Below are 72,089 nucleotides of genomic sequence, written 5' to 3' on the forward strand. Positions count from 1 at the left end.
AACCACAATATAGGTAAAGTTTACCTTGAAAACAGATGCTGGCAGCAGCAGTGGTGCGGATTTGAAAAATCGCCAAAATTTGTAGGAATGATATTAAATAGTGAATAAGTTATGTAAACGAACCTTGACGAGTCTATTTTCATATGAAAGTAACGAAATGATCATATGAACAGTATACCGAGAGATATTAAAGTTCTCGTGAGACAGGGCCAGAACGGTTTCTGGGTCCCCTGTCGCGACTTTGAAAATTTACTATAAATTATCCAGAAAGAATTAGTAGTCATGCCTTATATTTTCAGATTCCATTTTGAGTCTAGTTTCATTAGAAATAAACGGCACCGGTATTAAAGCTCTGTACAGAGATATATTCAAGTTGTAACGCGCGAAGGTCAGTGTAGTCGACCCCTGTAACATGGGTGACTTTAACTAATAAACTGTACCAATTGGCCTGACCAAAAATTCTAGAAATAAATCCATGGATGGATATATGAGTCGAAATTCAGGGAAAATTTATGGAATCAGTTTCCGAGTTTTGAAACTCGAGATATGATTTTTAAGGCGACAGTGACGCAGTTTTCCAGCCTGTCTGGAAATGCCAAATTGGTCGGTACTTTAAGAGGATTTGTCTCGTTAACCCCTTGTGTCCGACACCGGCGATGGTCTCGGGTTCGGGGTGTTACACAAGACCTAGTGGAACGACGGCTAGAGGTAGGCCCCCGAGAATTTCTGGAGGTAGGGGTGGTAATCAGAGAGGAGCCTCTGATACGGCTGTCCGATCCGAGACCCGTGCTCCCGCTAGAGCCTATGCCATCCGCGCACGAGAGGAGGCATCCTCCCCTGACGTTATTACTGGTACTTTTACTCTCTTTGATACTAGTGTGATTGCATTGATTGACCCCGGCTCTACTCATTCACATGTATGTGAAACCTTAGCATCCGAAGAAGACTCTACTGTTGAGTCTCTCGAGTTCGTAATTCGAGTGTCAAACCCTTTGGGTCAATACGTACTCGTTGATAAAGTGTGCAAGAGATGCCCCCTAATAATTCGAGAATCCTGTTTTCCGGCCGATCTGATGCTTCTACCATTTGATGAATTCGATGTTATTCTTGGTATGGATTGGCTGACCGTACATGATGCAGTGGTGGACTGCAAAAGGAAAACCATTGATTTGAGGAGTGCAAATAATGAGGTAGTCCGAGTCGAGTCTACTGATTTAAAAGGAGTGCCAGCGATAATATCTTCTATGACCGCTCGGAGATATGTGAAAAAGGGGTGTGAAACATACCTTGCGTATGTGTTTGAAAGCAAAGAGATGGAAAGGAAACTCGAATCGGTACCAGTGGTTTGTGAGTATTCAGATGTTTTTCCTGAGGAGTTACCGGGATTGCCACCGGTTAGAGAAGTAGAATTCGGCATCAAAGTTGTACCGGGTACTACGCCGATCTCAATAGCCCCGTATCGTATGGCATTAACGGAATTAAAGGAATTGAAGGTTCAATTGCAAGAATTGACGGATAGAGGTTTCGCTCGACCGAGTTTTTCTCCATGGGGCGCACCAGTATTGTTTGTGAAGAAGAAGGATGGAACTATGAGATTGTGCATCGACTATTGTCAGTTGAATAAAGTAACGATAAAGAATAAATATCCGTTGCCACGAATTGACGATTTGTTCGATCAATTAAAGGGAGCCTCAGTGTTTTCAAAGATAGATTTGAGGTCGGGGTACTATCAGTTGAGGGTCCGAGAATCGGACATACCCAAAACCGCTTTTAGAACGAGGTACGGTCACTACGAATTCTTGGTGATGCCGTTTGGGCTCACTAATGCCCCTGTGGTATTTATGGATTTAATGAATAGAATTTTCAGGCCATACTTGGACCGGTTCGTAGTTGTATTTATCGATGACATTTTGGTCTATTCAAGAGATGAAACTGAACATGCTGAACACCTGAGGCTAGTGTTGCAAATTTTACGAGATAAGCGATTATACGCAAAGTTCAAGAATGTGAATTTTGGTTGAGAGAGGTTAGCTTTACGGGGCACGTGGTGTCGTGATCGGTGTCGAGGTGGACCCGAACAAAATTTCGGCCATAGTCGATTGGAAACCTCCAAGGAATGTTACCGAAGTTAGGAGCTTTTTGGGGCTTGCCGGATACTATCGACGATTTGTGAAAGGTTTTTCGATGATAGCTGCACCGATGACGAAACTACTCCAAAAAGATGTTAAGTTCGAGTGGTCGGAACGCTGTCAAGAAAGTTTCGATCGACTAAAAACCTGTTTAACCGAGGCCCCAGTACTAGTACAGCCGGAGTCCGGTAAAGAGTTTGTCATATACAGTGACGCATCCTTGCTTGGGTTAGGTTGTGTGTTGATGCAAGAAGGTCGAGTTGTGGCTTACGCGTCGAGACAACTAAAGCCGCATGAGAGGAACTATCCGACCCATGACCTTGAACTAGCAGCCATAGTGTTCGCCTTGAAAATATGGCGGCATTACTTGTTTGGAGAAAGGTGTCATATTTTTTTGGACCACAAGAGTCTTAAATATTTGATGACTCAAAGAGATTTAAACTTGCGACAAAGACGTTGGCTTGAGTTGTTGAAAGACTATGAACTCATCATTGATTATCACCCGGGAAAGGCCAACGTGGTGGCCGATGCTTTAAGTCGTAAAGCACTGTTTGCTTTGAGAGCGATGGATGCTCGCCTATCCATTTCACCCGAGGAGGTGCTAGTAGTCGAATTAGAGGCCAAACCGTTGTTGATTCATCAAATACTTGAGTCTCAGAAGGTCGACGCTGAATTGGTCGCTAAGCGAGCCGAATGTGTTTCGAATGAAGAATCGAAATTTCAGATTGACGACAATGATTGCTTGACGTTCAAGGGTCGATTATATATTCCAAGGAATTCAAAACTTGTTTCGATGATTTTGAGCGAGACTCATAGTAGTCGAATGTCAGTCCACCCGGGTAGTACTAAAATGTACAATGACCTGAAATGCCAATTTTGGTGGCCCGGTATGAAACAGGACATTTCAGAATTTGTTTCAAAGTGTTTGATATGTCAACAAGTGAAAGCGGAACATCAAGTGCCATCGGGATTACTTCAGCCAATCATGATACCCGAATGGAAATGGGATCGAGTAACAATGGACTTTGTGTCTGGGTTACCATTGACTCAGAATAAGAAAGACTCGGTTTGGGTCATTGTTGATAGACTGACCAAGATTGCTCATTTTATCCCTGTCCGCACGGATTTTTCGCTTGATAAATTGGCAGAATTATACGTCTCCCAAATTGTTCGATTGCATGGGGTACCTATTTCTATCGTGTCGGATAGAGACCCAAGATTTACATCGCGATTTTGGAAGAAATTGTAAGAGGCTTTGGGTACCAAACTGCATTTTAGCACTGCCTTTCATCCCCAAACCGATGGTCAATCCGAACGGATAATTCAAATACTCGAGGATATGTTGAGATGTTGCATCCTTGAGTTTAGTGGGTCATGGGAATGGTATTTACCTTTGATTGAATTCGCCTACAACAATAGTTTTCAATCAAGTATTAAGATGGCGCCTTACGAGGCTTTATACGATCGTAAATGCCGTACCCATTATTCGGGTGAAGTTAGTGAAAGTAAAATCTTGAGGTTGATTTGATTAAGGATCTTTGAGCGAAAGTTTGAGTAATTTGTGAAAGTTTGAAAGTCGCCGGATCGCCAAAAGTCGTATGCGGATTTGAAAAGAAAAGACATTGAATATCAGGTTGGGGACAAGGTATTTCTCAAAGTTTCACCCTGGAAGAAGGTGCTTAGATTTGGTCGTAAGGGCAAATTGGGTCCGAGGTTCATCGGGCCGTATGAAGTATCCGAACGAGTTGGACCAGTCGTATACCGATTAATCCTGCCCCCTGAGCTCGAAAAGATTCACAACATTTTTCATGTCTCGATGCTTCGACGATATAGGTCTGACCCGACACACGTAATCACTCCATCTGAGGTCGAGGTTCAGCCTAATTTGAGTTATGAAGAAGAGCCGGTTCGCATTCTGATGCGCGAAGTAAAATAGTTGCGCAATAAGAAAATCCCATTAGTGCAGGTGTTGTGGCTTAAGCACGGAATTGAAGAAGCCACTTGGGAACTTGAGGACTCTATGAAAGAGCGATACCCGAGCCTATTTACTGGTAAGATTTTTGGGACGAAAATTTCTTAAGTGGGGGAGAGTTGTGACAGCCCCAAATTGACCTTAGTTGGGAAGTGGTTTCGGGACCACAAACCGAGTCATAAAAATAATTAAATATTGGATTCTGTGTTTATTATATGTGTATATAGGCATGTGTGGAAATTTCGTGTTTGAATTTTGAAAATTTTAAGTGAATTTTTCTAAATAGGACTTGTGTGAGAAAACTTAGAAATGTGATAGGCAAATGTTGAAGTGGCCTATTGATGCATACTAGGAAATGTTGTCCTTGCATGTCAAATTGCCCAATTATTGCTATAGTGGCCGGCCAAGGTGGGTGTTGATGGGCAAAGGAAACATGCTCCCAACATGTTTGGTTAGTGAGTGATGTATGAAGCAATAAAATAATGTTCTAGCATTAAAGAAAATGTTGACAAAAAAAAAAAGAAAAAAAAGGGTGTGGATGCCCCATTGCCGTGACTAAGCAAAGAAAGAAAAAAAAAAAGGGGAATTTGGTTATGCTTTGTTCTTCTTGCCGTGAACCAAAGGAAAGAATTGGAGAGCTTTTCATTAAGCAAATTCGGCAACCCTTCTTCTAGTTGGAGGTAAGCTTTGAGATGTTGGCTTTAACTTCTTGAGTTTGTTGAGCTAATTGTCATAATGCATTTTGGTAATGTCATGAAAATCAAACTTTCATAGGGGTTTGAACATCAAGCCGTGTATCAAGAGGTTAGGAGAAGGGATTGTTTCATGTTGTATTGAGCAAGTTGAGATCGATATGAGGTTAAAAATTTGTGAAAGTTTAGTTAGGAAATGTTTGGTACATTCGCCATGAGGGTGAGGTTTTCGCTATGGTGATTAATAATGGTGATAGTTGTTGTTCATACTAAATCTAGATGAACAAGGGTAGTTGCTTACATCTTAATAATTATGAGGTTCTTTCTTGAATCTACCTTAAACCCATGAAGCATTCGGCCATGGTTGATAGTGAAGAGGTTGATATATTTTCTTTATGTTAAATGAATAAGTGTGGATGGGTGAAGCTTGAATTAGTTAAATGTTCATATAGGTTGTTTGGATGCTAATGCCGTATATGAGGATGTTGAACTTGATTAAACAATATTCGGCTAGCATGATAGGTATGAAATATTAAGTAAATGAAAATGCTAAATTGTGCTTATATATGTATTCGGCCAAGGAAGTGTGGTATGAAGCTTCGATAAGTTTGAGAGATGAATGACCAAATGAGCTATGGGTCATGTATGATTAAATTTTTATGCATATGTGTGTGTGGCATTAGTAGCTAATGGCATTCGGCATTGTTTAACTAAAAATTTGAAATGAATGCTTAAAAGTTAAATGGGTGCGCCAAGTGACCGAATGTGTTAAAACAATATATGGTTGCCGTATGTGTGTGTTTGATTGGGAAGTAAATTTGTTTGATTTAGCTCAAGAGCTCAAAGGATCGAAGTTGGACAAGGGAAAAGAAAAGTAATTGAATAGCCGTTGAAGACGGTGCGACAACATCCGAGGTAAGTCATTAAGCATGTATTTGGTATTGATTTAAATGGTCATAATATCCATGCAAATTGTGTTTAATGAGATGGTGTGTATATAAAATGTATGTGTATGGAATGATGACATTGCTGAATGTATAACAGTAGTAACTTGCGTAGAGCGTTTGGTCTCGGCACTAAGTGTGCGGGGAATAAATGGGCACGGTGACAAGATTGGCACTAAGTGTGCGGGCTTGGAAGGTATGGCACTAAGTGTGCGAACTTAAATTATATGGCACTAAGTGTGCGAACTTAAATTATATGGCACTAAGTGTGCGGGCTTGGAAGGTATGGCACTAAGTGTGCGAACTTAAATTATATGGCACTAAGTGTGCGAACTTAAATTATATGGCACTAAGTGTGCAAACTTAAATTATATGGCACTATGTGTGCGAGCTTAAATCGCATGGCACTAAGTGTGCGAGATCGTTTATTAAGCACTACGTGTGCGAATTTAATATGTATGTTCTATCGATTGAATATTTATATGGAGATGTGATTTTATCGAGTTGAGTACGGACAGCGGAAAGAGTAAGCACCTTGAGTTCATGGCTAATAGATGCTATGTTCATGCTCGGGGTTGAGTTGGTAAGTTTAAATGTATGTGATGATTTCAATTGCATTCCCGTAAATAAGGTAACGTGGAATAGATGAAAGTCATTTGATTGCATGATTATTGCGGAAATGAGATGATGTATGGAAATGCCTCAATTACTCTATTGAATAAGTATATAAATTGTCATTGGGTGAGTTGGTATGAGATTGAACCGAAAGGTCCAAGGAACTATGGTATAGTTCGATATGGATGGGGTACCTAGCCTCGTGCATTGTTTCATGTTGTGATAATTTTATTAATGGATGGTTGTAGAATGCTTACGACTTACTGAGTTATAAACTCACTCGGTGTTTTCTTGTCACCCATTTTAGGTCTCTTGGACTCGTCTATTTTGTGTGCTCGGAGCCGTCAACGAAGTCATCACACCAGCGAGCAAACTTTTGGTATTGTCTTCTTAGTTGAACTAGGAGAACATTTGGCATGTATGGGCTATTTTGTTTTGTTAAATATTGGGCTGTAAACTTTAAGCCATGTGAAAATGGCATATGTGGTCGGTTGAGTGGGATGCTAGAACCTATAGCCACCAGTCTTAGAAACCTTAATTTTGATAAGGTAGCCATAATTTGTGTCATGTATGATGGATGATTAGTAAGGCCAAGGAAAGATTCATGAAATTGGCATAGTCTACTGCAGTAACTGTTGCGGATAGCAGCAGTGATATGAGATCGAAAAATCACTAAAAATAGTAGGAGTGGAATTAATTGCTAAAAAAATTATGTACTCGAAGCTTGATGGGTCTATTTTCATATGGACGAAACGAAACGACCATATGAGCTGTATTTTAAGAGATATTCAAGATTTCGTGAGACAGGGACAGAACGGTTTCTGGATCCTCTGTTTCGACTTTGAAAATTTACCATAAATTATCTAGAAACAATTAGAAGTCATTCCTTATATGCATAGATTCCCCTTTGAGTCTAGTTTCATTAGAAACAAACGGCATGAGAATTGGAGCTCTGTACGAGATGATATCCAGGTCGTAATGCGCAAAGGTCAGTGTAGCCGAACCCTGAAACAGGGGTGACTTTAACTAATAAACTGTACCAATTGGCCAGACAAAAAATTCTAGAAATAAATCCATGGATGGATATATGAGTCTAAATTTGGGGAAAATTTACGGAACTGGTTTTCGAGTTCTAGAACTCGAGATATGACTTTTAAGGTGACAGGGATGCAGTTGCCAGCTGGACTGGAAATGTGAAAAATAGTCTGTGTGACACATGAGAGTTGGTCTGAGAACCCCTCGTGTCTGACTCCGGCGGCGGTATCGGGAACGGGGTGTTACAGGGATTTTGAGTAATTTTTGGTTATGTTATGATAAGGATTATGCTGAATTGATTTGGCTTGTAAAGATATATATTTTGGTTTATATATATATAGCCATGTGAGTTGGCTTAGGATGGTGAATTTGATGATGTATTTATAAATGTGTAAATGCTTTTTCTTTGATTTGGTAATTAACCTATGTTGTTTGATGATTGTTCACAATAGGTATTAAGAATGTTAAATTGATGATTTGTGAAAGTTGGTATGTTTGTGAAGTTAGGCCAAATAATGCATATATGAGTTTGGTCATTTTGATGTTTAAAGTAATTGATTTATGGTATATATATGAATGCTTTGGAAATATGAATTGGCATGATTTAAGTAGGCAAAGTAAGGTGATGAAAGTATGTTAGATGTTGATATTGAAATGGTACATTTTAGTCTTGGTTGTGGTTGATTGGGATATCTATATATGCTATGAATGTGTACCAATTGGGTTGTATAGGTGTGTGCCATTTGGGGTGGCAAATTCGCTTGGTAAATAGAGTATTTTTGTCCACACGGGTGTGTGTCTCAGCCGTGTGTGACACACGATAAAGGACACGGCCGTGTGTCCCCTGATGTTGATATTGAAATCAAGTCAGTATGCTTCACACGGCCTCACACGGGTGTGTGACTTGGCCATGTGGCATAAGTCAATATACCCTACAGGTTTGGCACGACCTAGCACACAGCCTGGTACATGGGCGTGCGTGGCCATTTTTAGGGCACACGGGCTAGCCACACGAGTGTTGTGTTGACCGTTTGATGTAACACCCCAAACCCGGCCTAGACGTTATGGCCGAATCTGGTGTGTCACATTGGAGTGCTTTTCCAAAACTTGCTCTAGCTGATGAAAACCCGTCTAGAAATTTTAAAGCCTCTTTGTTAGAACTCAAATCATTCTAGCTATTCGTTATACACTTTAAAACATCATTACCTATAAAACCTTGTTTGTTGTGGAACCATTTTAAAAGTGTTGCAGAAACGCAATGTTTAGAAAATATTTATCGTTTTGGAAAAAACCGCATTCTACTTTTAACGGATATAATTCATGATAAGCAAAAATCCAAAATTAAAAGCTAGAAATTTAAAGAGGCATTATTACATAATTCAAAACCCAAAACGTAATCTAATAGAAAATAAGCGCCAAGTAAAAGAAAATAGAAGCAGTAGTGTGGCCATCTCCGAGTCCCTCGCAGCACCGATCCACCTAAGGATTACCTATACAGTAAAAATAGTTGGGTGAGTTTATGAAATCTCAGTGTGTAATCCCAATGATAACAAACAGTGAGCAACACAATCTGGGCTTGAACCCTATTCAGAAATAATACAGGGTGGGGCTTAGCACAATATAGTATCAATTCAGTACAATGATGCAGTCCAACCCAAACCATCCAACACACCATGTGGGGAAAAAGTCGACCCACCTAGCCAACACACCAATATCGCAGAAAGTCGCTAGTATCAAGAACGCAAACAAAAGTGGCGGCAAGATGTCGCACAAAGTCGCCAATGACGGTATATATGTGGGAAGCCACCAAGATAAAGATCTGATTCCTCCATAACAAAGATCCCAACCCCACGTAGAATGTCATGTCATAAGTCATACAAGTATATAGGATGTCATGCTCAGTACAGTCAAATCGTAACACAAACCTGTCATTTACCCTCGATGGGTAAAATAGTCATTTTACCCTATAGGGTATTTTGGTCATTTTACCTGCCTTGGGGTCTAGGTACTCATATCGACCATCAGAAGGTCTACAGTCACCTCGAGTGACTCGTGTAACCTTAACGGTCTTAATAATGCAAATGGGCCCAAGGCCCATTTTGCACCCAACTGGGCCCACAGGACTTTGTGGCCCATCGAGCCCAACAGTTACCATGGCCATGCGAACTACACAGCTCAGTCCAGTAATTACTGTAAATTGTTGAATTTATCAGTGTAGAGCCCACAAGCCCATTAGGCCCACAAGGCCAATTTCGGCCCAGAACGGACCAAACCCATGAGAATGCTCATGGTGGCCTTTACAATCTAACTCCCATGTTTCGTGGGCTCAATTCACCACGCGAGTGATCGCACGCCTATGTGGCCTCAATGCCATCTTTTTTGGCTTTTTGACTTTTACCGATTTACAGTAAATGTGGTGAAATTACACACCTGATATGGATTTGTACTTGGAACGCTTCTGAAACCAAACACCTATGAACACAATAACCCCATCATTAGATAATACACATGGTTAGTCCAAACCATAACATTAGAGGTACTAAACCCTATTCACACTACTTATCAACCGCACAATCACATAACCTCCACTAGATCCCAAACCAACACAATCTCCCCAATGCTTTAACCTTCACCTAAAATAACTGTCCAATTCATAAAAATCCATACCCTACATAAACATATTGAGAACTTTAATCGCTTACCACGAGTGAGAGGATCACTTGTCAAAAAAGAACAATTGGCCTAACCCCTTAGCTATAGCGATCGAATCCCTTAACAAAATTCGGTAGAACTACAGTGTTATATGAAAACCATAGCTACGGTAGAAGAGGGAAGGAATGAACAAAACCAAAATCAAATAAACAGTACTTACCACCAAGGTCGACAGATAAGAATAAGAGAAAAAATTAGTTCCTAGAGAGTCAATGCAAAATCAGTATTCAGCCAACAAAGGTTAGGTTGCACCGAAAGGAGAAAAGGGAGAAGGAATGAGAAACTCGGTCGCCCCATGGTAAAACCGAAATGGTCAGAGAAGAAGGGAAGAAATAGATATTCGGCCAGAAGGGAAGCCCTTGAGAAAAAGTGTCAGGGAGAAGACAACCCGTGAAAAAAAGATTAAATGGAAGGAATAAAATCGTAGGTCATTAAGACCTAATAGGTACTTACTAAAATACGGCACTGCTTCAGAAGCAAAGGAAAAGACCCTAAACTGCACAAACCCGAGAGAAAAAAGAAAGAGAGAAAAGAACCCCAAACAGAGTAATCAAAACCAAAAGTCATAGAGAGAAGTCACTCAGTCGAAAATCCCTATGCACAACCCCCACATTTGGCACAACCCCATTAAACCTCAAACTCCCCTTTTCTCTCCCCTTATCCCTCTCCTAAAATCCGTCCCCAATCCTCTCCTTGATTCTTTCCATATAACACTCCCTGACCAAGTCAAATTTCACTCAGCAGAGTTTCAAACAACATCTACTTCTTACACAACAGGAGTAGCAAAATAAATACTCTTGTATGTTGCCAAGACATGAAGCTCAGACCTCCAGCAATTACCATACGCCACTTACCATAGGACCACAAGCTCTCTTTGTGTCACATTTCAACCACAATTATTTATAAGGTCTACATGCTAATGTCCAGATTCATTCAAGGGAAAAACCAAAAATTTTGCAAAAGCCCAGACTTGAACCCAGTCTTCTCTAACACTCCCAAACCCACTCAAATCACTAAGCCAGTAAAGCAAACATGTAATTTGTGTCATAACATGCGTAATTGCAAGCTTACATTTTTAGGGCGTTACATGTGACCCAAGTCAGATAGTTACATAGGGTCGGACATGGGCTGGAACACGGCCATTTGTTGTTATTTCGAATGCCCACATAGTCTGTGACACAGGCGTGTTTGGTGGCCTTGTGAGACACGTGGCCTGGCCACACAGGCGTTTGTCCCCTATTTTGAGTAAGATTTTCAAAGTTTCATGAATGTTTCTTAAGTTATTGGTTTAGTCCCAAACTACGTCCAAAGCATGTTAGAGCCTTGTAGGCTGGTGTGAGGGACAAATTGAGTGAAACTGAATTATAAATGCTTGAATTTAGAAAATGTTTGCTAAATGATTGTTAAATTGTTTTATAAGTTTGGTAACTCTCCGTAACCCTATTCCAACATTGAATATGGGTGAGGGGTGTTATAAAATTACTGTGAAATTGTTAGAAATTAAGTTGAGTTTAAGGAAATGACTAAATTATAAAGTTTAATTGTTAGTTTCATACATTAGAGACCAAATTGAATAAAATGATAGATTATTATAAAATTTGGTAGGAATAGGAAGTAGAGGGTCCCTAATGAATATATGTCAAATTAGATTTTAAATTAAGGCTCGAACTTCGGTATTATGGCTATTTCGAATTCAAAGACTAAATTAAATAAAGTGTAAAATTTTAGGGTATTAAAAAATGAATTCATATAGGTTCATTCATATCATGGCATAATATGAAAAAGTTAAGTATTGATTAATTGTATAAAATAATTTTATACTTCATTGCATTGGGGCCAGCATTTTCTAGCCTTAGCTTGAGTGGTCGGAGGACACATATTATCAATAATTGTTTAAGTTTCTTACAGCTCAAGACAATCATCAGGTTCCTTTTTCATTCCTTATAGTTATTTTCGTTCAGTTTGATTTTAGTGAGTATGTTTAATAAGGGATTTGGTGTTATTTTTGAACTAAAAATAAAATATGTGTTATTTTCGAACTAAAAATAAAATATTCATATATTAATATATTTGTATTAAGAAAATGTTCGAAAATGTTTTGTAACATTACGATATGCATTAGGATGATGCATGTGTCTTACATTAAACCTTGAAAACATTGTAAATCGTTGCAATGATAATTCCTACACCCGTTGAATCAAGACACTTTAGGGTGGTCAGGATCAACTAGTAAGAGCTTGGGTTTCCATCCAATTAGCACATGAACGTAATTCCTTAGGCATTCACACATACTAATAATCGTGTAATGTTTGGCCATTTTTCTAACTTAAGTAGAGCTCCTTGGGGAGTTACTTAATCTCACACCCCCAATTTTTGAATATGTATTTGGAATGGTTGACCAAGTGGATTTGGTAAGGAACTTGTAAGCGGAACAATCTAATTAGCAAGATCAACCTAGTTTTCTTTAGGCGTATCCTTTAGTGAACCATTTTGTTGCATTCTACCATCTTGTGGACTCTCATTCCGTGTTTCGTGAGCTTTTGTGTTTTGGTGAGCTCTTCCGTGCATGAACACACCAATGGTGAGTTCAATTGTTGAAAAGTTAATCATTCAATTATTAGCCCACAGTTGGTGGGACATGTACCATTTATGTGTCAAACCTTAGGAAAAGAAATGTGTTGCTATGCATGGCACCTAGAGAGTCTCGATGATTGTGCTTAATTATTGGAATTGTGTGTGCAAGTAATGTGTTTAGGGATCTTGCTTAAAGTAGGGAGAGTTTAGTTTTATATTAAAAATAAAGGTATAAAAGAGTAAAGACTTTAATTTTTTTCTCAGTTCTTCTTTATCTCCGAATAAAATTAGAAGTGTTTTTCATTCCTTGAAGGAAGGCCCTGCCATTATATCCTATTTATAAACTACCTTTAGAGCCAATTACTAGTAGTTTCTTAAGTCCTCATTTAGTTTAAATATTATCAAATGTAAGAGAGGTTGAAGTCGTATATATAAGTTTTCACTGGAAGTTTTGGAAGGAAACTTTCTTCTAGTTAAATTGTTCCATGTTGCTAATCCCTATTTTTACGTAACAGCCTTGATTGTTGCTATATTTAATGGGGATGTTTGATTGTTATTAAGTGTTTTTAATTATCAAACAAGCTTGAGAAGTAATCCAGTGGCTAAGCACATTATATAACTCCTAAATGACCTAAGTTCTAGCCTCAATAACATCATTTTATTTTTTTTAAATTCATGCAAATTTAGACAACCTTTCCATGCAAAAATTGTTCACCTTATAGCATGTAACTCCTATTCTTTATTTTTTTGTAACTTTATATGTTAAATTTGAAAATGGTGAAACTCCTAAATTTATTGTGCTTTACTCTCCCTAACTCTCTTGCCCCCCTCTTGAATGTTTTCTTGGTGAGTTTGATTAGGTGATCGTCCACTCCACTCCCTTTCACTCTATCATTCTGTTCTGTTTTCATAAAAAAATTCTCTCTTTTCTCCTATTTCTTGTACCGTCCCCTTAAGGTTGTATATATTTATTCTTTCTTTTATTTTTTTCTTAATATTTGTAATGCAAACCAAATTACCACCCAACAACCACCAAATCACCACCTTATCACCACCGAACCACCACACTACCACTATTCAACCAACGGAGCACCACCACACCACCGCCACAACAAAACCATACCACAACACATTTATTTACTTGTTTTTCTTCTCTTCTATTTCTAGTTTTGTTGATGATCATTTAGAAACTTTATTTCCTTTCTTCTATTGAACTTTCAAGTGATTCTTTGAGACTTCTTCAAGCTTTGAAATATTTGGGTAACTAGTATTTTTTTTATTTCTGCTTTTAATTTTTATTCTCTTATCTATTTTATTTTTATTTTTATGAACTCTAATCCAATTCATTCAAACTTTTCATTAAACTAGATCTTTACACAAACTCAAGTCATCAACTTTAGAAGTGATCATCTTGGATCATTTTGGAATAAATGAGTAAGCATATAAGTTTTGAAGTTATGGATGATTTTTAGTTTGGATAATTCTTTTACTGGAGATAAAAGAATACTAATTACATGAATGAGTTCCTTAGGTGCGAATCAAAGTCCTAATTCTTTTAGATTTGAAATGATCAAGATTTAGTTGGATTTATGATTCAAATTCAAAAAGGTGTGCATTTTATACAAGTTAAATACGTAAGGATTTAATTAAAATTTACTGATCTATTATACAAAGGAAAACATATTGTTTTTATTGTTATAAGAGAGTGACTTTGTGGTTTTAAGGTAAGTTATTATTATTTGATTTTTATTATATCATGTGATTAATATTGTTATGATTGATAAATATTTTCTAATATCATGTTGTGCAAAAATCATGGCTATTTATTTATTGTGATAACATGGAATACCATGGATAATGAAACCTATATGTACATGAAAGCATGATCATCACGTTAATTTATTTGCTATGTGATTTGTATGCCATGATGCATTACATTAGGTTGAGACATGTGCATGGAGGAAGATGTGGTAGTATTAATCTACAAATTTTGTGGTTTATCCATGATCTGTCGTAATTTGGTGTAGCAAATTAAACTAGATTTCACACTTTAGGAGCTTGAACATAAGCATTTTAGTTATGTTTTAATTATTTTTGAGCAAGTTTAGATAAGTATAATAAAATGTTCTATTCAAGTCTTTTATTGACTTTAGTGGCCGAAAGAGGCTTAAGGGTGAGCTAATTCACTTTGTGAGTGTGCAGGAAACCATTAGAAGGCATAATAACTCAATATTGGTTGCTAGGTTGCAACACGGAGTATTAGATGTCTCAACATAAGGACCATAATTGAAGAAACCTAAGATTGTCTTCAATGTCATGGCACAGCCTGAGGATGTTGTAACATACCCTTGAAAACACCCTGAAACTAAACATACTACCCTCGATGTCACAACACAGGACCTGGTGTGTCGCGACATTGCCTCTGTATGGGAAATTAATACGAGCCAAGGGCATTTTGAACCTCACAATCCAACTTTAAGCTCGAAAATGTCAGTTGATCTAGGGTTAAGAGCGTTGACCATCCTAAGTCTATAAATAGGCTCAACTAAAACATGTTATGGACACCTTTTCTTTGTACAAATTTCTCTTTAGTTTTAGATTTGAAGTTTTCCTTTCTTTTTGGGTTTAGAATTTATTTCCACTCTTTTTATTTACTTTTGGGAAGAAATTAGATTCTAGAACTTTTCACGAACTCTGTGAGGATTTTGCGCTTTAGTTTAATACAATCAGGCTTATTGTAAACTCTATTCTTAAAATTGTTTTTTATGTTCATTCTCTTATTCAAGTTTTTTTTGTTTATTAGATCCATGAGGAACTAATCCTCTTGTAGGGGATTAGTGAGTGAAGGTATAAATAATTAGCTATTTTGTAGGGATTTCTTAACAAATCAGCTGTTTAGGATAGGAAGAATGTAAATCCTAGGCCTGACAAACCTAGGAAATCACTAAGATAGGAATTAACCCAAAATTGGTATGGTCTATCCGTGAACACCTTATCCCTGAACTGACTTGGACTATGTAGTCAAAAGATAAGTAGTTATCTTCAACTCAGTATTTCAATAGACATATCGAAAGATCTTGCTAGGTTTTGACTAGTTGGTTGAACAAGAAATCCCGAGACGACAATTGTTAAGATTTTCAAAGCAAGCTAATCACTCGTGCCAAGATTTGATACATATTATTTAATTGATTTCTTCCTTTTCATTCATTTAATTTTTGTTTATTTCTTTTATTATTATAATCTAAAAACTCTTTTTTTAATTCTTCATACTATAATTTGATTAAATTATTAATTAGATCTATTTATGTTTGTAACACCCCAAACCCAGCCAAGACGTTATGGCCACATCCAGCATGTCATATTGAAGTGTTTTATCGAAAACCTTGTGTTCATTGAAAACCCTTCTTTGAAATTAAAACCTTGAGTAAAATCCCAGCTTGTATTTGTTGCTTTCAAAGCGAGGTGTATTTAAAGAAAAACTATTCCTTCTTGTATGATAATAATTACTTTGTAAAATCTCTTTTCAGTTGCGAAAGCTTTATTTAAAATAGATGATTTTTGAAAACTTGTCATTTAAAAATTGAGTTGCGAAAACGTAGTATTCAAAAACAGTTATGGTTTTAAGAAAACCATGTTCTACTTCTAGCAAATATAAAGCATAATAATAATAAATATAATCCTAATTTGAATAATAACCAGAGGAAAGGCCTTATTACATTCCGGACTGAAATAACTTTAAATACTAGAAAATATAGGCTTAAGAAAAGAAGTCCAAGTCGTCTCGCTAACTGGCCACCTCGGAGTCCCTCCAACCTTCGAACCACCTACTGAGGATCACCTGAGAAAAATAAAAGAGGGGGTGAGTGTAACACCCCGTACCCGAGACCGTGGCCGGAGTCGAACACAAGGTGCTAACAGACATAATATATTTATTTTCACAGTCCATTTAAAAATTTCCAGACAGCTGGCTAACTGTGTCACTGTCACCTTAAAAATCATATCTTGAGTTCCACAACTCGAAAATCAGTTTCGTGATTTTTCCCTGAAACTAGACTCATATATCCATCTAAAAATATTTTTCTAGAATTTTTGGTCGGGCCAATTAGTACAGTTTATTAGTTAAAATCTCCCATGTTACAGGGATCAACTACACTGACCTTCGCTCATTACGACTTGGATATCTCCCTGTACAGGGCTTCAATACTGATGCCGTTTGTTTCTATAGAAACTAGACTCAAAGAGGAATCTATACATATATGGCATAACTCCTAATTATCTCTGGTTAATTTATAATGAGTTTCCAAAGTCGGAACGGGGAATCCAGAAACCGTTCTGGCCCTGTTTCACGAAAACCTAAATATCTCTTAACATACAACTCATATGACCGTTTCGTTTCTTCCATATGAAATTAGATTCATCAAGGTTCATTTACATAATTTATTCACTATTTAATTCCATTCCTACTATTTTCAGTGATTTTTCACATCCACATCGCTGCTGCTGTCAGCATCTGCCTTTAAGGTAGACTTTACCTATTTCATAGTTTCCATGATTCAATTAGCCCTTTTTGCATACATAGCACAAAGTATAATCATGATTAACCATTCCAATGGCTAATCGTTTCCAAACATTTCCATACCTCTTAGTGATCAACATACAAAACGATTATAGTATTATGCTAAAACGATATAAGCCATTTTCGCATGGCTATCCAAATTTACACAAAATCCATGGGTACATGACCAACAACAAAGAGGGTAGTCCTATACATGCCATTTCAAAGTTCAACCAAAATTGTACCAAAAGGGGGCTTTGATAGTGTGGGAGACTTCGACTTCCAAAAATCCCGAGTCCGATAGCTGACGAGCCAAAATCTATAAAACAGAGAAACAAAGAAACGGAGTAAGCAATTTATGCTTAGTAAGTTTTGAGCAAGGGATTCCAGCACAACAAAAGCATAGCATTCATTTAGCTAAACGGATAATTTCATATGCACAAATTCTCAATATCATACTTACTTCACATTACCAACCCTTATGTTCATACACAAAGATCAACTTAGCCAAAGGCGGTAGCTCATTTATCGATCGGCGAATACTGATTTGTGAGGATCAACTAATTCAAGCACACACGAGACATACCTCATCGCTGGGATTTTACGAGCGTATTAATTTAAATTTTACAGCAAGATCGCTCATTCCCAAATCAAGCATCTTCGGGTTTAGCGGATATAACCACTCGCACAAGGCCTTGGTCTTAGCCGGATATGGTCACTAGCATAAATGCCTTCGGACTTAGCCCGGATATAGTCGCTAGCACAAATGCCTTCGGATCTTAGTCCGGATGTAGTCGCTAGCACAAAAGCCTTGGGACTTAGCCTGAATATCATTCGAGTAACCATGCACATATATCAATAAATCATGACACATTCATATTTCATTTTCATTACCAAAGCTCAAACACAAGACACTTATCACATTTACAATTTCGCTCAATAGCCACATACAAGAGCATGATTTTGATTTACTTAAGACATAATCTAACCGAATCATAATTTAAGTTCCATTACTCAAAACTTACCTCGGATGTTGTCGAACGATTCCGATGGCTATTCGACCACTTTTTCCTTCCCTTTATCGGATTTAGTTCCCTTTGCTCTTGAGCTTAATTTAACAAATAAATTGATTTGATCATTTGAGCATCGAAAAGAGGAACTCAAGGTACTTAGCCCACATATATTCATTAGACATTAAAGTCACATATGTACGGAATCATGAATCAAACTCAACACATTAGTTAATACTCTCCTTAGCGAATTTTCTAAGTCAAGATAAAGCCTTCAATATGCTTACCTATGGCGAACAACACATCAACCTATGTACTCATTCATGTGGCCGATTATGCATGTCTATGTTGAGGCCAATTATATACTCAATACCACACACAAATGGCATACCTTTTACTAACTAATGCATTACGTATTATAACTCAATACGCATCCATCATGTACTCCATAACCGAAACACCATCATATGTAAGTATATACCTTGAGATATTGTATATGTCATACCAATACGTCATGTGCAAACATATATATATATATATGTGCAAGAGCCGAATCTCAAAGTTGATTATAACTAAACATGAACATAAATCCAAAACACAAATCTTACCTACCATGCAATAAGCATAAATCATACTTATGGATATACCATGGCGAATACATCACAACACCATACCATTTCAATTTTGGTCATGGTTAAACAAAGAACTTAATGTCTCACTCAAAAATGCTAAAAAGAAAATCGAAGAGTCATCAATCCACCATCACATGTATCATTAACAAGCTTCATATTTAGCATGCAATGGCATTAACACAAAATCCACCTTGGCCGAATATCATCCCCATGACATAGCAAAGATTTGAACCATGGGCTAATTAGAACTCAAGCTAGCAACTAAAAACATGCATGAATCTCATGGCACAACCTCAAACATACCTTAATCTAGATACAAGTATGGCCAAACCTCTTCCTAATCCTCTTCCAAACCAAACATGAAGCAAGAACTCCTTCCTTCTTCCTTAGAATTTTCGGCCAAAAGAAATGAAAAAGGATGAACAAATTTTTTTTTTCTCTTTTCTTCAACTCACGGTAATGGGGGGGGGGGGAAACACTCACACACATGCTTTCTTTTTTTTTTTCCATTTCTTTATTACCCATACTCCTTATTTTATTTTTCCTAACATATCTCACTAACATAACATGTTTGTGACATGTTTCCACTCATAGCATGGCCGGCCACTACTAATTAGGGGGGGAATTTGACATGCAAGTCTTCCCTTTTGATTACATGCACTATTAGATCCTTATAGATTAGCCTATCACATTTCAAAAGTGTCACACAAGTCCTACTAACTGAATTCACATGCAATCGACTAAATCGAAGCTTGAAATTTTCACACATTCATAATTACATATTCTAGACAATAAATATTACATTCAAACATTTTGGTGACTCGGCTTAGCGGTCCCGAAACCACTTCCCGACTAGGGTCAATTTTGGGCTGTCACAGTGAGTTTTTGAAAACTCAGTGTGTACAACCCTTGGCAAATAGGAAAGCATGCAATAGCAAGTCTTTTTGGGCCTGAGCCCAATTCAATATCAGAACAAAAGTAAAGCAATCAAATATGCATGAATCTCACCCATCCAACCGCTACACACCATCTCTATCCCTTGATACACTCTATGTGGGGATATAAATATCGATCCACGCATCTGATACACTCCAATGGTAGCCCGGTTGCGATACTACCTAACGTTACAGCAAAGCTGCTAATCATATATTGGGCTTAAAAAACCCATCTGTGGATCCACGATCGTCAAGCAACCATGCGATCCCCATATACTTTCTCCGTTCCATAATTCCCAACCCATATGCAACCTAAACAGAATATCATATGAATGCAGTAGGTACACATGCAACATCCATAAATCTTACATTCAACACATAGGGGTATTTTAGTCATTCTCGCCTTTAGGGGCATTTTGGTAATTTCTCTTTATTATAGGTTTATTACTTACCTTTACCTGTTAACAAGTCCTCGTTGGCTAAAGTGAATAGATACTATGCACTAGGTAGGATTCCAGATAAGAGGAGGTGGGTCATTAAGACCGCTTAAGTACCAAGCTCTTCCTAGATCCAATCCTAGACATGCATATACCGATTGCCACACCTTAACCTTATGACTTATCCGCGGTAGCAATTAATTAATTATTTAAGTTTTATGTCTGATTGAGTAGTTACAAAAAAAAATGGGATCCACAACCCCTTACTAAACACTAACAAATCCATACTTATTCATTTGGCCCCTTTAGGCCCAATCTCATTCATATAGCCCATCGGGCCCAATCTCATTCATATGACCCATCAGGCCCAATCACTTTCATATGGCTCGTCAGGCCCAATCACATTCATACTCATGCAATCATATGATTTTCATCACATAGTATCAATTTGCCAATTTCGCCTATTATGGGCCCTACAGCTCATCGGGCCCATTTAGCCCATTCTGGCCCGGTTGGCCAATACACAGCCCAAGTCCATGGAATCGGTCATGGGGCCTCTGATAACCTATTGGTTCCCCCCCCCTTACGTGTGTTCGCACACTCGCAATACTATTATAGCCAAACTTCCAACTTTTCGACATTTCGGGATTTGCCAGTCTACTCTGTGTGTGTAGTGTATGTACACACCTGGTACTAAAACGTGCCGCGATCTCCTTAGCCACAAACATATAGATGATTTCACTCAACAATTAATCACACACTTATCAAATACGATCACCAAAAACCGAAAATCTCACCTTTGCCTTACCTTGAATGACAAGCCATACAGACCATCCTTGATCACTAATCACGAGTATTCCTTAAATCTACATCAATCTTAATCATTAAAAACTAAACAACAAGTGACTCACAATCATCTTAAGTCACTCTTAAATCATCCATGACCATTCGGCCAACCTTAATTAATAAAAGAGGAAAACTTACCCAAAACCCCAAAATGCCTAAGGAGCAATTTGACATAGATCTAAAATTTGAGATTCGATACTAATCCCCTACCAAAATCAATTTAGAAAGAGTGAGGGGGAGAAGAAATCGGTACCAGGAAAACTGACTAAAAGAGGAAAGCACTTACACAAGAATTGGGTGAAGTAGAGGGAGTAGTGGTGACACAAAGGGTCTTCAGCCAAAGAGGTATTTGGCTTTGGAGATTTGTATGGTGAAAGGGGTTATTCAGAACAAATAAGAAGAAGAGAAGAAGGAATTGGCTAAAACCAAAGGTGAATCAAAAGAGAATTTGAGAAGAGAAAGAATGGAAAATTGGCAAGCAAGGAACAAAGAATTCGGCTTCTGAGCACTTAGAAAGAAAAGTGTTTCGGCAACACAAAAAAAAATGAGGAATTCGGCTAAAGGAAGAGAAGCAATTTCTACATTACCCTAGAATCCAAAACCGGTAACTATATATACTATAGCCAAATTTACCTATCCCCAAATTCCCTATTCAGCTCTACTTCTCTGCACCCCTCATCTCCTAACTTTTCTCCTTGATAACTCCTTAATCCCTTTCTTAAATTTCTCCTCTGATCAATCCGTTCAGAGTTCACATCCAACGCCACTACTGGCCATTTATTGAGCAAAAATAAATCATTCTTTTGAGAAATGAGGGATTCGAACCCCAAACCTCCTTGCCATGCATGTGACGCCACCTCTAAGCCCCACATGTGACGCTACTTGCCACTCCAATCTACTTGCCATCAAGGTTCTTTTAATTATTAAACTATAATTTCCTTCACCCCAAAGTTCGAACTCTAAACTTAACCAAGGCCTATTATCATATAAATAACACTTGACTAGGAGTATTACACACACAATTTATCAAAACCATCACAAAAAGAAAGTTCAGGATTTTTGGGGCGTTACAATGTTAGAATTAGAATTAATTTAGTGTTCACCTCCCTTGGGTACGATCCTCAGAGTACTCACTTACTCTGTTGTAACTATATTACAACTTGACCGTATACTTGCAGATACTATTTTTCCACATCTTTTCTACAGGATTTCTACTCTAGATGTTGGTACATCTAGAGGCAGTCAATCCAAAACCTACATGTTTTGGCAGCTTGTCTACGAATTTGGTGGCTTTGACCACAACTATATGCACTAGAAGCTTGTCTGGGAATTTGGTGACTTCGTCCACATATGTCAGTGTGTTTTGGATGGATGAGTTCTAGGGAACTCCTTTTGGTGTGTAGTGATGATGGGTAGGATGTTTTAAAACAATTTGCATAATTGTTTTACAAAAATTGCATTACCATAACCATGTGCATAAAAAATTGTTATTTCATATGCTAAGTATGTACTTATTGTTATTTAATTTGTTATAAATTTCAAACTGAGCTTAAAAGCTCACCCCATTAGTTTATTAACCTTTTCAGATGATTTACGAGCTTAAGACTTGGATTCAGCATATGGAGCAGTCTTTCAGATCGAATTTTTAATAAATGGTTTATAAACTTTTCAGGTCGTTATTTTGGACATTGGACATTTAACTTTTTCGGTTATTTTACTTTTAAATTTTAAATTGCCATGCATGCTCGTTTGATGAATTTATAAATATTTTGAATTGTTTTTATTTAATTTATTATGATTTTATTTAATTTTAAATAAACCTATAAATTTATGATTTTCTAAGTATTTTCAAAAGTCCGCTATGAAAGATTTTACTAAAGTCATTTTTAAGAACCAACTAAAATATTGTAAATTATTTTTTAATGGGGTAAGACGATATCTCGATAAAATAATGACCTTTTCAAATATTTGAGTTTTAATAAGAGTTTTAAAAAACTAATTTATTTAGTATTTAAAGTTTAAATTTTTCATAAAAACAATTTAAATCTATTTTTTTAGCAAGTAAATGTGTTGAACGGTTTTAATGTGGCTTCCGGAATTTGGGTATAACATATAGGCTGAGTTTGGGGCTTACATTTATTTGTATCAGTGCCGAGTTCAAAACTCGGGCTATGGATTTTTAATTGGGTATGCATGCCTGTTTTAAAGAGTATTTTAAAATTCTTTTTATACTAAATTTAAAAATTAAAATTTTGAGAATCTAAGACTCCGATGTTGATTTCTCTTTAGATGATGTACTTATTGAGATTTAGATTGAAAACTTAAGCTATAAAATACTTGATCATAAGAATCTAAATATGTTTGAGTAATTAAGAATATCTTTGAAACTAAATATTTTCATAAAAAATTAGGTAGAATGAATAACCATGGAGTACGAACTCGTGGTACTTCATTGTGCGACTCAAGATGAGTCATCTACTTCTCAAGTGCCTACACCGAACCTTGGTGTTAAACTTAATGAGAATGACCTTGCTATGGATAATGTGAGTCAAGAGGCTAAAAAATTTGCTAATGAGGAAGCTAATCCTAATCCTATTGATGGTGCTATATCTCAAGGTCTATTGAGAGTGTTGTAGCGAGTCGCTGGAGGTCAAATTGATATTGGGGGCCCTAAATCTATAACTGAAAGGCTTCGATCTAATTGAGCCAAGGTGTTTAGGGAAATTACTGGGATGTCCCCTATAGTAGTTGAGTATTGAATGGTAGTTACAGAAATAATTTTAGATGATTTGAACTGTACCCCAGAACAGAAACTGAAAGGTATGGTGTCGCTTCTTAGAAATGAGGCCTACTACTAGTGGCAATTTGTTGTTCAAGGTACTCAAGCTGAGAGGATAAACTTGGGAGTATTTTCAAAATGCATTTAAAAAGAAATACATAAGCACGAGATATGTTGAAGCTTGTACGCTCGAGTTCATCGAGCTAAAACAAGGAGATAAAATTGTGTCTGAATATGAGGTAAATTTTTTAGGTTGAGTTATTATGCATAGGGGATGATAGTGTTCGAGAATGGATTATGATATGATTTGAGAGTCCAAGCTGCAAGAGAGATTTTTTGAGACCTTGGTTAAGAAGGTTAAAACATTTAAAGAGGTGAAAGGTGTTGAAAGTGAGGGAAGAGCTAAGGTCAAAACTCTATTAAAAGAGAATTTGGCTTAGGTAGTTCTAAACTCACGTCCTACAAAAAGAGCTAAGGATAATAGACTGCAACAGAACCCAATTGCAGTTGGTACTGGAAACAAGACTCAAGAATGTGCTCACTCTGGGAAACATCACCAAACAGAATGTTGGAGAAACATAGGAGCATGTTTGAGGTGTTGATCTTTGGAGCATTAGATTAAGGACTACCCGTGTATGAAAGAATAGAGGCAAGCATCGCAACCTAATCAGAATCAGAATCAAAGGGGACGAGGTAATAACATAACTGGTAATTTGGGGTAGAGAGCATCTCATCAGGGTGCAAATCACACTGAAGTGAGACAACCTGCCTTGGTTTATACAATGAGGTGCAAAGAGGACCGTGATGCAACAAATGTCATTGCAAGTACTTTTAACAGCCAAGTTTTAGTTAAATCAGAATAGTGGTTTTGGAACCACAAATCTGATGTTGGAAAATTATTTTAATATTATTTTTTATGTTTATAGCATGTGATTATATATGTGTGAAAATTTCATGAGCTAATTTTATCCTTTAATAGCTCAATTTTAGAAAAAGGATTAAATCGTGTAAAATGCAAAAATGGCCTTCTATTTGTTAAATGTGCTTAATTGCCATGGCTTAATAAATGAAAGGTCCTTATGATGTTATTAGACCACAATTAAGGTAAGTGGACAATTATGACCATGGTTCAAGTGATTTTGAAGTTATTTTTATAGGTTAAATATGTAATTTAGTAAATTAACATATAATAAGTAAAACAAAAAAATCAAAATCATGTTTTATTATCATCCTTTAATCAAAATTGAGAAAGAAAAAGAAGCCATTTTAGGACTTTGATATTTGGCTAGCATATTCCTTGATTAAGGTATGTTCTTTGCTCGATTTTTGATGATTTCTACGTTTATATGGTCGTTGCTTTGAGTATTAGCTAGCCCGTGCCTTAATTTTCAAATTCTTTTGATGATTTTATGAAGTGCCATTGTTGAATCTATGTGCTTTGTGATGGTTGATGATGAAACATGGAATATAAATGATAGATTAATATGTTTTGTTAAGTGATTTTTAGAGAAAATACAAATTAGGAATTAGTTTGTGAAAAGATGAAAATGTGGGGTTAAAAGTGAGAATAAACGAAAGATATGAGCTACTAAGGGCATAAGGGTAATTCGGCCAAGCATGGGTCTTATTGAATTTTGTGAATTTTGTTTATTTATGAAATAGGGACTAAATTGAATAAATGTGGAACTTTAGGGGCTAAAGTGTAAAAATGTCTAAATATGTGATTGTGGATTAAATTGAATGAATCAATGAATAAATGAGTTAATTTTTAATGTATATAGATCAAGAACAAAAGAAATCGGACTTAGATCGAGGCAAGAACAAAGTACTTGATTAATCAGCTAATTTCATTGCTTCTACAATCGAGGTAGGTTCATATGCAAATAAATGTCTTTGAATTGAATTATATATGTTTCATTGTCATTGAATTGCTATGAATGTTGAACGAGCAAATACGAGTAAGAATCGATGAAGTTACGATATTCGAAAGTCCCGTATGAACCTTAGGAATAGTATAGGATACGAATGTCATGACATTAGGTTATCGAGATGTGATTACATGTAAGACCATGTCTAGGACATTGGCATCGTTATATGATTACGTGTAAGACCATGTCTAGGACATTGGCATCGTTATATGATTTCGTGTAAGACCCTGTCTAGGACAGTGGCATCGATATGTTATAACATGTAAGACCATATCTGGGATATGGCATTGTACTAGCTTTATGTGATTTCCGAGTATCCTTAATGATTCTGAATGGTTCATCGGGCAAAGTTAAGTCGAGAAAAGTGACTCAGGTATGTACGAGATTTATACAAGTATTGAAATGGGAAGTATTTGATGAATCCAATTATGACATTGAATATGTGTACAATGAGAGAGGTTTGTGAACTTGAATGTGTTTAGTTATACTTAGAATATTCGAGTTGATTGTGTAACACCCCGTACCCGAGACCGTGGCCGGAGTCGAACACGAGGTGCTAACAGACATAATATATTTATTTTCACAGTCCATTTAAAAATTTCCAGACAGCTGGCTAACTGTGTCACTGTCACCTTAAAAATCATATCTTGAGTTCCACAACTCGAAAATCAGTTTCGTGATTTTTCCCTGAAACTAGACTCATATATGCATCTAAAAATATTATTCTAGAATTTTTGGTCTGGCCAATTAGTACAGTTTATTAGTTAAAATCTCCCATGTTACAGGGATCGACTACACTGACCTTCGCGCATTACGACTTGGATATCTCCCTGTACAGGGCTTCAATACTGATGCCGTTTGTTTCTATAGAAACTAGACTCAAAGAGGAATCTATACATATATGGCATAACTCCTAATTATCTCTGGTTAATTTATAATGAGTTTCCAAAGTCGGAACAGGGAATCCAGAAACTGTTCTGGCCCTGTTTCACGAAAACCTAAATATCTCTTAACATACAACTCATATGACCGTTTCGTTTCTTCCATATGAAATTAGATTCATCAAGGTGCATTTACATAATTTATTCACTATTTAATTCCATTCCTACTATTTTCAGTGATTTTTCACATCCACATCGCTGCTGCTGTCAGCATCTGCCTTTAAGGTAGACTTTACCTATTTCATAGTTTCCATGATTCAATTAGCCCTTTTTGCATACATAGCACAAAGTATAATCATGATTAACCATTCCAATGGCTAATCGTTTCCAAACATTTCCATACCTCTTAGTGATCAACATACAAAACGATTATAGTACTATGCTAAAAATGTATATAAGCCATTTTCGCATGGCTATCCAAATTTACACAAAATCCATGGGTACATGACCAACAACAAAGAGGGTAGTCCTATACATGCCATTTCAAAGTTCAACCAAAATTGTACCAAAAGGGGGCTTTGATAGTGTGGGAGACTTCGACTTCCAAAAATCCCGAGCCCGATAGCTGACGAGCCAAAATCTATAAAACAGAGAAACAAAGAAACGGAGTAAGCAATTTATGCTTAGTAAGTTTTGAGCAAGGATTCCAACACAACAAAAGCATAGCATTCATATAGCTAAACGGATAATTTCATATGCACAAATTCTCAATATCATACTTACTTCACATTACCAACCCTTATGTTCATACACAAAAGATCAACTTAGCTAAAGGCGGTAGCTCATTTATCAACCGAGCGAATCTGATTTGTAAGGGATCAACTAATTCAAGCACACACGAGACATACCTCATCGCTGGATTTTATGCGTATTAATTTAAATTTTACAGCAAGATCGCTCATTCCCAAATCAAGCATCTTCGGGTTTAGCTGGATATAACCACTCGCACAAGGCCTTGGTCTTAGCCGGATATGATCACTAGCATAAATGCCTTGGGACTTAGCCCGGATATAGTCGCTAGCACAAATGCCTTGGATCTTAGTCGGATGTAGTCGCTAGCACAAAAGCCTTGGGACTTAGCCCGGATATCATTCGAGTAACCATGCACATATATCAATAAATCATGACACATTCATATTTCATTTTCATTACCAAAGCTCAAACACAAGACACTTATCACATTTACAATTTCGGCTCAATAGCCACATACAAGAGCATGATTTTGATTTACTGAAGACATAATCTAACCGAATCATAATTTAAGTTCCATTACTCAAAAACTTACCTCGGATGTTGTCGAACGATTCCGATGGCTATTCAACCACTTATTCCTTCCCTTTATCGGATTTAGTTCCCCTTTGCTCTTGAGCTTAATTTAACAAATAAATTGATTTAATCATTTGAGCATCGAAAAGAGGAACTCAAGGTACTTAGCCCACATATATTCATTAGACATTAAAGTCACATATGTACGGAATCATGAATCAAACTCAACACATTAGTTAATACTCTCCTTAGCGAATTTTCTAAGTCAAGATAAAGCCTTCAATATGCTTACCTATGGCGAACAACACATCAACCTATGTACTCATTCATGTGGCCGATTATGCATGTCTATGTTGAGGCCAATTATATACTCAATACCACACACAAATGGCATACCTTTTACTAACTAATGCATTACGTATTATAACTCAATACGCATCCATCATGTACTCCATAACCAAAACACCATCATATGTAAGTATATACCTTGAGATATTGTATATGTCATACCAATACGTCATGTGCAAACATATATATATATGTGCAAGAGCCGAATCTCAAAGTTGATTATAACTAAACATGAACATAAATCCAAAACACAAATCTTACCTACCATGCAATAAGCATAAATCATACTTATGGATATACCATGGCCGAATACATCACAACACCATACCTGTGACACCCCTAATGTGACCCTAGTCGGCAAGTGGTTTCGGGACCACAAAATCGAGTCACAAAAATAATTAGATGTTATATTCTGTGCTTATTGTATGTAGAATTTGTATGTGTGAATATTTCGTGCCTTGATTTTATCAATTAGGTGCTAATTTATAAGAAAGGACCCATGTGATAGGACTTGAAAATGTGATAGGTCAAATTTAAAGTGGCCAAATAATGCATGAGTTATTGACATGAGGGACTTGCATGTCAAATGGACCACTTTTAATTTAGTGGCCGGCCTAATGATGGTTGATAGATATTATATGCATTTTATTTTAGCATGATAATAGTTAATGGCTTTATAGTATGGAAGAAAGAATAATTAAAAGAATGGAAGAGTGATAGAAACAAGGTATGTTCATCCTTCTTTTCCCTATTGTCGTACCTAAAGAGAAAGAAAAAAAGAGAAGAAATTGAAGTTAAGGCATTTGGTCACCTTTAAGGAAATAAAGGTAAGAGTGTGTTCATCTTCCTTACCTTCTTGCACAGCCGAAACAAAAAGGAAAGAGGAAGGAACTTGTCTAGGGCATTCGGCTATCTTGGAGGTTAAATAAGGTAGGAGTTCATGTTATTTCTATTGATTTTTATGAGAATCTAGCTAGTAGTCAAGCTCTTATTGCAACCCATATGTTGATTTTTCTTTAGTTTTGGTGACAAATTGTGCATACGGCATTATGGGGTAAATGCAAAAGGATAGTGTTTTGATGTTTTGGATAGAAATATTAGAAAGGGGAAAATATGAGCTACCTAAATAGATATATGTGAATTTAAAAGATGGTATGAACAAATGTGGAGTTTTGCTAGTTTAGGATGATTCGCCAAGTGTTTATGTGGTGGAAATTAAGTGTTAAATGAAATGAAAATGATATTATATGGGGTATTTATATTGACCATATGAGTAAATATGATAGGTATGATTTGTGTTTTGGAGATGTGTTGTGATGTTGATTATATGATTCAAAATGAGGTATGTTAATGATGAAATATAATCGGCCATGGAAGTAGCTCATTTTGGAAGTATGATTCGTGGATGTTTTAGAATTGGCCTAAGTGTTTTCGTCATTAACATATATATATATTGCGAATGTATGCCCGAGGAATTGGTTAAGTACATTGTTGTTAAATGCTTGTTGTTTTGTATAATTGTTGCCTAGCTACTAAATGAACTTAGGATATTATGGATAAGTTCAAGAGTGACAAAACTGAAATGAAGTAGGCTTGTGCGAATGAGTTTAATGGCTAACGAAAATTGTTAAGTGCTTAGTTAATGTGCATATAAGTAAGTGAAGTTATGTTATAATAGAACTAAGTATGGCTAGTAAAGCCTATTTAGTTTTCTTGCTATGTTTGACCATAAATATGATACATATTTAAATCTATTGTTTTAGATATAGATTAAATGATAGGTGATTGCCAAATGTGATTGTTAAGTGAATAATATTAGTTAAGTACTTAAGCAAATCTATTGTTTTACTTAAGCTTAAGCGCAAAGAGGATCAAAGTCGGATAGGGGAAAAGAGAAAATAAACGAATAGCCGTGGGTATCTAGTCGTCGACCACTTTCGAGGTAAGTTTTAAGTGATTAAACGTTGAGTAAATTCAATCATAATAGAACATAATGGGTTGATTTAATAAGAGATGGTGTGGCCATGATATGTTTTAAACTCAAATGGTAAGTTCATAAGTGTTTGGACTTGGAAATTTAAGAGCAAATTGTAATAATTTGCTTAGGACAGCAGCAGTAACGTGATTTTAGAAAATCACCATAAATTTTTGGTGTGGAATTATAGGCTGAATAAAATATGTAATCAAAGCTTAATTAGTCTAGTTTCTTATAAAAGAGGTCGTGTGAGCAAAGAAATTTCCTATAAAGAGATATTTAAAGTTGTGTGAGACGGTGTCAGAATGACTCCGAAATCCCCTCTTCTGTTTTTAGAAAATTATTATAATTTGTACAAAAATGATTATAAGACAAAATTTATATGCTTAGACTCCTTAATGAGTCTAGTTTCAAATGAAATCAAATAGAACACATTTTGAATTTTGTACAATGAGAAATTTGATTCGTAGTGAAGAGTGGTCAGATTAGTCAAACAGTGAAACAGGGGAAACTTTAAGAAAAATCTGGTGTTGATTGGAAAAACCTAAAATTCTGAAAATTTTAGGTATGGAAGATATATGAGTCTATATTCAGGGAAAATTAATGGCAATTGATTTGGAGTTTTGTAGCTCCAGTTATAAATAATTTAGTGACTATTGCTCAGAAAAAACAGATTGTAGTGAATATGTGATTTTGTTGTAAACATTAATGAAACTGTTTGAGTTGCTTATAAGCCATTGTTGAAATTGATGTACAAGGTAAATATATATGTGTGGTAAAGCCGAATGGCTAATATGAGACATGTATGAGATATGTATATGTGGTAAAGCCAAATGGCTAATATGAAATATGTATGAGAGATGTATATTTGGTAAAGCCGAATGGCTATTGTGCCATACGTAGGAGATGTGTATATTGTGGCCGAATGATCAAATGTGAAAGGTGTGTATTATTAGATAATTGATGAGGCAAATGAATTACAAATATGACAATCGATGTGAAGGTTGTAACATGTGATTAAATGTACATGAAACTTGAAATATATTCCGGTAAGACCCGATGACTACGTGTGGAGATTACGTCGGGTAAGACCCGATGACCACGTGTGGAGATTTTATCCGGTTAAAACCCCGCAGCTTTATGCGAGAATATTATCCTGATTAATGTTCGTAGGTTTCGTGCTCGTACTATATCCGAGCTTTAAAGACTCGACGGCTAAATGCTAGGATTCAAGTAAGACTTTGATATTGAGTATCTGCAATAAGTTACCATCAAATAAGTATTATGTATTTAAGATGTTCAGGTACGTATTACTTACTCATCGGCGGAATGATTTCGAGGTGAATTATCAATATCAAAGAGGTAGGTAACTGTGATTAATATTATAACTCCAAATATGAGAATGACCTAATTGGTAATGGTATGCTTGTATAATGAAGTATGTGATGAAATATTCTTATGTATTAATGCATATTCTGTCCAAAAGCCTTATGATTTGAGTATGGGTTGGGTTCAGCTAGATGTGCCAGTACAAGGTAAGGATTATGTCTTGTAAGTTTACGTATATGTGATAAGGAATATGTCTGGTTCTTTATGTACCTACGGTAATTTAGTACTTTTCATGTTGAAATACTTAAAATATGGATGTGATTATGAACAAGTGGAAAGGATTAATGAAAGTTGAAAATTGATGAAGAATGTGCTTTGGAAATATTTGACCATCTAGGTCATTATTATTCGAAAGTATATATGAGACAACCAAGTGATGCGTTTATTGATATTATAGTTCGAGATGAAGCTCTAGGTTAACCTCATCGAATAGTTGAAATGAATGACCATTGATAGTGAATGAGAACACTTTGTTTTGCTCAAAACTTACTAAGCATTAAATGCTTACTCCGTTTCTTTGATTCTATGTCTTATAGATTTTGGCTCGTCAGCTACGGGACTCGGGATTGTCGAAGTCGAAATCGCCCACACTATCAAAGCCCTTTTGGTACACTTTTGGTTGAACTCTGAAAATGGCATGTATAGGACTACCCTTTTTGTTATTAGTCAAGTACTTTGGTGTTGTATATATTTGGATAGCCATGCGAAAATGGCTTATGTATTTTGAGCATAGTGGTATAATCATTTTGTATGTATACGGTTATTGAGAGGTGTGGATATACTTGGTAATGATGGGCCATGGGAATGGTTAATCATGAACATATTTTGTGCTATATATGCTAAAGGGCTAGTTGAATCATGGAAACTATGAAATAGGTAAAGTCTACCTTAAAGGCAGATGCTGACAGCAGCAGTGTTGTAAATTAGAAATATCACTAAAAATAGTAGGAATGGATTTAAATAGTGAATAAATTATGTAATTGAACCTTGATGAATCTACTTTCATATGGAAGTAACGAGACGATCATATGAATAGTATAGTATGAGATGTTAAAGTTTTCGTGGATCAGGGCCAGAACGATTTCTGGATCCCCTGATCTGACTTTGGAAATTCCTTATAAATTAACCAGAGATAATTAGAAGTCATGACATATATTTACAGATTCCTTTTTGAGTCTAGTTTCATTAGAAACAAACAGCATAAGTATTGAAGCCTTGTACAGGGAGATATATAAGTTGTAATGCATGAAGGTCGGAGCAGTCAAACCCTGAAACAGGAGAGACTTTAACTAATAAACTGTACTAATTAGCTTGACCAAAAATTCTAGAAAAAAATCTGTAGATGGATATATGAGACTAGTTTCAGGAAACATTTACGAAACTGGTTTTCGAGTTTTGGAACTCAAGATATGATTTTTAAGGCGACAGTGATGCAGTTAGCCAGCTTGTCTGGAAATTTTTAAATGGACTGTGAAAGTAAATGAATTAAGTCTGTTAGCACCTCATGTTCGACTCCGGCAACGGTCTTGGGTACGGGGTGCTACAATTAAATTGGTATCAGAGCTACGGTTTAGTCGATTCTAGGACTACCGTGTGACAGCCTTAAAACGACCCTAGTCGGAATGTGGTTTCGGGACCACAAAACCGAGGCATAAAAATAATTTAATATTTATTTTATTGCCTATAATGTGTGTTAACTCATGTGTGACATTTTTGATACTTTGATTTAGAGTTATAAATGTGAATTTCACTAGAAAGGACCTAGTAGTAAACTTTGAAAGTATGATGGGGAAATGTGTGATGACTAATTAAAGCATGCATGCAAAACAATGGACTTGCATGTCAAATTTCCCCCCCCCAATAGCTAGTGGCCGGCCATGGCAAGAGTGGATGGGCAAAACATGTCATGAAACATGTTTTGTTGGTGCATTAGGGTGAAATAATAAAATAAAGAGCATGGGCAAAGAAAGAAAAAAAAAATGGTGTCATCCATGCTTCCCCCCCCCCCCCTTGGCCGTGAGTTGAGAGAAAGGAAAAGAAAAAAATTTGGTCCATCTATTCTCATTTTCTTTGGGCTGAAAATTCTAAGAAGGAAGGAAATTTTGCTCCATTTTTAGTTTAGAAGAGATCTAGAAGGAGATTTGGCTATACTTGCATCAAGATTAAGGTATGTTAAGGTTGTGTCATGAGATTCATGCTTGTTTTGGTTGCTAACTTGATGTGCATGTTAGCCATGGTTCAAATCCTTGCTATGCCATGAAAAATGGTATTTGGCCAAGGTTGATATTGTGTTAAAGCCATTGCATGCTAAATGTGAAGCTTGTTGATGATACATGTAATGATGGATTGACTACTCTTGAAATTTCTTTTTATTATTCTTGAGTAGGACATTGAATTCTTTGTTTAACCATGACCGAAGTTGAAGGGATATGGTTGTGATGTATTCGGCCATGGTGCATTCATGAGCATGATTTATGCTTGTTACTTGATTGGTAAAAATTTGTGTTTGGATGGGTATGAACCCCTTGAGATTCGGCCTTGCACCTATATGTGTATATATGTTTGCACATGATATTTTGATTATGAAGAAAGTGATAAATATGTTTGTTTAAAGAAGAAATTTGTTGAAGAATGTTGTGAAATTTGCATGTACATTCGCCTAGTACATGTATAGTGTGAAAACCTTGAAATTATTTTTGATTTTGTGTATTTATGACCATGTATAATCGGCCACATGAGTAATTTGAGCACTTGATGTTATGTTAAAATTCTTGAGCTTAAATATATGGATGCATGTATATGTGGCCATATAATGGCGTTTTGGTTCAAAGGTTGGTGATAAATTATAATAAAGTGAGATGATATGAGATGCCGAATGTGATTTACTAGTAAACATTATTGATAGAAATATTGAATACTTCTACTTGTATTCGTTAAGCTCAAGAGCAAAAGGGAGCTAAATCCGATAAAGGGAAGGAAAAAGTGATCGAATAGCCGTTGAAGCCGTTCGACAACATCCGAGGTAAGTCCTCAAGAAATGACCCTACTCGAATTATGTGAAATGAAATATGGATGTGTAATGATTATTGATTTATGTGTGTATGAGTATTTGAATGATACCCGGGCTAAGTCCCGAAGGCGATTATGCTAGTGATATGTTTGTGTTTGAGCCTTAGTAACGAAAATGAAACATGGATGTGTAATGATTATTGATGTATGTGTGTGCATGAGCAATTGAATGATATCCGGGCTAAGTCCCGAAGACGTTTATGCTAGTAATTATATCCGGGTTAAGACCCGAAGGCAATTGTGCTAGTGGCTACATCCGGGCTAAGACCCGAAGGCATTCGTGCAAGTTGTTAAATCCGGGCTAATACCCGAAGGCATTTGTGCAAGTCGTTCTATCCGAGCTAAGACCCGAAGGCATTCGTGCATGTGGTTATATCCGGTTGTATTCCGAAGAAGCTTGGGCTGGAGGTGAGCATTGGTTGTTGTAATAAATTTAATTAGTACGCTCGAAAAGCCCAAAGGATAAGGTATGTTTATATGTGCATTGGAAAAGTCGATATGTTTGAGTAACATTCGTTCAATCGACTAACGAGTTTTCAGCTATTAAATTGGTTGATATCTTGTGAAAGTATATAATGATGAAGTGTGAAGTAAGTATGATTATGTGAATGTGTATTAATGAAATGATTCATTTGGCTATGTGAATGTAATGCTTTAGTTAAAGCTGATTTTATTGCTTGAGACTTACTAAGCATAAAAATGCTTACTCCGTTGCTTTGGCTCTCTGTTTTATAGATTTTGCTCGTTAGCGATCGGATCCGGGATCATTAAAGTCGAAGTCATCTACACTATCAAAGCCTCCATTTTGGTATAATTTTGGTTGAACTTTGAAATGGCATGTATAGGACTACCCTATTGTTGAAGGTCATGTACCTTTCGGTTTAGTGTAAACTTGGATAGCCATGCGAAAATGGCTTATATACGTTTTTGGTATGATACTATAATCGTTGTATGTTGATCATTATGGGGTATGGAATTGTTTTGAGAAGATCAGCCATTGGAATGGTTAATCATGATCACACTTTGTGCTATGTATGCAAAGAGGGGCAATTGAATCGTGGAAATCATGAAATAGGTAAAGATTACCTTGAAAACAGATGCTGGCAGCAGCAGTGGTGTGGTTTTGAAAAATCACCAAAAATTGTAAGAATGGTATTAAATAGTGAATAAGTTATGTGAATGAACATTGATGAGTCTACTTTCATATGGAAGAAACGAAACGGTCATAGGAGTTACTTGTTAAGAGATATTAAAGTTATCGTGAGACAGGGCCCGAACGGTTTCTGGGTCCCCTGTTGCGACTTTAAAAATTTACTATAAATTATCCAGAAAGAATTAGGAGTCATTCCTTATATGTGAAGATTCCATTTTGAGTATAGTTTCATTAGAAACAAACGGCACCAGTATTAAAGCCCTGTACAGAGAGATATTCAAGTTGTAATGCGTGAAGGTCAGAGCAGTCAATCCCTGTAATATGGGTGACTTTAGCTAATAAACTGTACCAATTGGCCCGACCAAAAATTCTAGAAATAAATCCATGGAAGGATAAATGAGTCTAAATTCAGGGAAAATTTACGGAATCAGTTTCCGAGTTTTGAAACTCGAGATATGATTTTTAAGGCGACAGTGATGCAGATTTCCAGCCTGTCTGGAAATGCCAAATTGGTCGGTGCTTTAAGAGGACTTGGCTCGTTAACCCCTCGCGTCCGACACCGGCGATGGTCTCGGGTTTGGGGTGTTACATACCGTAATACGTTGGGTCTAGCTATACATGCCATTTTGTGATTATTTGATAGTGTGATGATTTCTGACAGTTAAAATGTGTTTTTCATATTGTAATGAATTCCGATCCCGATCGAGTTGTAGCAGATGGTACTGAGAGGACTGAGACATGCTTATGATGTGTCAATATTGAGAAAGGTATAATATAAGTAAGTCTTTGAGTAAGGGAGCTTAGATTATGATTCGATTAGATCATGTTTCAAGTAAATCAAAACCATGCTCTTGTATGTAGTTATGAAATTGAAATAGAGATGTGTCATGATTTATTGATATGTGCATGGATATTCGGATGATAACCGGGCTAAGTCCCGAAGGCAATTGTGCGAGTTACTAATTTCGGGCTTAGCCTGTAACACCCCCAAATCCGTGACCGTCACCGGAGTTGAACACGAGGTGTTACCGAACTTACTTCACTTATTTCCCCTTTTATATTTTTTTTTTGTTTTGCTGTTCCAGGCAGGCTAGCTAACTGCGTCACTGTCACCTTAAAAATCATATCTCGAGTTCCAGAACTCGAAAACCAGTTCCATAAATTTTTCATGAAACTAGACTCATAATTCCATTTACACATTTTTTTCTAGAATTTTTGGTCGAGCCAAATAGTACAGTTTATTAGTTAAAGTCTCCCCTGTTTCAGGGTTTGACTACGCTGACCTTTGTGCGTTACGACTTGGATATCTTCCTGTACAGGGCTCCAACACTCATGCCGTTTGTTTCTAAAGAAACTAGACTCACAAGGGAATCTGCACATATAGGCCATGACTTCTAATTCTCTCTGGTTAATTTATAATGGATTTTCAAAGTCGGAACAGGGGATCCAGAAACCGTTCTGGCCCTGTTTCGCGAAAACTTGAATGTCTCTTAAAATACAGCTCATATGGTCGTTTCGTTTCATCCATATGAAAATACACCCATCAAAATTCGATTACATAATTTTTTTAGCATTTAATTCCACGTCTACTATTTTTAGTGATTTTTCGATCTCACATCACTGCTGCTGTCCGCAACAGTTACTGCAATAAACTATGCCTATTTCATGAATTTTTCCTTGGCCTTACTAATAATCCATCATACATAACACAAATTGTGACCACCTTATCAAAATTTAGATTTCTAGGACTCGCAACTATAAGTTTTAAAACCCCACTCAACCGACCACATAGGCCATTTCGCATGGCTTAAAGTTTACAACCCAAAATTTCACAAAACAAAGAGCTTATACATGACAAATGTTCTCCTAGATCGACTAAGAAGACAATACCAAAAGATTGCTCGCCAGTGTGATGACTTCGTTGACGGTTCCGAGCACACACAAAAAGAGACGAGTCCAAGAGACCTAAAATGGGTGACAAGAAAACACCGAGTGAGTTTATAACTCAGTAAGTCATAAGCACTCCACAATTATCCATTAGCAAAATTTATCACAAAGTGAAACAATGAAACGAGGCTAATTGTTCCATCCATATCGAACTATACCATAGTTCCTTAGACCTTTCGGTTCAATCTCATACCAAGTCATACATTCACATTTCATATTCTATTCAATAAGATATTTGAGGCAATTTCCATATATCAACTCATTTTCACCACAAACATGCAAATAAACGAACTTTCATCTATCCCATGATACCTTATTTACGTGACTGCAAGTTTAATCATCACATAGATTTAAAGCTTACCAAGCTCAACCCGAGCATGAACATAGCGCCTATTTGCCATGAGCTCAAGGTACTTACTCTTCCCGCTATCCATGATCAACTCGATAAGGTCATACCCTCCATGTAAGTAACCGATCGAACATTTATATTAAATTCGCACACGTAGTGCCTAATAATCGATCACGCACACTTAGTGCCATGTGATTTAAGCTCGCACACATAGTGCCATATAATTTAAATTCGCACACTTAGTGCCATACTTTTCAAGCTTGCACACTTAGTGCCAATCTTGTCACCATGCCCATTTATTGCCCGCACACTTAGTGCCGAGACCAAACACTCTACGCATTTTACTACCTTTATACATTCAACAATGTCGTCATTCCATACACATACATTTTCATTTACATATCATCTCATTAAACACAATTGCATAGATATTATGATCATTTAAATAAATACCAAATATATGCTTAATGACTTACCTTGTGTTGGGTAAATAATTCCAAGTCGGCTACTCGATGACCTTCGATTTCCCCTTGTTGGACGCCTCTACTTTAGGATCTTGAGCTTAAACAATTAAATTAGCCCATTCAACCACTTTGTAAAATATTTGTATCACACATTAAAATTTCATTTCATAGGATACACACGACAAATTCTTATCCTTCTACCCCATGCTTTTGAACTATTTGGTTCACAACCTTAGGCTATCACCCTATTGCCAACTATCCTAATCAAGGATAGTATCACAAGTGTGTACACCCATATGGCTGAATGTGCAAGATTAAATTCAACACCACCTATGTGCTTAATTAGGTGGCCGAATATACATATAAGCACATTTAGCATTTGATACATTCGGCCTTAGCATAGATTTCATTAAAAGTCCCTATTAGCCACTTCACCATCAATTATCTCATCTACTTAATATTTCATACTTATCATGCTAGCCGAATATTACTTATTTAAGTTCAACACCCTTATATACCACACTAGCATCAAATATGATATCTAATTCTTCTCTTTCTCTTTTCATCAAGACAACCTATATGAACATTTAACTAATTCAAACTTCACCATCTTAATGCCCATTATAGCCGAATGTACCAAGCATTTATCATTTTGCAACATGAATTGTGACAGCCCAAAATTGACCCTAGTCGGGATGTGGTTTCGGGACCACAAAACCGAGGCATAAAAATAATTTAAAATTTATTTTGATGCCTATGATATGTGTTAAATTGTGTGTGACATTTTTGATGATTTGATTTAGTGTTATAAATGTGAATTTCACTAGAAAGGGCCTAGTAGTAAACTTTGAAAGTATGATAGGGAAATCTGTGATGACTAATTAAAGCATGCATGCAAAACAATGGACTTGCATGTCAAATACCCCTTTTATAGGTGGTGGCCGGCCATGGCAGAGAGGATGGGCAAAACATGTCATAAACATGTTTTGTTGGTGCATTAGGGAGAAATAATAAACAAAGGTGTATGGGTAAGAAAAGAATGAAAAAAAAAAGTGTGTGAGTGTGGTATCCCCCATTGCCGTGAGTTGTAGAGAAAGAAAGAAAAAATTTGTTCATCCTTTCTTTGAGCCAAAACTAAGGAAGAAGGAGGATTTTGCTCCATTTTGGTTTAGAAGAGATCTAGAAGGAGATTTGGCTATACTTGCATCAAGATTAAGGTATGTTTGAGGTTGTGTCATGAGATTCATGCATGTTTTAGTTGCTAACTTGATGTTCATGTTAGCCCATGGTTCAAATCCTTGTTGTGCCATGGAAATGGTATTTGGCCAAGGTTGATATTATGTTAAAGCCATTGCATGCTAAATGTGAAGCTTGTTGATGATGCATGCAATGATGGATTGACTACTCTTGAAATTTCTTTTAGCATTCTTGAGTAAGACATTGAATCCTTTGTTTAACCATGACCAAAAAATTAAAAGGGTATGGTGTGTGATGTATTCGGCCATGGTATGCTCATGAGCATGGTTTATGCTTCTTGCATGTTAGTTAAAATTTGTGTTTTGGATGGTTATGGACACCTTGAAATTGACCTTGCACCTATATGTGTATATATGTTTGCACATGATGTTTTGGTTATGAAGTAAGTGATAAATATGTTTGTTTAAAGAAGAAAGTGTTGAAGAATGTTTGTGAAATTGCAAGTACATTCGGCCTAGTACACATATGATGTGAAAATCTTGCAATTTATTGTTGATTTTGTGCAAGTATGACTAAGTATAATCGGCCACATGAGGGGAATTATTGTGCATGCATTCGGTTAGAGGCAAGCTTAATGGTGCCTATTCTTGACTTAGGTAATCGGCTACCTTGTTGTGAGCTAAGGCGAATGTGTGCGTAATTAAAGAAAATTGACTAAAGTGCTTAGTTATGTGATGTTGAGTCAATGATATGTGTATTCGCCAAGGCTATGGCGAGACTTTAATAAATTGAATTTGTTTGAATTAGCTCAAGAGCTTAGAGGGCCACAATTGGATAAGGGGAAGGAAAAAGTGATCGAATAGCCGTTGAAGCCGTTCGACAACATCCGAGGTAAGTCTTCAAGTAATGACCCTACTTGAATTATGTGAAATGAAATTATGGATGTGTAATGATTCTTGATATACGTGTGTATGAGTATTTGAATGGTACCCGGGCTAAGTCCCGAAGGCAATTATGCTAGTGATTATATTTGTGTTTGAGCCTTAGTAACGAAAATGAAACATGAATGTGTAATGATTATTGATGTATGTGTGCATGAGCAATTGAATGATATCCGGGTTAAGACCCGAAGGCAATTGTGCTAGTGACTATATCCGGGCTAAGACCCGAAGGCATTCGTTCAAGTTGTTATATCCGGGCTAATATCCGAAGGCATTTGTGCGAGTCGTTATATCCGGGCTAAGACCCGAAGGCATTCGTGCGTGTGGTTATATCCGGTTGCATTCCGAAGAAGCTTGGGTTGAAGGTGAGCGTTGGTTGCTGTAATAAATTTAATTAGTACGCTCGAAAAGCCCAAAGGATAGGGTATGTTTACATGTGCAATGGAAAAGTCGATACGTTTTAATAATATTCATCAATCGACTAACGAATTTTCAGCTCTTGAATTGGTTGATATCTTGTGAATGTATATGTTGATGAAGTGTGAAGTAAGTATGATTATGTGAATGTGTATTAATGAAATGATTCATTTGGCTATGTGAATGTAATGCTTTAGTTAAAGCCGATTTCATTGCTTGAGATTTACTAAGCATAAACATGCTTACCCCGTTGCTTTGGCTCTCTGTTTTATAGATTTTGCTCGTTAGCGATCGGATTCGGGATCATTGAAGTGAAGTCATCCACACTATCAAACCCCCTTTTTGGTACTCTTTTAGTTGACCTTTGGATATGGCATGTATAGGACTACCCTCGATTGTTTTTAAGTTCGTTGTGATGTATATGTGTACGGCCATGCGAAAATGGTTCGTAAAAGTGGAGGATGGAATTTGACCATTTGTGCTTTGTAATTATATTTGGTTTCATGATGTGATTATGGTTTGGAATGAGAGTATTGGTCACATGATCAGCCATTGGAATGGTTAAATATGATCATATGTGGACCTATGTATGTCAAAATTATAGTTGGCCCATGAAAACCACAAGATAGGTAAAGTCTACCTTGAAAATAGATGCTGGCAGCAGCAGTGGTGCGGATTTGAAAAATCGCCAAAATTTTTAGGAATGGTATTAAATAGTGAGTAAGTTATGTAAACGAACCTTGACGAGTCTATTTTCATATGAAAGTAACGAAATGATCATATGAACAGTATACCGAGAGATATTAAAGTTCTCGTGTGACAGGGCCAGAACGGTTTCTGGGTCCCCTGTCGCGGTTTTGAAAATTTACTATAAATTATCCACAAAGAATTATAAGTCATGCCTTATATGTGAAGATTCCATTTTGAGTCTAGTTTCATTAGAAACAAACAGCACCAGTATTAAAGCCCTGTACAGAGAGATATTCAAGTTGTAACACGCGAAGGTCAGTGTAGTCGACCCCTGTAACATGGGTGACTTTAACTAATAAACTGTACCAATTGGCCCAACCAAAAATTCTAGAAATAAATCCATGGATGGATATATGAGTCTAAATTCAGGGAAAATTTACGAAATCAGTTTCTGAGTTTTGAAACTCAAGATATGATTTTTAAGACGACAGTGACGCAGTTTTCCAGCCTGTCTGGAAATGCCAAATTGGTCGGTACTTTAAGAGGATTTGTCTCGTTAACCCCTCGTGTCCGACACCGGCGATGGTCTCTGGTTCGGGGTGTTACATGAATTCTATAGCATGGCCGAATACTCATGCACATACACACACAACAACAAGAACTCAATGACCTAAAAATCTCCTTTTATTAAGCATTCGAACTCACTCCTCTTCATGCTTCATTACAACAACATCAAAACACCAACCAAGAAAGACAACACCCATGGCCGAATATCATCTCCATCAATAGTAAAAATGCAAACCATGGGCTAGGTAGAACTTAAACTAACAACTAAAACATGCATGCATCTCATGGAATATCATCAAACATACCTTTGTCTAGCAACCACCATAGCCGATTTTTCTCAAGTTCTTCCCCCTTCTTCCCTTTCTTCTATTCGGCCAAGACAACCAAAGGATGAACAACCACTTTTTTTTTCTTTCTTTGTTTTTTTCACGGCAAAAAAGGGGCATCCACACATTTTATTTTTTTTGTTATCATCATTTTCTTTTTCCATTTCTTTAATACTAACTTTCTTATTTTATTGTTTCCTACATGCATCACTAGCCTAACATCTTTGGAGACATGTTTCCACCCATAGCATGGCGGCCATCATGCTCAAATTTGGCTAATTTGACATGCAAGGACAAACACTTTTCCACATGTATTAATAGGCCATTTAAAATTAGCCTATCATATTTCACCATGTCTCACATTGATCCCTATTTAATAATTTCTCATACAATTGGTAAAATTAGAGAATGAAACTTCCACATGTGCATGTACACACACAATAAGCATAGAATATAACAATTAATTATTTTTATGACTCGATTTTGTGGTCCCGAAACCACTTTCCAACTAGGGTCAATTTAGGGTTGTCACAAAGCCCGAAGGCAATCGTGCTAGTGATATATCCGGGCTAAGTCCCGAAGAGCATTCGTGGTAGTGATGTATTCGGGCTAAGTCCCAAAAGGCATTCGTACCGGTGTTATATCCGGGCTAAGTCCCGAAGAGCATTCGTTCTAGTGATGTATCCGGGCTAAGTCCCGAAGGGCATTCGTGCCGGTGTTATATCCGGGCTAAATCCCGAAGGGTATTCGTGCCGATGTTATATCCGGGCTAAATCCCGAAGGGCATTCGTGCCGGTGATGTGTATTTGGGCCTTTGTGCCTAGCACGCTTAACGCTGGTTATTCGAGCAAAGTTTAAGTGTTCATTACTGTATGAATTCAAAGTTAAATGAAAGTATACGTTTAAAGTGTACATATGAGATGTTTTATAGACTTGATTAAGTCATTTCAGTGTGTAATAACGAATGTATAAGAGCACTATGTGTGTGAATGATTAGAGGCACTGTGTGTACGAATTCCTCTAACCGAGCACTATGAGTGCGAGATCGGTCAGTGGGCACTAAGTGTGTCAAATGGAATTCATGTAAGACCTCGTCTGGGACAAAGACATTGATTTGAGATAGTGTGTAAGACCATGTCTGGGACATGGCATTGGCTCGATATGTGAGAATATGTAAGACCATATCTAGGATATGGCATTGTAAGAGCTATATGTGCTTAATGAGTATCCGTAATGATTTCGAATGATTCAACGGGTATATTTAAGATGATAAATAAAGTAAGATCAGAATAAGTGATACAGGTATGTACGGAAGGTATGTGAAAATCAAATGAAAGTAAAAATTTGTGAGTTCATATTATATTATATTATGTTATGTATACTAAATAAGTGAATACGTAAAAAAGATGGTGGATATGCTGTTAAGAAATGAATTCATGTTATAAATGTGTTACGGATGTAGTCTATGGGATGCTTGGTATATGAAGTCATATGTGCTATTGCTAAATGACCCCTATTTTTTTAATCATGTTCAAGAAATTATTTCGATTAAGTTCGACATTTGGAAGTCTGTAAGAAATTTTGATGAATGCTGATAATTTTGGATATATGGGTTATGTGCTAAAATAAATCCCATGCGGTGTACTATACGAGGCTTTATGCCTAATCGATCGTATACGGTAACGTTAATGTGATTGAATGAGTTGAATGAATTAAATGTTCGGTATGTGGAAGTTGATTTTCTGTCAGAAATAAGTTAAGTTGAATATTGAGATACGATGGAGTTATAAAGGATATTTATTGGGATGTTGAGTATATGTGTATTTTCGGTCAGGTTACAGATTATACATGCATAAAAATGTGAAATACGAATATGTGGGTTGATGATATGAATTATACATGTTAATATGTGATTTATATGTGTTTGAAATGCATTTGTGAATTAAATTAAGTGATTATTGCTTATGAAATCAAGGAAATGAGATATATGTGCATACTTGTAGAAATGTTTATGTATTTGTTTTAAGATAAGGAAATGATTTTATAGATCGATGCGAAATCAATAATGAATTACAATTGCTATCGATGAGCTAATGTCTATATGGATATAATTCAATAAGAGGATGTTATCCTAAACTATACATCGGTAGAAATTTTCGAGGACGAAAATCCCTAAAAGGGGGGAGAGTTGTGACACCCCTAATGTGACCCTAGTCGGAAAGTGGTTTCGGGACCACAAAACCGAGTCACAAAAATAATTAGATGTTATATTCTGTGCTTATTGTATGTGGAATTTGTATGTGTGAATATTTCGTGCCTTGATTTTATCAATTAGGTGCTAATTTATAAGAAAGGACCCATGTGATAGGACTTGAAAATGTGATAGGTGAAATTTAAAGTGGCCAAATAATGCATGAATTATTGACATGAGGGACTTGCATGTCAAATGGACCACTTTTAATTTAGTGGCCGGCCACATTGATGGTTGATAGATATTATATGCATTTTATTTTAGTATGATAATAGTTAATGGCTTTATAGTATGGAAGAAAGAATAATTAAAAGAATGGAAGAGTGATAGAAACAAGGTATGTTCATCCTTCTTTTCCCCATTGCCGTACCTAAAGAGAAAGAAAAAAAGAGAAAAAATTGAAGTTAAGGCATTTGGTCACCTTTAAGGAAATAAAGGTAAGAGTGTGTTCATCATCCTTACCTTCTTGCACAGCCGAAACAAAAAGGAAAGAGGAAGGAACTTGTCTAGGGCATTCGGCTATCTTGGAGGTTAAATAAGGTAGGAGTTCATGTTATTTCTATTGATTTTTATGAGAATCTAGCTAGTAGTCAAGCTCTTATTGCAACCCATATGTTGATTTTTCTTTAGTTTTGGTGACAAATTGTGCATACGGCATTATGGGGTAAATGCAAAAAGGATAGTGTTTTGATGTTTTGGATAGAAATATTAGAAAGGGGAAAATATGAGCTACCTAAATAGATATATGTGAATTTAAAAGATGGTATGAACAAATGTGGAGTTTTGCTAGTTTAGGATGATTCGGCCAAGTGTTTATGTGGTGGAAATTAAGTGTTAAATGAAATAAAAATGATATTATATGGGGGTATGTATATTCGGCCATATGAGTAAATATGATAGGTATGATTTGTGTTTTGGAGATGTGTTGTGATGTTGATTATATGATTCAAAAATGAGGTATGTTAATGATGAAATATAATCGGCCATGGAAGTAGCTCATTTTGGAAGTATGATTCGTGGATGTTTTAGAATTGGCCTAAGTGTTTTCGTCATTAACATATATATATATTGCGAATGTATGCCCGAGGAATTGGTTAAGTACATTGTTGTTAAATGCTTGTTGTTTTGTATAATTGTTGCCTAGCTACTAAATGAACTTAGGATATTATGGATAAGTTCAAGAGTGACAAAATTGAAATGAAGTAGGCTTGTGCGAATGAGTTTAATGGCTAACTAAAATTGTTAAGTGCTTAGTTAATGTGCATATAAGTAAGTGAAGTTATGTTATAATAGAACTAAGTATGGCTAGTAAAGCCTATTTAGTTTTCTTGCTATGTTTGACCATAAATATGATACATATTTAAATCTATTGTTTTACATATAGATTAAATGATATGTGATTGCCAAATGTGATTGTTAAGTGAATAATATTAGTTAAGTACTTAAGCAAATCTATTGTTTTACTTAAGCTTAAGCGCAAAGAGGATCAAAGTTGGATAGGGGAAAAGAGAAAGTAAACGAATAGCCGTGGGTATCTAGTCGTCAACCACTTTCGAGGTAAGTTTTAAGTGATTAAATGTTGAGTAAATTCAATCATAATAGAACATAATGGGTTGATTTAATAAGATATGGTGTGGCCATGATATGTTTTAAACTCAAATGGTAAGTTCATAAGTGTTTGGACTTGGAAATTTAAGAGCAAATTGTAATAATTTGCTTAGGACAGCAGCAGTAACGTGATTTTAGAAAATCACCATAAATTATTGGCGTGGAATTATAGGCTGAATAAAATATGTAATCAAAGCTTAATTAGTCTAGTTTCTTATAAAAGAGGCCGTGTGAGCAAAGAAATTTCCTATAAAGAGATATTTAAAGTTGTGTGAGACGGTGTCAGAATGACTCCGAAATCCCCTGTTCTGTTTTTAGAAAATTATTATAATTTTTAAAAAAACGATTATAAGACAAAATTTATATGCTTAGACTCCTTAATGAGTCTAGTTTCAAATGAAATGAAATAGAACACATTTTGAATTTTGTACAATGAGAAATTTGATTCGTAGTGAAGAGTGGTCAGATTAGTCAAACAGTGAAACAGGGGAAACTTTAAGAAACATCTGGTGTTGATTGGCCAAACCTAAAATTCTGAAAATTTTAGGTATGAAAGATATATGAGTCTATATTCAGGGAAAATTAACGGCAATTGATTTGGAGTTTTGTAGCTCTAGTTATAAATAATTTAGTGACTATTGCTCAGAAAAAACAGATTGTAGTGAATATGTGATTTTGTTGTAAACATTAATGAAACTGTTTGAGTTGCTTATAAGCCATTGTTGAAATTGATGTACAAGGTAAATATATATATGTGTGGTAAAGCCGAATGGCTAATATGAGACATGTATGAGATATGTATATGTGGTAAAGCCAAATGGCTAATATGAAATATGTATGAGAGATGTATATTTGGTAAAGCCGAATGGCTATTGTGCCATACGTAGGAGATGTGTATATTGTGGCCGAATGATCAAATGTGAAAGGTGTGTATTATTAGATAATTGATGAGGCAAATGAATTACAAATATGACAGTCGATGTGAAGGTTGTAACATGTGATTAAATGTACATGAAACTTGGAAACATATTCCGGGTAAGACCCGGTGACTACGTGTGGAGATTCTGTCCGGGTAAGACCCGATGACCACGTGTGGAGATTTTATCCGGGTTAAAACCCCGCAGGCTTTATGCGAGAATATTATCCTGATTAATGTTCATAGGTTTCGTGATCGTACTATATCCGAGCTTTAAAGACCCGACGGCTAAATGCTAGGATTCAAGTAAGACTTTGATATTGAGTATCTGCAATAAGTTACCATCAAATAAGTATTATGTATTTAAGATGTTCAGGTACATATTACTTACTCATCGGCGGAATGATTTCGAGGTGAATTATCAATATCAAAGAGGTAGGTAACTGTGATTAATATTATAACTCCAAATATGAGAATGACCTAATTGGTAATGGTATGCTTGTATAATGAAGTATGTGATGAAATATTCTTATGTATTAATGCATATTCGCCCAAAAGCCTTATGATTTGAGTATGGGTTGGGTTCACTAGATGTGCCAAGACAAGGTAAGGATTATGTCTTGTAAGTTTACGATATGTGATACTGAATATGTCTGGTTCTTTATGTACCTACGGTAATTTAGTACTTGTCATGTTGAAATACTTAAAATATGGATGTGATTATGAACAAGTGGAAAGGATTAATGAAAGTTGAAAATTGATGAAGAATGTGCTTTGGAAATATTTGACCATCTAGGTCATTATTATTCGAAAGTATATATGAGACAGCCAAGTGATGCGTTTATTGATATTATAGTTCGAGATGAAGCTCTAGGTTAACCTCATCGAATAGTTGAAATGAATGACCAATGATAGTGAATGAGAACACTTTGTTTTGCTCAAACCTTACTAAGCATTAAATGCTTACTCCGTTTCTTTGATTCTCTGTCTTATAGATTTTGGCTCGTCAGCTACGGGACTCGGGATTGTCGAAGTCGAAATCGTCCACACTATCAAAGCCCTTTTGGTACACTTTTGGTTGAACTCTGAAAATGGCATGTATAGGACTACCCTTTTTGTTATTAGTCAAGTACTTTGGTGTTGTATATATTTGGATAGCCATGCGAAAATGGCTTATGTATTTTGAGCATAGTGGTATAATCATTTTGTATGTATACGGTTATTGAGAGGTGTGGATATACTTGGTAATGATGGGCCATGGGAATGGTTAATCATGATCATATTTTGTGCTATATATGCTAAAGGGCTAGTTGAATCATGGAAACTATGAAATAGGTAAAGTCTACCTTAAAGGCAGATGCTGACAGCAGCAGTGTTGTAAATTAGAAATATCACTAAAAATAGTAGGAATTGATTTAAATAGTGAATAAATTATGTAATCGAACCTCGATGAATCTACTTTCATATGGAAGTAACGAGACGATCATATGAATAGTATAGTATGAGATGTTAAAGTTTTCGTGGATCAGGGTCAGAACGATTTCTGGATCCCCTGATCTGACTTTGGAAATTCCTTATAAATTAACGAGAGATAATTAGAAGTCATGACATATATGTACAGATTCCTTTTTGAGTCTAGTTTCATTAGAAATAAACGGCATAAGTATTGAAGCCCTGTACAGGGAGATATATAAGTCGTAATGCATGAAGGTCCGAGCAGTCAAACCCTGAAACAGGAGAGATTTTAACTAATAAACTGTACTAATTGGATCGACCAAAAATTCTAGAAAAACATTTGTAGATGGATATATGAGTCTAGTTTCAGGAAAAATTTACAAAACTGGTTTTCGAGTTTTGGAACTCAAGATATGATTTTTAAGGCGACAGTGACGCAGTTAGCCAGCTTGTCTGGAAATTTTTAAATGGACTGTGAAAGTAAATGAATTAAGTCTGTTAGCACCTCGTGTTCGACTCCGGTAACGGTCTCGGGTACAGGGTGTTACAATACCATTTCAATTTTGGTCATGGTTAAACAAAGAACTTAATGTCTCACTCAAAAATGCTAAAAAGAAAATCCAAGAGTCATCAATCCACCATCACATGTATCATTAACAAGCTTCATATTTAGCATGCAATGGCATTAACACAAAATCCACCTTGGCCGAATATCATCCCCATGACATAGCAAAGATTTGAACCATGGGCTAATTAGAACTCAAGCTAGCAACTAAAAACATGCATGAATCTCAATGCACAACCTCAAACATACCTTAATCTAGATACAAGTATGGCCAAACCTCTTCCTAATCCTCTTCCAAACCAAACATGAAGCAAGAACTCCTTCCTTCTTCCTTAGAATTTTCAGCCAAAAGAAATGAAAAAGGATGAACAATGTTTTTTTCTCTTTTCTTCAACTCACGGCAATGGGGGGGGGAAACACTCACACACATGCTTTCTTTTTTTTTTTCCATTTCTTTATTACCCATACTCCTTATTTTATTTTTCCTAACATACCTCACTAACATAACATGTTTGTGACATGTTTCCACTCATAGCATGGCCGGCCACTACTAATTGGGGGGGGGAAATTTGACATGCAAGTCCTTCCTTTTGATTACATGCACTATTAGATCCTTATAGATTAGCCTATCACATTTCAAAAGTGTCACATAAGTCCTACTAACTGAATTCACATGCAATCGACTAAATCGAAGCTTGAAATTTTCACACATTCATAATTACATATTCTAGACAATAAATATTACATTCAAACATTTCGGTGACTCGGTTTAGCGGTCCCGAAACCACTTCCCGACTAGGGTCAATTTTGGGCTGTCACAACTCTCCCCCACTTAAGAAATTTTCGTCCCCAAAAATATTACCGGTAAATAGGTTTGGGTATCGCTCTTTCATAGAGTTCTCGGGTTCCCAAGTAGCTTCTTCCATCCCGTGTTTGAGCCATAACACTTTTACTAACGGAACCCTTTTGTTTCGCAACTCCTTCACTTCACGAGCTAGGATACGAATCGGTTCTTCTTCATAACTCAAGTCAGATTGAATTTCAACTTCTGATGGATTAATCACGTGTGACGGATCGGATCTATAATGTCGAAGCATCGAAACATGAAAGACGTCGTGAATCTGTTCAAGTTCAGAGGGCAAAATCAATCTATACGCAACTGGACCAACTTGTTCGGAGATTTCGTACGGCCCAATGAATCTCGGGCTCAACTTGCCCTTACGGCCAAATCTGAGTATCTTTTTCCAAGGCGAAACTTTAAGAAACACTTTGTCTCCCACCTGATACTCAATGTCTTTTCGTTTCAGATCTACGTACGACTTCTGGCGATCTGTGGCTGCCTTCAGATTTTCACGGATTACTTTTACTTTCCATTCAGCATCTTTAATCAAATCAACTCCGAAAATTTTACTTTCACCGAGCTCGGTCCAAAACAATGGTGTACGGCATTTACGCCCGTACAAGGTCTTGTAAGGTGCCATCTTAATACTTGATTGAAAACTATTGTTGTAAGCGAATTCAATCAAAGGTAAATACCGCTCCCACGAACCGCTGAACTCGAGGATGCAACATCTCAACATATCCTCAAGTATCTGAATTATCCGCTCAGATTGACCATCGGTTTGGGGGTGAAAAGCGGTGCTAAAATGTAACTTGGTGCCCAAAGCTTCTTGCAATTTCTTCCAAAATCGTGAGGTGAATCTCGGATCTCTATCCGACACAATAGAAATAGGTACCCCGTGTAATCTCACAATCTGAGAAACATACAATTCAGCTAGTTTATTCAATGAAAAATCCGTAACGTACGGGGATAAAGTGAGCCGACTTAGTCGGTCTATCAACAACGACCCAAATCGCATCTTTCTTACTTGCCGAAACGGCAATCCGGATACAAAATCCATCGTGACTCGTTCCCATTTCCATTCGGTATCATGATCGGTGAAGTAAACCCGTAGGCACTTGATGTTCGCCTTTACTTGCGACATATTAAACACTTGAAACAAAATCGAAAATGTCTCGTTTCATACCATGCCACCAAAACCGGCGTCTCGGATCGTTGTACATTTTCGTACTCCGGGTGAATTGACATTCGGCTACAATGAGCTTCGTTCGAATCATCGAAATGAGTTCGAATTTCTTGGAACACACAACCGATTTCTGTACCTCAAACAATCGTCAACATCAATTTGAAACTCCGATTCCACATTCGGAACACATTCAGCCCGTTTTGCAACCAACTCATCGTCGACTTTCTGAGCTTCACAAATTTGATGAATCAATAATGGTTTGGCCTTTAACTCAGCTACTAACACATTGTCGGGTAGAAACAGACAAGTGTACATTCATCGCTCAGTAAAGCAAGCGGTGATTTCGGCTTAAGGCGTCCGCAACCACATTAGCCTTTCCCGGGTGATAATCAATGACAAGCTCATAATCGTTGAACAACTCGAGCCAACGTCTTTGTCGCAGATTCAAGTCTCTTTGAGTCATCAAATATTTGAGACTTTTGTGATCCAAAAATACATGGCACTTCTCACCAAATAAGTAATGTCGCCATATTTTCAAGGCAAATAAGATGGCAGCTAATTCGAGATCATGGGTCGGATAATTTTTCTCATGTGGCTGTAATTGTCTCGACGATAGGCCACAACTCGACCTTCTTACATCAATACGCAACCTAACCCAAGTAGGGAGGCGTCACTATAGATGACAAACTCTTTGCACGATTCGGGTGCACTAAAATTGAGCTTAGTCAAATAAGTTTTCGGTTTATCAAAACTTTTCGACATTTTCCGTCCATTTGAACTTAACATCTTTTGAAGTAACCGTCATCGATGTGGCTATCATCGAGAAACCTTTACAAACCGTCGGTAGTAGCAGCAAGTCCCAAAAGCTCGAACCTCATTAATATTTCTCGGAGGCTTCCAGTTAAGTATGGCTGAAATTTTGCTCGGGTCGACTCGAATACCCGATGCAGATACCACATGACCCAAGAAGCTAACCTCTCTTAACCAGAACTCACATTTGTTGAACTTAGCATATAACTGCTTATCCCGTAAAATTTGCAACACTAATCTCAGGTGTTCAGCATGTTCGGTCTCATCTCTTGAATAGACCAAGATGTCATCAATGAACATAACTACGAACCGGTCCAAATCATGCTCAAGATCCGATTCATCAAATCCATAAATACCATGAGGGCATTAGTGAGCCCGAACGGCATCACTAAGAACTCGTAGTGACCGTACCTCGAAAGCGGTTTGGGTACATCCGAATCTCGAATCCACAACCGATAATAACCCGATCTCAAATCTATCTTTGAAAACACCGAGGCTCCCTTTAGTTGATCAAACAAATCATCAATACGTGATAGCGGATATTTATTGTTTATCGTCACTTTATTCGGTGACGATAGTCAATGCACAACCTCATGGTTCCGTCCTTCTTTTTCACAAACAATCTTGGTGCACCCAAGGTGAGAAACTTGGTCGGCGAAACCTCTATCCGTCAATTCTTGCAACCGAGCTTTCAACTCTTTTAACTCGGTTGGTGCCATACGATACGGAGCTATCAAAATCGGCGTAGTCCCAGGTACAAGCTCAATACCAAACTCTATCTCCCGAACAAGTGGCAAACCCTGTAATTCTTTGGGAAAAACATCCGGGTATTCACAAACCACCGGCACAGATTCGGGTTTTCTTTCTAACTCCTTATCATCAAGTACATACGCAAGGTATGCTTCGCACCCCTTTCTTACATTTTTCTGGGGTAACATTGATGATATTACAGCTGGCAACCCCTTTAAGTCCGTAGACTCAACTCGGATCATCTCGTTATTTGCACACCTCAAATCCATAGTCTTGCTTTTGTAATTCACAACCGCATCATGCACGGTCAACCAATCCAAACCAAGAATAACATCAAATTCATCAAACGGCAAAAGCATCAAGTCTGCCGGAAAACAGGAACCTCGAATTACTAGGGGACATTTCTTACACACTTTGTCGACAAGCACGTAACGACCCAAGGGATTTGACACCAGAATTACGAGCTCAGTAGACTCAATAGGTAAAGTCTTACTAGATGCTAAGTTTTCGCATATATAAGAATGAGTAGAACCAGGGTCAATCAAAGCAATCACATTAGTATCAAAGAGAGTAAAAGTACCGGTAATAACATCTGGCGAGGAAGCATCCTTGCGTGCGCGTATAGCATAAGACCTAGCAGGAGCGCGAGCCTCAGATTTGGTCGTAGCATCTCTAGATCCTCTCTGACCACCACTAGCATTGCCCGTATTTCTAGATGGTCTACCTCGAACAGTGGTAGCACCCGTTTCCCACTCTGATTTACATTCTATTCAGACAACCTCGGGCAATCTTTAATGAAGTGGTCAACTGATCCGCAATTGTAACAGGAGCGGTCGTGGAATCTATAACTCCCCGAATGCCATTTACCACAATATCGGCACTCAGTGCATCTCGACGATCATTTCCAACACTAGCGATCGAAGTGACTCGTGTGCTCACTGGGGTCGATCGCGATCTCATCTAGAAAAGCCCAAGTGTCTCTAGATCGGCCTAGATCATCTCTAAATTTCTTCGATGATGTTGAAAGGGCTTTCCGATGATCTCTTACGAAACTCCTTTGCCCCCACATCGCCTTTCCTTTTTCCTTCATCGAGCTCCTCGGCTTTGCAAGCTCGCTCGACAAGCACCACAAATTCTCGGATTTCTAAAATGCCAACATACAACTTTATATCATCATTCAGTCCATCTTCGGAGCGTTTACACATCACGACTTCGAAGAAATGCATTCTCGCACGCATCTGGCTAAGCCTCACAAATTTTCGTTCATAGTCGATGAACCGACATGGAACCTTGTTTGAGTTTAAGAAATTCCTTCCGCTTTTGGTCAATGAATCTCGACCGATATACTTTTTCCAAACTCGGTTTGGAAAAACTCCCAAGTTACTTGCTCTCTAGGCACAATGAAGTCAACGTATTCCACCAATAGTAGGCAAAATCACGTAGCAAGGAGATAGTACACTTTAGGCACTCATCGGTGTGCAAGATAGCTCGTCGAGTACCGGATAGTGTTGTCCAACCAAAATTCAGCTTGCTCGGCATCATCGCTGTCCGTAGCTTTAAATTGATAGCCCGTGTTTTCGGATTCTGTCAACTAGGGGCTTATTTGATCTTATTTGGTCAGTTACCAGAGGTATTGTAGGTGCGGGGGTGGTATTAGTCGGGAATGGAGGTTGTGGAACAGCCGTATTGGTTCGAATGTATTGGTTGAACCAATCATTCATCACGCTATAGAAAGCTTGTCTAGCTTCATCATTCGGATTACTAGCAATAGGTTGAGAGTCCGCCAGAGCTGTCCCTTGTGCGGGAGCAGGCGCTACACTCTCAAGATCATCAGCTACCACTCGGTCGGGATCGGGATCCATTACTATAACAAACACATTTTCAATTGTCAGAAATCACCATACTATTAAATAATCACAAAATGGCATGTATAGCTAGACCCAAACGTATTACGGTAGTCCTAGAATCGACTAAACTGTAGCTCTGATACCAATTTAATTGTAACACCCCGTACCCGAGACCGTGGCCGGAGTCGAACACGAGGTGCTAACAGACATAATATATTTATTTTCACAGTCTATTTAAAATTTCCAGACCGCTAATCGTGTCATCCTTGTCACCTTAAAAATCATATCTTGAGTTCCACAACTCGAAAATCAGTTTCGTGATTTTTCCCTGAAACTAGACTCATATATGCATCTACAAATTTTTTTCTAGAATTTTTGGTCAGGCCAATTAGTACAGTTTATTAGTTACAGGGATCGACTACACTGACCTTCACGCATTACGACTTAATTATCTCCCTGTACAGGGCTTCAATACTGATGCCGTTTGTTTCTATAGAAACTAGACTCAAAGAGGAATCTATACATATATGGCATGACTCCTAATTATCTCTGGTTAATTTATAATGAATTTCCAAAGTTGGAACAGGAAATCCAGAAACTATTCTGGCCCTGTTTTACGAAAACCTAAATATCTCTTAACATACAACTCATATGACCGTTTCGTTTCTTCCATATGAAAGTAGATTCATAAAGGTTCATTTAGATAATTTATTCACTATTTAATTCCATTCCTACTATTTTTAGTGATTTTTCACATCCACATCACTGCTGCTGTCAGCATCTGCCTTTAAGGTAGACTTTACCTATTTCATAGTTTCCATGATTCAATTAGCCCTTTTTGCATACATAGCACAAAGTATAATCATGATTAACCATTCCAATGGCTAATCGTTTCCAAACATTTCCATACCTCTTAGTGATCAACATACAAAACGATTATAGTACTATGCTAAAAACGTATATAAGCCATTTTCGCATGGCTATCCAAATTTACACAAAATCCATGGGTACATGACCAACAACAAAGAGGGTAGTCCTATACATGCCATTTCAAAGTTCAACCAAAATTGTACCAAAAGGGGGCTTTGATAGTGTGGGAGACTTCGACTCCCAAAAATCCCGAGTCCGATAGCTGACGAGCCAAAATATATAAAACAGAGAAACAAAGAAATGGAGTAAGCAATTTATGCTTAGTAAGTTTTGAGCAAGGATTCCAAGACAACAAAAGCATAGCATTCATATAGCTAAACGGATAATTTCATATGCACAAATTCTCAATATCATACTTACTTCACATTACCAACCCTTATGTTCATACACAAAAGATCAACTTAGCCAAAGGCGGTAGCTCATTTATCGATCGGCGAATCTGATTTGTGAGGATCAACTAATTCAAGCACACACGAGACATACCTCATCGCTGGGATTTTACGAGCGTATTAATTTAAATTTTTACAGCAAGATCGCTCATTCCCAAATCAAGCATCTTGAGGTTTAGCGGATATAACCACTCGCACAAGGCCTTGGTCTTAGCCGGATATGGTCACTAGCATAAATGCCTTGGGACTTAGCCGGATATAGTCGCTAGCACAAATGCCTTGGATCTTAGTCCGGATGTAGTCGCTAGCACAAAAGCTTTGGGACTTAGCCGGATATCATTCGAGTAACCATGCACATATATCAATAAATCATGACACATTCATATTTCATTTTCATTACCAAAGCTCAAACACAAGACACTTATCACATTTACAATTTCGGCTCAATAGCCACATACAAGAGCATGATTTTGATTTACTTAAGACATAATCTAACCGAATCATAATTTAAGTTCCATTACTCAAAAACTTACCTCGGATGTTGTCGAACGATTCCGATGGCTATTCGACCACTTTTTCCTTCCCTTTATCGGATTTAGTTCCCCTTTGCTCTTGAGCTTAATTTAACAAACAAATTGATTTAATCATTTGAGCATCGAAAAGAGGAACTCAAGGTACTTAGCCCACATATATTCATTAGACATTAAAGTCACATATGTACAGAATCATGAATCAAACTCAACACATTAGTTAATACTCTCCTTAGCCGAATTTTCTAAGTCAAGATAAAGCCTTCAATATGCTTACCTATGGCCGAACAACACATCAACCTATGTACTCATTCATGTGGCCGATTATGCACGTCTATGTTGAGGCCAATTATATACTCAATACCACACACAAATGGCATACCTTTTACTAACTAATGCATTACGTATTATAACTCAATACGCAACCATCATGTACTCCATAACCGAAACACCATCATATGTAAGTATATACCTTGAGATATTGTATATGTCATACCAATACGTCATGTGCATATATATATATATATATATATGTGCAAGAGCCGAATCTCAAAGTTGATTATAACTAAACATGAACATAAATCCAAAACACAAATCTTACCTACCATGCAATAAGCATAAATCATACTTATGGATATACCATTGCCGAATACATCACAACACCATACCATTTCAATTTTGGTCATGGTTAAACAAAGAACTTAATGTCTCACTCAAAAATACTAAAAAGAAAATCCAAGAGTCATCAATCCACCATCACATGTATCATTAACAAGCTTCATATTTAGCATGCAATGGCATTAACACAAAATCCACCTTGGCCGAATATCATCCCCATGACATAGCAAAGATTTGAACCATGGGCTAATTAGAACTCAAGCTAGCAACTAAAAACATGCATGAATCTCATGGCACAACCTCAAACATACCTTAATCTAGATACAAGTATGGCCAAACCTCTTCCTAATCCTCTTCCAAACCAAACATGAAGCTAGAACTCCTTCCTTCTTCCTTAGAATTTTCGGCCAAAAGAAATGAAAAAGGATGAACAAATTTTTTTTCTCTTTTCTTCAACTCATGGTAATGGGGGGGAACACTCACACACATGCTTTATTTTTTTTTTTCCATTTCTTTATTACCCATACTCCTTATTTTATTTTTCCTAACATACCTCACTAACATAACATGTTTGTGACATGTTTCCACTCATAGCATGGCCGACCACTACTAATTAGGGGGGAAATTTGACATGCAAGTCCTCCCTTTTGATTACATGCACTATTAGATCCTTATAGATTAGCCTATCACATTTCAAAAGTGTCACACAAGTCCTACTAACTGAATTCACATGCAATCGACTAAATCGAAGCTTGAAATTTTCACACATTCATAATTACATACTCTAGACAATAAATATTACATTCAAACATTTCGGTGACTCGGTTTAGCGGTCCCGAAACCACTTCCCGACTAGGGTAAATTTTGGGCTGTCACAGATTGAAATTATTCATATGATAACTTATTAGTATATGGCTTACCAAGCTTTTAAAGCTTACTTTGTGTGTTCTTTCCCTGTTTTATAGATTATCTAAACTAGGTCTGTAATGCCCCAAATCCTGAAAACCTTGTTAAAATTATTTTTGTATGTTGTGGCGTGGATGTATGTCTGCCTTAGTGGTTTGGTGCTTTGGGAGTGTCTGAGAAGTCATGGGTTCAAGCCTTGGCTTGAGAAAAATTTTGGTTCTATTTTAATAGACCCTTGTCTTCAGCTAGTAGACTTTTAAATTAATGTGAGTGTTGCATGACAAGAAAAGTCGACTAGAATAGTGGCAAATGGCATGTTGCTAATGCTTAGGGACTTGAGTTCGAGTCCTACTACACACAAGGAATGTCTTTTTGCTGTTGTGTCGTGTAGGTGGTTGTATATCACTGAAACTCTGAAGCTCGGACGGTTGAGGTGTTTGAGAGGACTTAGGGATCATGTAGCCGAATTGTAGGAGTAGTTGAAGGAGTTTGAATCGGTCAATTGAGGAAATAGAGAGGGGATTTGGGGAGAGATTGGGGGAGTGGATCAAGGAGTGAGGGAGTGGTAGTTGGTTGCCAAAAATAGGCCTCTCTTGCTGTAAAATCGGTCATAGGCACTTAGTGCCAAAATTTTGTTCTTTTTGGTAGCTTTTCTCTCCTAGCTTCTTTTCTCTCTTTGGTTTTGTGCTTGTTTTGAGTAGCTAAATTTTACCTTGGCCTTTTTGGTATTTCTCTCCTGCATTCTTCTTGGTCTTCTACTCCTATCGTGCCCATCCTTGTGCCTTTGACCAAAAATCTCTTATTCCTTACTCTTTTGAGCAGTAGTCGTATATCCCTCTTCTCTTCTCTTCTCATCTTTATTCTTTCGATTTCTACTCAAGGGTTTTCTCTTATATTGTGTAAACTTATTACATATACTCTCCCCTCATTTCAATTTATTTTTGGGTCTCTGCTCCTTCCAAGTTTGTGGATCAACAGAATACTTCTCCTCTTTTCTTTTATCTTGTTTTCGGCTAGTGAGAGTTCTTTGGTGTTCGGTAAGTGCTCATGATTCCCTTTCTACTTCTCTCTACTGTTAGGAACTTTCCTTCTAAACATCACTTTCTTTCTGTTGTTGTTGATAGAGGAAGCGATTGTTACACTTTGCCTCTACCATTCTTTATACTTTCAGCAATTGGTGGTGGTGGCCGATTGTTCTTTTTCTCCTAAGTTAGACTCTGTGTTTTGGTAAATGGCTTTTAATCTAGTAAAATTGTTCAGCTGTTGATGGTTGATAAGTGTTTTTGGAATGCAGATAACCCACTAAGGCCTATCATTGGTCTCTTACAAACAGATTTAGCGAGTAAGCCATATTCGGCGAATCTATTTAAGTGAAGGGTATGCTTGGACAAGTTATTTTGGTGGTGGTTTTGGATAGGTTGATTAACGCACATTTAACTGAATCTTGTGAATGAGTGTAGCTTGGAGTACTCGTGGATTCTTCGTACATTTTCGTGAACAGGTGTGTGTAATTATTGCTTCAATCGTAAATCAGCAAAAGGCAGAAACTGTTACCATTGATGCTGCATGGGCGAGTGTTCGCTCGTATGGTCATCTAAACGTATAAGCATGAGTATTTGATCGTAGAGACTACCACGAGCGATTTCGTAGGCTTTGGTCGCTTTGGGCCAAAATAGGCCATGTGGGCCTCACGGGCTCGTGGGCCCCATACAAGTAAACCACACAGATGCGTGGAGATTGTTGGGCCAGGCTGTGTAGGTCACACGGCCAATGTCATTTTGGGCTTTGCGGCCTACACGGGCATGTGAGACCACATGGGCCCTGCAATATGGGCTATAGGCCCATTATCACTGATTGACTGTTAACGTTGCACGGGTTGCCCAAGACGACTATGGACCTACCATTGGGTCAGTAAGTATCCTTAGACTCCATATTGATGAAATGACCGATATTCCCTTAATAGGTAAAATGACCGATATACCCCTATGTAATGTGTGACTGTTTGAGCATGCCATTCTTATTGTATTTACATTTATATTATGTTGCATCACATGAAGTGGGATATATGATTTTAGAGGAAGTGTACTAAAAGGCAATAAGCTTATTACTGGTGGCTCTGTTGCAAATATTGTTTTAGTGCTGCTACCTGTACTACTTGGTATGTAGGGTTGGTACGGATATGTTGAGTAGAGGATGGATTGGGTAGGACTCTTTTTTACATACTGTACTGATATGTTAATGGGCTTATGCCCAGACTGTTATTGTTACTGAAACGGGCTTAGGCCAAGCCGCTATTGTTAAAGAAATAGGCTAAGGCCTCACTGATACTAAAAGAGCTTAGGCCCAGATAATGTTTACTGGGACTGTATGCTTTTTATAAGATTTCACACACTGAGTTTTTGTAAACTCATCTATCTGTTACCTGTACAAGAAATCCCTAGGCTTAGATGAATCGAGGCGACGGAGGACTCAGAGTTGGACACTAGACGTAGTTTCTATTAATATTATGGTTAAGACTTTATTTTGGGTCTTCATTATGTAATAAGGCCTCTTTAATTTTTATTTTAAATTTGGGATTTAGTTACTTAAATTTTAATCTGGTAGTAGTAAATCTCGGATTTTCAAGAAAATATAAACAAATGTTTTTCTGAAACCACCACGATTACGCAACATATTTTGAAAGCTTCCACAACAAATATTGTTTTAATGTTTTAATAACAAACTATTATAATTAATATTTTTTTAAACAACTTGAGTTTTCATAATGAACCAGACATCCTAAACTTTTGTTAAGATCCTAAAGAAGATTTAATGTAGAACGAATTTTCATGAAATCTGTGTTTTAACACTTCATTGTGACATCAAAGATTTAGCCATAAAGTCTGGGCTAGGTTTAGGGTGTTACAAGCTCAGACTCAGGGATCGTCGGGAAACGCCATCACACTATGATTAGGTTGTTGGTATTTTTGGACGCTTTGTAAATATGGTATATGGCATGTATAAGCTAGTGAGTTGATGATATGTTTTGAGATATGATTTACCCATGAGATTTGGTTTGCTTTTGATGTAAATATTGGTGTGCATTTGGCCATTTAAGTTGGCTTAATTTATGAGTTTGGTAAGTATTATATGATAAATTTATGGCCTTGAGTTTTGTCATGTTTTGTGTGGTTGTTGTGATGGATATAAGTTTTCTCAATTAGCTAATTGTCAATTGATGTATTATTGTTCAGAAAATGGCATGTTGTAGATTGGCTTATTGATGATGAAATGGTATGTTTTAAAGTATGAAATAGATGAAAAGATGGTAATATTATGCATTTGGAAGTTAGGTGAATTGATTATAATACATTAATGATGTAACGCCCCAAAATTTAGGTATTTAATTTTGTATGTTGTGTGACAGTAATGTAAGCTTGCTTTAGTGGTTGGGTGTCCTGGGGGTGTCGTAGAGGTCCTGAGTTCAAGCCTTGATTTGTGCAGAATTTTGAGTTTGCTTGATTAAATCCTGTTGCCTGCTTGTGAGACTCTTAAATAAATATGGGAAGGAAGTATCATACAAAGCTATTCGGTTCAGGGGAAAGAGGCATGTTACTGCTGCTTGAAGGTCTAGAGTTCGAGCCCTGTTGCGTACAAGGGTTTTCTTTTTGCTACTATGTCGTAGAAGTGTCCTAGGTTGACCGAAATTGAAGTGGTTGAATGGAGTTTGAATGGGTGGTTGAGAGGAGAGAAACTAGGTGATTATGAGGGGATTTGGATAGTGATAAGGTTAAGTGATGTGTGGAGAGATTTTAGGAGAAATTGTGGGGAGTTGAGGAGAGAGGGGGTAGTGTGCCGAATTAGCTTTGTGGCATTTAGGAAGTTCGACTAAGGTGTATTTGCTCAAGCTATTGATTTTTGGGGTTTTTTCTTTCTTTCTCTTTGCTGGTGGCCGAATAGTGTTGTGGGTTTCTTTTGGGTTTGCTTTTTTGCTCGTTTGATTTTTACCATTATTTCTCTTTCTTGGCACTTCTGGGATTTGGCAATTGTGTCTTTCAAGATGTGCTCTTGATCAACTTCTCTATCTTCTCCCTCCCTCTTCTAGTTTGCTGGTGACTTAGTAACTTTTCTCTCTTTTCTTTCTACACCTCTTTCCTTCCAATCGCTCCTCTTATCACCTCTCCTCCCTTGATCTCTTGCCAGTCATCCCTTTCTCTTCCCTTCAGCTCTTGTTATCTATTCACCATTGGTACTTTGATATTTGCGGCGTTACCTTGTCTTACCTTTGCTTTCAGTTTTGGCAATTGATTTGTGGCGCAATCGGTGGGTGCTTGTTTTCCTTTTTGTTTTTTTTCCTCATTTTAGTATTCTTTTTAACATTCTCTTTACTGCCATCTATGGCTAGGGTCGTGTGGGTACTGAATCTTGCCTTTTCATGTTGGCTTCTCACTTTGGGAATAGGGCTGACGATTTTCTTCCTCAGAATCAGTGTTGGTGTTCTCGGTACGTACTTTATATTGATTCAATTTAGTTATATGAACAATATCGATGTAAGTTAATGCGATTCGGTTACATGCAGATTTAGTCAAGGAGTTTGTAAACAGCCTCGTCAACGGTTCAAACAGGGCTAATCATACTCTTGCAATCAAGGCATGTTTTGGATATTACCTTAGGATGGGGTTGGAGAAGGGTGATTAACCCTAGTTTCAAGTGACTAACGGAATATCGTGATTGAATGTAGGTTTGGAGGAACTCCCGGGCTAGACGCACGTTTCACAACAGGTGTGTAATCACACAACTTCAATCGTGTAGTGGCAAAAGCTGAAAAACCGGTATCATTGATGCCACACGGGCGTGCGCTTGCTCGTGTGGTCACCTAAACGCGTAAGCGCAAGCATGTCAATGTAGAGACCACCACGAGGGATTTCGTGGGCTTAGTTCGTTGGGCCGGAATGGGCCGTGTGGGCCCCACACGGTAAATCGCACGGACATATGGAAATTATCGTGCCGACTATGTTCGTTACACTACTAAGGCCATTATTTGGGCTTATTGGGCCACACGGGTGTATGGGCCCATATGGGCCTTATTATGGCCTTGGGCCCATTTTTGCTATTTAAATTGTTAAGGTTGCACGAGTCGTGCGAGACGACTGTAGACATACTGTTGGGTCGATAAGTGCACCTAGACCCTAATTTACATTATGACTGTTATACCCCTATGAGGTAAATGACGAAAATACCTCTATGTGATATGTGAACGTTTGAGCATGCCATATTTATTGTATGTACTTTAATATTATGTTGCATTGCATGGGGTGGGATATATGATATTGAAGGAAGTGTACTGAAAGGTTATAAGCATATTACTGCAGCTCTACTGCAAATATTGTTCATGTCGAAACCAGTAATTTATTCTAGAGTGTAGGGATGGGTGGGTCGATTTAATCCATACATGGAGTGTAGGGCTGGGTGGAGTGGAGTGTAGAGGATGGTTGGATTGGATCTCTGCATGCATCACTGATACTGCTACCGTAATGGGCTAAGGTCCAAACTGACCACACTGTACGTTTGATTGTTTGATAAATAGGGATTACACACTGAGTTGCATAAACTCACCTTTTCTACTTATCTGTGCAGGTAATCCTTAGGTCAGTCGATGCTGCGAGGGACTCAGAGATGTCCACACCACTGTTTACATTTTCGTTTCAATTATTAGTAAAAGTAATTTTATTTGGGGTAAAATTTTATGTAATAAGGCCATTTTAAGTTTTTATTTTTATTTGGGTATTTAATTGACTTATGCCTGCTAGCAGTAAGATTCGGGTTTTAGAAAAAAGGGGTAAATGATTTTCAACTATCACACTGCGTAACTTGATTTAAAAACTTCCGCAGTGATAATGTTTTTAAAGTGTAGTAACGATATAGTGCACATGTTTTACTAAACGCACCTGTAAATTTAGCAACTGAATAAAAGAAGTTAGCTTTTCAAAAAGAACACAAATAAGGTTCTTAAAAACAAACGAGTCTTTCTAATGAATCTACGTTTTCAAACTCACTCCAATGTGACATCATAGACGCGATCATAACGTCTAGGCCAGGTTTGGTGCTACAAATGTGATATGTTTTGGTTTTGAATTGAGTAGTGAAATGGTTGATGATAAAATAGTGTGAATTGTATACAAATTGGCATGTTTCGGGCTACCTATGAATGTATTGAAATGGTACCATTTTGATTGCTAGGGGTGCATGAGAAAAGGGTGGCAAATTGGCTTTGCAAATAGCCTATTTTTTTCCAAACGGACAGAGACACGGGCATGTGTCTCAGCCGTGTACGATACACTGTCATACTACATGGTCGTGTGTCCCTTGGGGTAGCCCTTCGAATTAAGAAAGTATACCCTATAGGTTTGGAAAGGCCGAGACACATGGGCGTGTCTACTGGCCGTGTGAAACACACGAGTTGACACATAGACGTGTGGCCGGCCGTGTGACCCAAGTCAGTAACCCCTCCAGTTTTCCCACGGCTATGGCACACGGGCGTGTCTCCGGCCGTGTGGTTGGAGTCAGTACGTAAGCCTTGGTTTGCGTAGAATTTTAATTTTTGCTTGATTAAATCCTGTCGCTTGCTTGTGAGACTCTTAAATAAATATGGGAAGGAAGTGCCATAAAAAGCTGGTTGATTTAGGGGACAAAAACATGTTACTGCTACTTGTAGGTCTGGAGTTTGAGCCCTGTTGTGCACAATGGTGTTCTTTTTGCTTTTGTATCATGGAAATGTCCTAGTTTGACCGAAATTGAAGTGGTTGAATGGAGTTTGAATGGGTGGTTGAGATGAGAGAAACTAGGAGATTATGAGGAGATTTGGATAGTGATGAGGTTGAGTAATGTGTGGAGAGATTTTAGGAGAAATTGTGGGGAGTTTGGGAGAGAGGAGTAGTGTGCAGAATTGGGTTTGTGGCATTCAGGAAGTTCGTCTAAGGTGTATTTTCTCAACCTATTAATTTTCGGGATTTTTTTCTTTCTTTCTTTTTATTGGTGGCCGAATAGTGTTGGAGGTTTCTTTCGAGTTTGCATTTTTGCTCATTTCATTTTTACCATTACTTCTCTCTCTCAGTGTTTTTGGGATTTGGAAATTGTGCCTTTCGGGTTTTGTTCTTGACCAACTTCTCTATCTTCTCCCTCCCTCTTCTAGTTTGTTAGTGACCGAGTAACTTTTCTCTCTTTTATTTCTGCACCTCTTTCCTTCCAATCGCTCCTCTTATCACCTCTCTTCCCTTGATTTCTTGCTGATCATCACTTTCTCTTCCCCTCTCCTCTTGTCATCTATTCACCATTGGTATTTTGATAATTGTGGCGTTGCCTTGTCTTACCTTTGCTTTTAGTTTTGGCAATTGATTTGTTGAGCAATCAGTGGGTGTTTGTTTTCCTCTTTGTTCTCTTTTTCTCTTATTGTACTAGTCTTTTTAACATTCTCTTTACTGCCATCTATTTCTAAGGTCGTGTGGGTAATGAATCTTGCCTCTGTCATGTTGGCTTCTCACTTTGGGAATAGGGCCGATGATTTTCTTCTCACAATTAGTTTCGGTGTTCTCGGTAAGTACTTTATATTGATTCAATTTAGTTATGTGAACAATATCGGTGTAAGTGAATAGGATTCGGTTGCGTGCAGCTTTAGTCAAGAAGTTTGTAAATAGCCTAATCAACAGTTCAAACAGGGTTAACCATACTCTTGCAATCAAGGCAATTTTTGGATATTGCCTTAGGATGGGGTTAGAAAAGGGTGATTAACCCTAGTTTCAAGTGACTAACAAAATATCTTGATTGAATGTAGGTTTTGGAGGAACTCTCGGGCTAGATGCACATTTCGCAACAGGTGTGTAATCACACTACTTCAATCGTATTGTGGCAAAAGCTGAAAAACCGATATCATCGATGCCACACGGACGTGCTCTCGCTTGTGTGGTCACCTAAATGCATAATCGAGAGCATGTGATTGTAGAGACCACCATGAGTGATTTCGTGGGTTAGGTCATTTTGGGCCACGTTGGGCCGAAATAGGTCGTGTGGGCCCCACGAGCTCATGTGCCTCACACGGGTAAACCACATGGAAGTGCAGAAATTATCGGCTTGACTGTGTTGTTTACAAGGCTGACGAAAATACCTAAGGGGGAGAATTGTAACAGTTTAGTTTTGACCCTAGTCAAAATAGTGGTTTCAAGACCACAAATTCGAGTCTAAAAATATTTTAATATTATTTTCTGTTTCTGTGATATGTGAATTTACATCTGTGAGAATTTCTGTGATTTAATTTGTCTATTTCTGTGCTTAATTATGAAAAAGGATTAAATCACGTAAAGTGTAAAAGTTGAGTGCTAGATGCTAAAGCACCTATTTGGCTTGGCTTTTAAAATAAAGGTCCTTGCATGTCAATTGGACCATTATACTAATGCATGGACAAATATAGACATGAGTTGATAGAAATTAATGTTATGTCATTAAGGGTAAAATGGTAAAAGGTGATTATAATGTTATAATAATAAAATGAAAACATGAAAGTCGCCATATTATCACCTTGTTCAACCGAAATTAAGAGAAGGAAGAAGCCATTAAAGCATTTTGATGTTCAGCTAGTGCATGTTTTAATAGGTGAGCTTATTTTGCTCGGTTTTTTATATTTTCTACATTTCTGTGATTGTTGCTTCGTGTTCTTCAAAACCCATGTCTGAATTTTTGTTTCTGTTAAAGATTTCATGAAATTGAGCAATTTGGATGAATTCTGATGTTTTTAAATGAATTCTGAAGGCTTGGTAGATGGTTCATAAATTTTGTCTTTGAGTTCTTGATGAAATTGAGCTATTTGGGTTAAATTTTGAAAATGAGGTTTAGAAGGACTAAATTGTGAATTGAACATGTTGTATAGGCTTATATAGAAGCCATGAAAATTTGGCTAGCCCTTGTTGCAAAGAAATTTTGCATATTGGTGATTTTGTGAAAAATAGACTAAATTGTCAAAGTGTGAAAATGTAAGGGCTAAAATGTAAAGTGCCCTAAATATGTGTATATGAATTAAATTGAATGAAATGAATGATTGCATGGTTCAATTTGTATTGTATTAGATCAAGAATAAAGAAAATCGAACATAGATCGGGGGAAGTCCAAAATAGTTGAATAGACAACTCGTTTTATCCAAAATCTGTCCAACGTAAGTCAAATTACAATTACGTGTTAATTGAAATAAATTCTGTACATATAAACTGTAATCTCTATTGGATGGCCTTGAGTGCCTGATGAATATCTTTGGAGTAAAGTATGATAATATGTTAATATCTGAAAAGATCTATATGTTTCTTAGAAAAGTTGACATCTGTCTGAGACATCGTGTAAGACCGTGTCTGGGACACAGGCCTCGATTGAGATTTATGTATAAGACCATGTCTAGGACATCAACATCGTATCTAATTTTGGGTAAGACCCTATCTGGGACAGAGCCATCAATATTGAATTACATGTAAGAGCACGTTTGGGATGTCGCGATTGTACTTGTTTATGAACATCTATATCATTTCTGACCCATCTGATGATATCGTACGAAATCTGAGGTTGAGTATATGAAATGTATAACCTACGCAGGTACGTTTGTATCATACTAAATTTCTGAGTATGTATGGAAATGAAGCATGACATATATGCAAACAAAGGAGCATGGTTAAGTTTATGAATTATTCTATGAAATGCTTATGAATTTATATGGTTGAATTGTATTTATATGCTTTAGTAGTTAGACCAATTGTATTTGGCTTACTAAGCTCTTTGTAGCTTACTATGTGTGTTTACTGTCTATTTTACAATTATCCTAGCTACTGAAGACTCGGGGATAGTCGAGGATTGTCACCACACTATCGATCCTATTTTTGTACTTTTAAAAGTGTAAATATTTGAAAGTATGGCATGTATAGGCTAGAAGGTCTACGTATATAAGTTTTGATGTGCATATATTATGCCATAAGAGTTGGCTAACAAATGAAATGTTGTATATAGTTTTGGTATTTGGTTGATGATGCCAAATGGTGTATGGTTGTAGTGTTTTATGAGCTAATATGTTTTTGTTATAATAAATCATGTTATGAGTATGGAATTGGTTGAAAATTTTAGGTACAAATGTTGTTTATTATGGCTTGTAGGGATGACCTTTAAAAGGGGTGGCAATTTGACTTAAATCAAACCTGTATGGTGCCTCACTATCAGGGGACCCGGGCGTGTCATGTGGCTGTGGGCTAAAGTTAGTAGCTAGCTAAGTATCACACGGCTGCATCACACTGGCGTGTTTGTTGGCTGTGGGTGAAAGTCAGTATGCATGCTCTGTCTCGGCACGGCTGGTTCACATGGGTGTGTCTAATACCCGTGTGAGGCACACGACCTGGACGTACGGGCGTGTGACCTCAGCAGAATTGAAAAATTTTCTATGTTCTGAATTTTATGAATGTGTTCGGTTTAGCTCTAATCATTCTTAAACGTATGTTTTAGGTTTCGTACCATCTTAAGAGATGATTGCTTATGAAATGATTTTAAATAATATCTGTAATTTTGAATTGGTCTGAAATGTTTTGTCTGTCTGGAAATGCCTCGTAACCCTAATTCTATGTCGGTTACGGGTTAGGGGTGTTACAAAAAGATACACGGAGTTGATTTTGTTCGTGAAAGTAAAGAAAAGGTGAAAATAATTTGAAGATAGTTTAAAAAAAACCTTTGATCGTCAAAAGTCTTATGCCGATCTTAAATGAAAAGAAATAGAATTTCATGTCAGTGATAAAGTATTTTTGAAAGTATCACCTTGGAAGAAAGTTTTCTAGTTTGGCTAAAAGGAAAATTGAGTCCATGATTCATCGAGCCATATGAGATTGTTGAAAGAATCGGACTTGTTGCATATCGGTTAGCATTACCACAAGAACTTGATCAAATTCATAATGTTTTTCATGTATCTATATTGGGACAGTATCATTCAGATCCTTCAATTATTATTTCTCTGACAAAAGCTGAGATTCAACTTGATATGACTTATAGAGAAGAACCAATCAAAATCTTAGCACATGAAACAAAGGAGTTAAGAAATAAAAAGGTAGCATTGGTAAAACTTATCTGGCAATGACATGGTATTTAAGAAGCTACCTGGGAACCGGAGGATACCATGAGAAAACAATATCCAAATCTCTTTACTGGTAAGATTTTCGAGGACAAAAATTCTTAAAATGGGAGAGTTGTAACAACCCATTTCAATGAAATCGGAACAGTGGTTTCGGGACTAGAAATCTGAGCCAGAAAGAAAATTTATTTTAATATTATTGCATGTCTGTATTATGATAGAAATGCTATATGAAAATTCTGATAAGAAAATTTTATCGATTATGTGCTTAGTTATGGAAAGGACCAAATTGCATAAAATGCAAAAGTTGAGTTCTAGTAGCTAGAAGGATCAAATAGCTATGGAATTCAAAATAAGAGGTCCTTATATGGTAATTAGACCATTAAAGAAAAGTTAGTAGATATTTTTGGTGATTCATCAATGGAAAAAATTAGAAAAGGCTAAGGACTAAATTGGAAATCAAAATAATTAAAAGATGATAATAGAAAATATCATCTTATTTTCCATCATCTTCCCCAAAATTTGCATGGAAACCCTAGGAGAGAGGAAGTAAACTAATCAAGCTTAATTAGGTATGTTTTCTTGTCCCGTTTTTAGTAATTTTTATATTTTTGAGATTGGAATGCTTAATCTATTTATTTTGGGGATTAATTTGAAAACTTATCAAAGTATGAAAATTTTTCCATCAATGAATATGCTGAAATTTTGAAAATTATGGTAGAAAATGGAAGGTTGTTGATGGAGAAACAACTTTTACAAATAGAATTTTCATGAAATTGTGATTTAGGGGCTAAATTGAAAAATTATAAAACTCATGGAAAAATTCTGATTTTTAAGAAATTCATGGGCTTTTATTTAGACATGTAAAAATCGGTTAGGCTTGGAATAAGGATTAAATTGCATGAACTTCATTTTCCAAGCCTAGGATGAAATTGGAATTTATGAAAAGTTTAGGGGCAAAATGGTAATTTTTCATAAGGTGTAAATTGAATCCAATTGAATATGAAATGTGATAAATTGATGATTAAATTCATTTATATAAATCCAGACAACTCAAATTCGAAGCTAGATCAAGGAAAAGAAAAAGTTTCAGATTAGTAGATTTTCATACACAAACAATTGTCGAGGTAAGTTCGTGACAACCAAATTGTGTTTATTTTCATGCTTGAATTGAATGTGGTATGTGATTGTATGAATTATATAAATGTTATAAATAAATGAAATAGTCACATATTCAATCAAGTCCAAAAAATGTTAAGTTCCGTTTGAATAATGAAATTCGATGGATATATGTGATTTCCCGTATTGAATATGGTCCTTCATATGTATCATCACACTATCTACCAGTTATTTCGGTAAAAATAATAAACTTGTTTTTGTATAATGGCACATATAGGTTAACTTGGCCAATTGATGGCTTGTAAATAGATGTTTGTAATCTAGGCATTGGAATTGCTAGTAATGGTTTGATTTGGTATATTATTATAAGGTTATATCATGTTATTATATATGTATATAGCATGGATTAGTTGAATTAAAGTAAAATATATGCCTTCACTAAAAGTGGTAAGTTTGATTATATGAAAATAGGTGATGTTATATCACACTTGCTAATGATGTTTGCTTGGTTTAATGCTTGGAATTTGGTTGTTAAATATGTGCAAGTGTTGTTGTAGGTTAATGGAAAAATTTGGGTGACAAATAAAGCTAGGAAATGACTTTATGTTTTCCATATGGGTAAACACACGGGTTTGTGTCTTGACCATGTGTGACACACGGCCTGGCACATGGGGATGTGGTTTGGCCGTGTGTCCTCTACATATTAAATTTGAAAAATAGAATGCTCAGAATTTGGCACACAGGCAAAGACACGGGTGTGTGTCTCAGCCGTGTGTGCTACACGGTCTAGAACACAAGCGTGTGTCTTGACCATGTGTGACACACGGCCTAGCACATGGGCATCTGGTTTGGCCATATGTCCTCTACATATTAAATTTGAGAAATAGAATGCCCAGAATTTGGCACACGGGCGTGTGTCTCAGTCGTGTGTGCTATATGGTCTAGAACACAAGCGTGTGTCTTGGCCGTGTGAAACCTACACCTAATTTGTGAAAATTAAATTGACCACACAGCCTTGCACATGGGCATGTGGTAGGGCGTGTGGCACAAGTCAGAAAGTTACACAGGTATGGACATGGGTTGGGACATGGCCATTTGCCTCACATCGAATACCCATATGACCTAAGACATGAGCATGTCACTTGCCTGTGTGAACCACATGAGCGTGTGACCCCTGTATCAAAGAAAATTTTTAAAATTTTGTGAAAAATTCTCTAAGATCCCGGTTTAGTCCCGTCTTGATTCCAATGTTTAAATTGGGCCTTGAGGGTGCATTTAAGGGACAATATGATTAGTTTCAAAGATGAATTGTAAATGACATGAATTACATGAAATTATTCTATAAACTCATGTAATGCTTTGTAACCCTGTTTCGATGTTGGATATGTGTTAAGGGTGTTACAATACACATCTAA

The 72,089-nt window shown here is 36.9% G+C and overlaps 1 long non-coding RNA gene across 1 annotated transcript; it reads left to right on the plus strand.

Moving 5' to 3' along the window:
• The first annotated feature begins 34,657 nt into the window (after positions 1–34,657).
• LOC128295300 (uncharacterized) lies at positions 34,658–35,802 on the plus strand. Its single transcript, XR_008285659.1, has 2 exons — positions 34,658–34,736; positions 35,519–35,802. It is a non-coding gene; the product is annotated as an uncharacterized LOC128295300 (long non-coding RNA).
• Positions 35,803–72,089: the final 36,287 nt, after the last annotated feature.

The sequence above is a fragment of the Gossypium arboreum genome, chromosome 7 (assembly GCF_025698485.1).
Source record: "Gossypium arboreum isolate Shixiya-1 chromosome 7, ASM2569848v2, whole genome shotgun sequence".
In the NCBI taxonomy this organism is placed as follows: Eukaryota; Viridiplantae; Streptophyta; class Magnoliopsida; order Malvales; family Malvaceae; genus Gossypium; species Gossypium arboreum.